The following is a 72,089-nucleotide window of genomic DNA, read 5'->3' as shown; positions in this document are numbered from 1 at the left end:
TAGTAACTTTTTACGACAAAACTAACACATGTGACAGTTGACTTATTTTGCAATCTGTCAAGCGCGTGTTAATTTATGAAATCAGAATAGGCAAAATTTTAAGATGAAGTTCACCTAATTATTTTTTATAGTGGTTATAAAAAACTATTTCTAAGAAAGTTATAAAATAAAAAAGGTATCTATCACTGTATGATATCTATCAGGGCATACCTTGTGATTGCGGTAAAATTCTAAAAACCCACATTCATGTGCTTGCATTATTTAAATTGTTATCACTTCAATTGTTCTTTTCCATTGTTTTATTAACAATATTATCTTACCTTGATAACGAGACACTGGCAACATTTTTGCACTGGCAGGTAAGAAACACAATTTAGAATATTTTTTAGGGATGTGTATTCTGAAATAGACACATAGAAAGCACCAATAAAAAAGACTAAACAATTTTTTACTTGTACCTCTACACGAAACGATATTTAGGTACAATAAGCTATTGCTATTTAAAAAAAATACCAAAAGACGGGAATAAACTTCATTTTACCACACACAGTACAGTTTTTATGTTCTATTTATCTCTGAATTGTTTACTAAAGATAGAATTTTGACGAAAGCTCTATACAAATTATGTCAATATCGCTAGTAGGTAAAACCACAGATAAAACAGATTATTCAGTACGACCGGTAAAGTTATCCTACTTTAAAAAAAAATAAGCATATTTAGAAGAAGTGAATATTACTAATAGCGCCACACTTAACAATAAATCCAATAAAACTTTTTAACCGACTTCCAAAAAGGAGGAGGTTCTCAATTTGATATATAGTATTTTTTATGTTTGTTACCTCAGAGCTTTTGACTGGTCAATTAGGAAAGGAAATCGAAAGGAGGTGAGTGTCAAGTGGTCCCATTTTAATTTAATTGAGATATGACAAATATTTTTTAACCGACTTCCAAAAAAGGAGGAGGTTCTCAATTCGACTGTATTTTTTTTTTTTTTTAATGTATGTTACATCAGAACTTTTGCCCGTGTGAACCGATTTCGACAAATTTTGTTTTAATCGAAAGGTGGTGTGTGCCAATTGGTCCCATTTAAATTTATTTGAGATCTAACCACTACTCTTCGAGTTATATCTAATAATGTGTTTTTACTTGACGCTTTTTTCGTCAACCTACGTTGTATTATACCGCATAACTTTCTACTGGATGTACCGATTTTGATAATTCTTTTTTTGTTGGAAAGGAGATATCCATAGTTTGGTGCCATGATAAGGAAACCAGGAATTGATGATGAGATCCCAGAGAAATCGAGGGAAACTCTCGAAAATCCGCATAATTTTTTACTGGGTGTACCGATTTTGATAATTTTTAATTTAATCGAAAGCTGATGTTTATCACGTGGTTTATTTAAATTTTATCGAGATCTGATAACTACTTTTTGAGTAATCTTTGATAACGCGTAGTTACTTTTTTTCGTCGATCTACGTTGTATTACTTGTCGATGTAATTGAAGTCGTTTTTTTTTCGTTTGCCTGCAAACACAATTATTTTATACTATGTAGTGATTATTGATAACTCAAAACTACTCGTTAGATATCGCTAAAATTAAACAGGAGCGCACGACAAGCACTAGCTTTCGATTAAATAAAGAATCATTAAAATCGGCACACCCAGTAAAAAGTGAGGTAGAAAGACAAACAGTCGAATTGAGAATCTCCTCCCCTTTTAACCGACTTCAAAAAAGGAGGTTACTCAATCCGAACGTATATTATTTTATTTTATGTATGTTCGGGGATAACTTCGTCGTTTATGGATCGATTTTAATTCTCTTTTGTTGGAAAGGAGATATCCTAAGTGTGGTACCATGATAAGGAAACCAGGATCTGATGTTGGGATCGGTGTTATTGAAGTCGGTTTTTTTTTTCGTTTGCGAGCAAACACAATTATGAGTTATATCTAATAATCGACATCTGATAACTACTTTTGAGTATTCTTTGATAAGGTGTATTTATTTACTTGACTATTTTTTCATGTACCTACATTGTATTACTTTTGGATGTAAATGAAGTCGGTTTTTTTTTAATTGTAAATAGTATTCTTTGTTGTTTGATTGTTTATAGCGTATATACAAAAAATTGGGCACATCTTTTGTAAGTTACTTAAACAAATAGAATTCATGTCATTGTTTCTTTTGAGACATGAATACGCATTTAATTGCTTAATAACTATATTATACGTAAATTATCTTTTTCACTCTTTTGCAAAAAAGGACACCGTTGCTATGACTAAAGTGTTCAGCAATTTTTTTTTTTTGTTGATAGGATTCTATGACTAAAGTGTTCAGCCATTTTTTTGGTTCACAGGAAGAAATATTTGTCAAGTATGATTGATTTTAGAACTGTTACAGTAATTACAGCAAAGCTGGCAATGAAGACTAGGTGCGTTTTGGATAGGTGTAGTCGCAGTTGGCTGTGACTCTGCTTTCTTCTCCAGAGTTGTGTTCGATTATTACCCGCGTGGTAATAAGTATAGTATATGAATTTATTAATATTGAGCTATTTATATGTAACATTTATTAAAAATAAATATGTAGCTATATCAATTGCCTATTATTTAAAACACACCCATTAAGGTACGGAACCTTAAGGTATGTAGGAGAAACATGTGAATTAACATTTACGATAATTTGCTATTAATCCAAAGTAACATCTTTTTGTTATGCCACAGTTAAGTATTAGAGTCGAATACGTCAAAACCAGTTACCACACAATCCACTAAAACACGTTTAATAATAACAGCAATTGTTGTCGCAACTTACAACAATGAACGTGCAAAACTTACGCGTAATACGATGTGTTGCGTGTGAAAACAGGCAATTTTGTCGCGATCGCGTCGCTTTGTGTCAGCGGTTCGATGTTGTTGCAAATAAGTCGCATATTACAGCATGATTAGCATGGGGGCGGCTACTAGTCTCCGGTCTAAACACTGTTATTAACCTCTTGTTTGTGACCGCTTAATGTTGTATGGAAAACGTTTAAACCATTTGCGTGTTGTATTACCTACTCGTATATTTTTGGGAAGTGTTAGTTTTAGTTTTTAAATAGGCATAATAATTGTCAACCATGTTGACGTTGTTTCAAAACCAAAGCCGTCATATATATAATTTTAATAATTAATTAATTTACTAAAATAAAAGCAATAATAAATGTTTACTTTTGGATGCAGGTAGAGCAAGCAATTATATATAAAATGTTATATAAATTATGTGGAGTAATTAATTCTAAAAAGGGACGCAAACATCTTAACCTTAGCGTATAGGTATATGGTACATAGTATTATTAACAAAGTATTAATTGGTTTAAGAATTAAATAAATTGTTTTTATTATTATTTAAATTTGAAGTTGGTGAAATTTGAAAATAATGATATCTATTGTGTTATATCAGGAATTATAAAATCAAATATTTTTTATTATTAAATTATATTTGTGTTTAGTTGTTATAGTTAATTGGTAAAACTTATATTTTACTGGCTTACCTAGTAAAATTCTTACCTTTATATATATATTTTTTCTTTTGTACCTTGTCTTGACAATAACGAACATAAAAAAATCAATTAATTTGTCGTTCAGAACTTATATGCATCCATATAAGTGCTTACACGACTTTTTATGAATACTAGCTGACCCCGAAAACGTTGTTTTGCCATATATGTTATTAGCCCCCCCTTAACCCCCCCCCCCCCCTTATAACCTAGGGGTATGAAAAATAGATGATGGCCGAAGAGAATAGAATAGAAAGAGTATAGAAATAGAAAGAAGAGAATTTTATATATAAGATAAAATATGTTGTACCTAAATAAGATATTCATCAGTAATTATAGAAATGATCGAAACTTTAAACACTAAGTTTTGTCACGAAATATTCAATTTAACTTACAAATATCTACATCTCCACGTTCCAGCACGACCACATATGTCAGCCTGTCCGAAGTTATTTGCATTGATCCGTTAACCGGATTTGTCCGGGTCGGTTATACCCGGATTTCGCATGGCTAGATTCGACGGAGGACGGATATGCAGCGAGCGTGTATTTTAACACAGGTTAGAAAATTGGAACTTGTGATAAAGTGTTAGAAATGCCGACACTAAAATATGTGGGTAAATCTATCTCTACCTATACTTTGGCAGTTATACCTTTTAATTGTATGCTTTAGTTCTCAAGCCTTAGAGACTTTTTCATTCATTCATTCAGCTTAATGGCTTCCAACAGTGCCAAACTAGCACAGATGATTTCGCCAATGTCACGTAGAATAGAGACTTTTTCAATATTTGCCTTTAACACTATTTGACGGATGACAGTAATTAACGGATGGAAGTTTATGATATAATTATTATTCTATTTCACTAATGAAATCCACAGTTCACTATTGCAATTGTGAAACACAGATATTGCAATTGTGAATCTAAGGATATAATAGGAATAAGGTACATAATAGATAATAAGGAGACATGTAAATTTTTATTCGACGCCCCCGACGAATGAAATCGTAATAGTGAAAAGTAAATTTTATAGGAAGAGCAATAATAAACAGTATTTCTGTTATATCGCGTGTCCTAAACGGGCTATATATTGTATATATATATACTTTATTGCACTCAAAAAATACAACAACAACATAATAATAAGGTTTATGGCAAAGGTGGACTTATCTCTAAAAGAGATTTCTTCCAGTCAACCCATGGTCATGAGTAAGTGTTTTATATAGCGAGGCAAACAGTGCAAGAAGATTTACTAAGAACAAGAAAAATAACGTAAAAAAAGAAAAAATAAAAGATGATAGATTTGCTAAATTTATACCTATATATTTTAAAAAAATATATAGGTATAATATACTACATACTAACAAATATATATAAACAAACATACCAAAATACAAAAATACACTTGTATACATACATAAACATATACGTACTCACTACAATACAAACGTAAATAGATATTCTATACAGATGATTACACATTAGCTAGTGAAAGCAAGTGTTTCGGTAATTTATATTTAAAGGAAACAAGGGAAGGACTAGTTCTGAAGTCACTTGGGAGTTTGTTCCATAGTACGCGTACCGTAAATGAATTTAACTTAAAATTTGTGTTACATTTCGGTATATCTAACATAGCTTCATTACCAGGGCGCCTGGAACAAGTAGGAGAGGACAGGAGGCGAAACCGGGATTTAAGATACGACGGAGCATTTGGATCATGAAGGATATTACACATCATTATTTTCAGTATTTTTTACGTAACATGTAGCTATAAAAATAAATTAAATATCACGTGTACTTTTAAAGGAATTTCCAAAAATATGTAATACTGAAACTTATAAATAAGTGCAGTTGAGAAGTGAAGTTAAAATTAGAATGCAGTGACGTTGTATGAGTCAGTTTAGCAATATAATAATGACAAATACTCTTTATTGTACACCATAAAGAAACATTACAAAAAAAAGTGATACATACAACAAAAGATTTGTACATTTAGGGCAAAAAAGTTTAAATAAGGTTAGTTAGCCAAAACAATATTATCTATGAATTTTTTGTGTCTGTTTGAACTTTAGCGACAGTGAGGAAAGTTACACACACACACACACACACACACATACATACATCAGCCTATTGCAGTCCACTGCTGAACATAGGCCTCCACAAGTTCGCGCCAAAAATGGCGTGAACTCATGTGTTTTGCCCGTAGTCACCACGCTGGGCAGGCGGGTAACCGCATGGGCTGGCTTTATCGCACCGATGTCGCTGCTGTCCGTCTTCGACCTGTGTATTTCAAAACCAGCACTTGGATGGTTATCCCGCCATCGATCGGCTTTTTAAGTTCCAAGGTGGTAGTGGAACTGTGTTATCCCTTAGTCGCCTCTTATGACACGCACGGAAATAGAGGAGGTGGTTATATTCTTTGTCATAGCCACACAGCCTGAGGAAAGCTAAGTTAACATTAATTTAGATAATTTTTTTGTTCATCTTACAAAGAATAGTCAATATATTTTTTATTTAACGAAAAAAAAAAAAAAGAAATTGATTAGACCAAAAAAATAACAATTGAATAGGCAAAGAGAGCCCTTTTAACCTGGCGCAAATGACGTTAAAATAATTACGTGGACGATGACGCCGGGTCATATTGACCCGAATTTTATCAATATTTTTTCAAGAATTTAAGCAGATCACCTTAATTTTAATGACTGTTTATTAAAAAGGGTTCTTTGATTAGGTATTAAAATAAAAATAATAACAATAAGTTCTAGAAAATAACTGTTATTCACTTTTTCATTAACACATGCAAAATCAACTTTGAAAACATAAAATGTTCATATTTTGAATTTTTGGTAAAGTATTCGTAGCAACAATTCAATAGGCTTATGTACTAATTGTGAGATCACATAAGCTTTATAATATAAAAATAAAAACAGATCAGTTTTCTACGACATCAATCAAACCCACGGAACTGCTGCAATCATCGCAGTGTGGAATCAAACTGCCTGGGCAAATGTAAATTTGTCACGCATGATAATTGTGAGGCATTTTGTTATCCTTTAGGACAGACGTAGTTGATAACTATTGCGAGTTCCTGGGACTTTTTGGGGACGCTCTTCACTAGGGTCACCTAGTGAAATACTGTTGAGTTTGGAAATGCTCGTGAAAACCCAGCTTAGTTAGGAAAAATTTGCATCCTTTACTGCGCGTATCATTCCTTTATGCCAGATAAATTTAGCATTGTCTAAGAAATCGTCAGTGGCTATCGTTTTGAATTTTTGTTCACGTTGTATATAGCACTGAGTTCGTTAGCTGGTAAATACAGTCCTCCCGTGACCATGGTTGCTGTAAAGTATCCGAAACGTCGGGAATCAAAAGTTAATAATAAACCGCGATAAAATCCGAAAAAAGTGTTTTATTAAATGAAAATTGGTGAAATCGTCCAAAAAATAAATTTATCTAGTCTTTGCTAATTTTCGTTATTTTGCAAAAGTTTGAAATTAAACAGGATCATAACTGACCGGTGGAATAGGCCTACTGGTGAAACCACGTTTTAAAAAATGCGCTAAGTAAACGTGTAAATATGATACTTGACGATTACAACTTTTACAAATTTTTGAATCATCATACCTCAGAAACGGTAGAGGTAGGTAACGGTAGGTCGTCGTAGAAAAAGTATTTATACATTTTTTAAAGATAATTTTATGATCTACAATTCGCGTCTGAGGTATTTTTATGACAAAACTTACCTTTTTGCTGAAAATCGCGAAAAACACATTTTTTTACCTTTCACCTTGAATATAAAAAATTCCACACAGGGGAAAGATGGGGAACTTTCAAATTTGATTTATATGTTGAACTATTTCACCAATTTTCAGTTGGTTGTAAATTTATGTAGCTTCGAATGTCTAAATAAACTGGACTATCAGTTAATAAAAAAAATTGGGACATTGGTTGTGTACTAAGTTGGTCCTGTGTCTGTGCTGTGTGGCTACGGCACTAAAGAATTTAGCCACCCCCTCTCTTCCCGTGGGTGCCGTAAGAGGCGACTAAGGGATAACAAGGTTCCACAACCACCTTGGAACTTAAGAAGCCGACCGATGGCGGGATAACCATCCAACTGCTGGCTTTGAAATACACAGGCCGAAGACGGGCAGCAGCGTCTTCGGTGCGACAAAGCCAGTACTGCGGTCACCAACCCGCCTGCCCAGCGTGGTGACTATTGGCAAAACACATGAGTTCACGTTATTTTTGGCGTAAACTTGTGGAGGCCTATGTCCAGCAGTGGACTGTATAGGCTGTACTGATAAGTTGGTCCTGCAAGCAAGTTATGAATAGAATTTAACAACTAGAGGTAAAATAGGCCGTTAGGATCAGCTTCTCCTCAATTAACATACAAAAATTTAATATTCATATTTGCGAATAGAAATATCTCCCAAATATGAAGAAATTCGATGGTAGAAAAGAATAAATTAAAAAATATTATCTGTTGGATACCGTTCTCCGTCAAATAGCGCTTTCCACAGTCCATGAAAAATGGCCTTAATATTAAATATCATTTGGAAAGATAATTTACTTATTTTTAAAGTTATACTTCTTTTGGCAAATGATGAGAGTAAATTTTTACGATGCGCGCGCACACCGCACCGTCACGAAAAAACCGACGTCAACCGTCAACGAGGAAGTTAGCAACGTGAAGTTAGCTAACCAATGAAGTATACTTCACTGGCTAGCTAACTTCACTGCTTGTACATAAGCACACACACACTTTTTATTTATTAAGGACAACCATCAGAAGATACAATATAAATGTTTTAATACACAATAGTTAGGTAAACAATGATTGTTTTACTTTTTTATAGGCAGTCACTACATGCTGCTGCCCATTTTAAATTAATTTAATCCGTAAAATTACAAATAAAATACATTTTCGTTACAATAACAATACATTTTTCATAAGGAAATTAAAAATAAAATAAAAACATTTAATACGCTTAAAAATATAAAGCAGCGCAGCTCTATTAGCCACGACCATTTATGTAAAAAAAGATATACATATAATAATGGTGGCGACACACCATAAACTATTGAAATCTAAATAAAGAATCGACATGTTTTTGAAATTTGACTTAACTTTTACCCAAGCTTTGTAATACATACCAAGATACGAACGAAAAGAGTTTATTTAAATGTTCGTAGTTAGAGCATGATTCATATCTGCCTTTGATTGCTTTACTTTAATTTGCTGTCAATTCTGACACATTGCGAAAAAAAAAAATATTTGCTTTTTTTATTTGCCATTAAAAAAGACTTTGTTGCTAGTATATAAATAAAAAATAAAGAATGAGATGCACACAATAAATGTACATTCTACTTTACCTTAATAAATTAAAACTGAAAATCTGAACGCCCCTTCATCAGTCGCTAATCACATTATATCGAATATTTCTTTACATGTAAAATTTTAAACCAATTATAACATTATGAGATTATTTTTTTTCCATAAAAAGTAAAAAAGGCCCCATCACGCCCTGTCTATAGACTTCCTATTCGTGACGCGTCTTTTAAACCCAGGGTTCCTCATCCCCTAATGAGCATAATCAAATAGGTGGTAGGGTATAGGTACAACGGAAGAGCCCTGGGTCTACAATGACGAATCGGCCGCAGGCGTACACTAATTGTCTAAGTGCATAATGAACTTGTTTGTGACAACCCTATGCAACTTTGATAGTATCGCTGTGTGAATTTGAACCTTATATAAATGCAATAGAATTACATTTCGAATAAAATGTAATGTTATCTGTGAAATTTTTCGGGATGGTTGTTTGGTTTTTACGCGACGGTAATAGGGGTTAATATCGCGTGACAGGAGATAGTTTTATATAATTAAAGGAAGTACTAGTAACACTTCTTGTCACCCTCGGTGTTGTTTATGTGTGGCTCACACTCATTGTGCACGCGGGTTAATTAGAAAGTTCGGACAAAAATCCGAGTGAAGTTTTGTAAGAATGTTTAGGTGGGTAATTATATTGTTCGAGCGATTTATAACATATCATGCGATGTTCATAAGAGGCTTATTTTGATGGACTCGACTACGGAAGTAAAAAATAATAATACTATTTTTTTTTCATTTTTTTTGTTTTTATTTTGTTACGTAATTGAACTTATATATATTTACTTTTTCAAAAATTTTAATTATTATAATTTTTTCATTCAAAATTTCGCAAAATCTTGACATGTTATTTATAACAATGCATACAATACATTTGTTATTATATTGGTACAAAAGAAATTTGAGAACAATACAATCTTTTTGCAACATAACCGTTTTCAGAAGCTACAATCTCTGAATATGTCTGGTTGTTTAAAAATAATTAGAGCAGTCGCTATTGTCCGTGTAAATTCAAAAGGTTATTCCTGAAACCGAACAAAGAAAGACAAATTGATTTGCTAAGGACTCGTTAGTTTCTTTGTTGATCTTTGTTCACTATTAGTCGGTATATTTTTGTATAAAATCCGTTATTTTCAAAATGTCTGTTGCGGTCGTGACGACGGTATTGTATGGTTATAATGTTTTTATTGTTTTATAGGTGTCTGTTACAAAAACATTTTTCGTTGTTTCTTAGTAAAGGACAGCAAACTTACCTATTGAGTGACAATCGTTTCATTGTGTTATTTTGAAGGTCCATCGCTAGGAAAAAAAAGTGAAAGGTTCATTATTTAAATTTATTATGTGAAGTGTTCGTGATAAAAAATGATCGCGTTAGCTTAAAACAATGCTTGAAAGATTAATTGTTTCATGGCGAAGTTTTGTAAAATTTCGTTTCTATTTTTTTAATCAATCAATACATATTAATCTTCCTAATGTTTAACACATTACGTGTGACAATTATTGTTCTAAGCAAACCTTTGTAACGCATTTTTTGTGACTGTATCGATTTTTTTCAATTTTCTTTTATATAAACTTTGTTCTGACAATAACTAACTCAAAAACGACACCTAAATTAGCGGAAGTGATTCATTTTTAGTCATACCTATATATAGGTCTCTATGTAACTTCAAGTTGTCGTCTGACGTTTACGCTTCAGCCTGTAATATCCCACTACTGGGAATAGGCCTCATTCCCCGTGTAGGAGAAGGATCAGAGCTTAACCTACCACGCTGCTCCAATGCGGGTTGACGGATATATTCCCTACTATGAGTAACGATCGCTATCAGGTGTACATGATAAAAACCGGTACCGACGGCTTAACGTGCTCTCCGAGGCACGGTGGGGAGACCCACAAGGACTGCACAAACACTCAGACCACGGCAAACACCTGTATGGCCAATACAAATGTTTGTCATGTGCGGGGATCGAACCCGCAACCGCCAGCGCAACAGGTACAATGCATGGCTGTGACCGTTGCGTCAACGCGGTATTAATTACAAAAATTAACAAATTATTTAATTATAATATACCAATCACCAGCGAGATGTAAAAACTCCGCGCCATCAAGCATTACCTTAATTGGATAATATTAAAAAATATCTCCATGTACAATGCATAGCCTACATTATTGTGATTGCCCGCGAGACGAGATCACAATACGTATTATCATTGGCGGCCATTAACTGTGTGCATTCTGCTGAAAAATAATAGGAGCCTCCGTGGCGGGGCGAGCGGCACCGTCGTGGTTAACTTTTATGTCATCTTGGGCTTTGTATGCAGTGAAATTTAACCTATCATAATATAAAACAAGGGAACCTCATTGTAATAAAGTATTATTTTCATAATATTTTTTCATGTCAGTCATGTCAGATCTTTAAGACGATATAAATTTTAGGTCTTAAAACTATAAGCAAGTAAATAATAAGAGAAATGGTGTAAACCCAGTATGAGCCCAGCTGATCACGCCATTTGATACAATAGAAAGTTCTAAATTTTTGAAAAATAGGACTACATATTTTGGAGAGAACTCGATTATTTGTAATTATTAAAATAGAACTTTTTAAACTACAAATCACTCGTCATCTTTTCCTATTCCATCCACGTCCCAGATTCTAAGACAGTAGAATGTAACTAGTTCAAACTGGTTATTAAAATTTTAATAAGACCTTATTTTCTAACGCGATTTTTTTTAACGGATGTTTAAAAAAAAACATTTCATTGAAACCGGGCTCGTAAAAAAATATTCAATGTTATGTCGGGCGAGGTGTCAAGGGAAATTTTAGTAAATTAAAATAGGAAGATAGGGCGAATAAGGTTGCGACCCGCCATTGTGTACAATGCGAACTGAGCGAAAACTAACTAGCTTTTTATTTTACGTCTCTGTCACTCGTTATCGTCGCGATAGAGAGGGAGGTATGGATTATTGTGACGCCGAGAGACGCCTGACTCCATTGTGGTGTTTGCGTAGTAAGTAATTAGGTGCGAGATTCATTTATATGCTATAATGTTATTATATTGCTAGCTTTGAGATCTCTTGGGTTCATTTTTATATACCTAGTGTATATATTTTATGTACATAAACATATATTTGTAAATTTAGATATATACTTGTAACTTTAAATATATACCCTAATTCTTTATACTCGTATTATTTTACACTATGTCTGCATGGGATGATGCCAATGCAGTTTTACCCTAATTAACCGGAGGAGCGATTCTCTGGGAAAAAAATGTAACGTATCGTCCCTATTGTTACCTGCGGAAGTTTCGAGACGTCAAGACAATAAAATTATTCTAGAACTTTTTTGGAACTGCTACTTCAAAGTCTGATGGTCTTTTTTGCAAACTTTTTAACGTTAATTACTTTTAAAAACCACCCCATTATTTAAATTTTATTTCTAAACAAAAACCTAATATAAATGTTTAAATGTCAAATTCAATAACGTAAAAACTCTCACCCGGAATTCCTTTTTTATTTAATTATTTCAAGGTCAGAATTTAGTAAACAAATAGCGTTGATAAAATCATAAATAGAGTTTTATACCGGCTAAAAACATTAGATATGCGATATGCATACGAACACTCGCTCCCTGTTCTACATTTTAATACAATATACCTATATTGCACACAAAAAAATCCTTTAAAATTGTGTTACTTCTTCGTTAAAATTGTCATCATCATCATTTTAGCATATCGCAGTCCACTGCTGGACATAGGCCTCTTCAAGTTCACGCCAAAAAATGGCATGAACTCATGTGTTTTGCCCATAGTCACCACGCTGGGCAGGCGGGTTGGTGACCGCAGGGCTGGCTTTGTCGCACCGAAGAGGCTGCTGCCCGTCTTCGGCCTGTGTGTTTCAAAGCCAGCAGTTATGATAGTATTTTTTTATTATTATTTTATTTGTTCATTTAAAAGCTTGACGAATGGACATTCCATTGATGAATAATAGGCCAATAAATAATAACATAATTGTGTTTGCTCTTAAACGAAAAAAAAACCGACTTCAATTACATCGACGAGTAATACAACGTAGATCGACGAAAAAATAGTCAAGTAACTACGCGTTATCAAAGATTACTCAAAAAGTAGTTATCAGATCTCGATGAAATTTAAATGTGACTACATGATAATCATCGGCTTTCGATTAAATTAAAAATCATTAAAATCGGTACACCTAATAAAAAGTTATTGCGGATTTTCAAGAAGATCCCTCGATTTCTCTGGGATCCCATCATTAGATCCTGGTTTCCTTATCATGGTACTAAACTAGAGATATCTTCTTTCCAACAAGAAAAGAATTATCAAAATCGGTACACCTAGTAAAAAGTTATTGCGGATTTTCAAGAGTTTCCCTCGATTTCTCTAGGATCCCATCATCAGATCCTGGTTTCTTTATCATGGTACTAAACTAGGGATATCTTCTTTCCAACAAAAAAAGAATTATCAAAATCGGTACATCCAGTAGAAAGTTATGTGGTATAATACAACGTAGGTCGACGAAAAAAGCGTCAAGTAAAAACGCATTATTAGATATAGCTCGAAAAGTAGTTGTTAGATCTCAAATAAATTTAAATGGGACCAATTGGCACACACCACCTTTCGATTAAAAGAAAATTTGTCGAAATCGGTCTACCCGGTCAAAAGTTCTGATGTAACATACATAAAAAAAAAAAAAAAAAAAATACAGTCGAATTGAGAACCTCCTCCTTTTTTGGAAGTCGGTTAAAAAATTGATCAAAATCGTTAGCTAAATTTTTTAAGTTTATTTTTTATTACAAAATAATAAGAAGGAGAGTTCTTTGCTTATATTTTACATTTTGTTTACGCTATAAAAACTAAAAGCTTATTTGAGATATTTGTTTAATATACACATCATGGACACCCGGTTTGTAGCTCATTTCAGTACAGTATGTATCTAGTTATGGGACAGCAGGAAAGACTTGCTCAAAATCAAGAGCAGCCCGACTGGAGAAGTATTTTAACCTTACAGAAGGTTGTAGCTAAATAATTTCCAGGTTGTAACTAATTATAATCGGGATCATATTAAATTTGGCCCAGTGTGCCAAGGACATGACTGTTAAAACAGGCGATGCGATCCCTTGTGGATGGTATGTTCTTATCCTTGACATATCCTTGTGATAATTATTGATTTCTTTTCCGATGATATCAACTAGATGGCATTACGCGTAGTGTGTAGTGTTTCTTTACGCTAAATAAAATAAATTAATACCGAATTTACTTTATAAGTTAAATATATATTGTAAGATAATTAATATTTATTTAATCATTATATATAGTGGAATGACTTTCAATGAAGCCAAAAGAGGACAGATGGTTTCGACAATGTAATATAAGCGAGAATGTAAATTACACGAAAGCTTTCACTGACTAAAAAAAAAAAAACTATTGTTAGTTCTTAATAACAGAGAATAGTGATAATATAACCAAAAAAATAAAACCTTCAACGAAGGTCAATTTGGTTATTTGTTTTGACTTTATTGTTAATTTGATTTATGGCGTGGTCAGTTGACGTGTAAAAGAGTTTGTCTATCAATAAATAGATGGCGTTGGTCTTTCGTAAGCCATAAACACGAATTAGAAATTGCCTGGCAATTTCTTAAAAATTCATAATTATTTTTTCTGTGCTTGTCTATGTAATATTTTGTAGTATTAACTGAATATTAATATATAGATTACAAACTAAGCTATTTGGTTATATATTATATATACATATATGTAATAGAGTAGACTAGAATAACCCGACTTGAAAAAAGGTCAGGCTCAACCAGATCATGTATCTGGACCGGATCAGGATAGAATGAGGCATGCCAGATCCGGCAAGCTCTATCAGGACGAGGTCAGGTCCAGACAAGGATAGCCTGATTTAAAATATAATCTAGTATGGTAAGGCAAAGGCATACTGGATCAGGACCCGGTCCGGTCCAGATCAGGATAGCCTGATGTAAAATATAATCAAGTATGGTAAGGCATACTGGATCAGGACCCGGTCCGGTCCAGATCAGGATAGCCTGATGTAAAATATAATCAAGTATGGTAAGGCATACTGGATCAGGACCCGGTCCGGTCAGGATAGCTTGAAAAAAATTACGCAAACTGAGCCTGAATCGCGCTATTAAAGTTTTTAAGCGAACTTAGTTATATATACAGTTAGTAGGAAATAGTTAATTAGTAGTTAATTATTTGAAGTTAATAAATAAAATTTAATTGATAATAATAATTAATTAATAACATAAAAATATATAAAAATAATTAATATTTAAAGTAAACACATAAAACGGAAATAAATATTATAATAATTATGTTATGTAACATATTTATAATATCAATTCCCTTTTTTTTCGTTAAAAATTTTTTCAAGAATATGTATATATTCGTGTTTTTTAAAAGGACCGGACCGAACCGGCTGATAAGGATTTGATGATATTTCCTGATCTGGACCCGATCGGGAAACCTCATCTCATCCTGACCAGGTCCAGACCAATCATCTGCGTTACATGCCTTATCTAGTCCTGATCAGGCATGTCTGGTCCGGTCCTTCTAAGGAAGACGAAAAAATTTATACTCGGGTATATTATTTTAATCAATACTAGTGTAGTCAAATCGGTCCAGCCGTTTCAGAGATTAGCCGGGACAAACAGACAGACAGACAGAAAGAAGAAAAATATATTAAAGGCGGATCAATTATTTGTCCTTTTATAGACACCGTTTTACTATAGATGTAAGAGTGAGAAACTAAAAGAGAATTTTAGGTAACAATATTTCGATTTATCCATATCTAGATAAATAAATAAAATTGAAGTGTCTGTTTGTAATATTAAAATACCCACTTGCATATTATGGGTACATAAACCAAACGATTTTTGTCTCTGTCTGTTTGTACTGATTTTGACGGGACTTTCACTGGCAGATAGTTGATAACTTAGACTGCTTTTATTTTAGCATTTTATTTATTTTATAACTCTGCGAACTGAACAATAGCTTTTTTGTAAAACCCACGCGGACGATGTCGCGGACACAGCTAGTTCAAAATATAATAAGTATTTATATAGTACCTATATTTGCTTACGATAAGGTTGGCGACTTAATTTAACTTGAAAATACATAGGTACTCGTATATCGAAAAATGTTTACTTACCCAGATTCATAGTAAGAATCGAACCCCGCAGCAGGATTTTTACCAACTGCGCTAACAACCATAACGCTATTAGAAAAAAAACACCTTTTATAAACACACAATAGTTTTAAAATAGACTTTTATATTTTTGTTACGTGGTAACATCTGTTATAAAATTTTATTGCATTTGATTGTTTTATATGTTAGCAATGACAATACATTCGGAAATTAACACTTAGAACAATGAGAAAACATTTCTTAGGATATAATTATTTTATGGTGTGAAATAAAATAGTCTTAGTCGTGAAGAGCGTTTTGAAGTCTATTAAAATTGATTCGAGGGATTTTATGCTTTATTCCTTTTAGTTTAATGGTGAAAATTGTATGAAATAAATGTGAAAATATTGTATTATAGTTCCTAATATTTTTCATTGCGTTTATTTGTTATTTGTATTCGCTAATACGAAACAACACGAGGCGTGTTCGACGCCTTCAACAAAACTATTGATGATTCCTTTACGCTATTTAGTAATTTGCGAAAATATTTAATTTGATTTAGGTTCCGTATTTTGTGTGATTGTTGTGTATTCAGGGGACGTTCGCCGAACTTTAAACGTATATTTTTTTGTCGCTTTATTGATTTAACAATTCGTAATGTTATTTCTTGAAACGATAGATTGTTATTTTAGGTTTAAAGAACTTTATTTCTCAAGAAAATTACAGTTCACTTATGAGTATTGTACATATAGATACTTTATTAAATATGTAACAAATAGTTCGACCGTATTTGTTTAAATAGGTAATGACTCAAAAAAGGGAAAGGTAGCAATAAGGAATCATGTTTATTTATTTGTTTACTACGAGTATTATCAATTTTAATGCCAACATGGTTTAGTTTGTGTTTTCGTTTGATTGTAGGTAGTTTGATAAGATAATGTACAAGTTTTTTAACAATTATTCAAATGGTCGTGTTTGTCATAGATATTTATTTATCAATTTTATGGTATAAGTACTTAGGTATACGTGTATAGGTAGTATATATAATATTAATATTCACAGGTAAAGGCATAAATCTCCATCTAGTAGAAGGGTTGGAGCTTATTTGACTAGCGCCATTGGCGCAGTTTGTAGTTGCCCTTCTTTCTGTACCGCAGGGTGCGGGTTCCATTCCCGCCCGAGTCTAGGTGTAATATGAGTATTTATATATTAATATAAGTATTATTTCTATGTAGGTATATTTATCACAAAAAAAACTATTTAGCTATAACAGACGGCTGTTAGCTGTGACAACTGTGTTTGTGTTACAAGCATTAAGTTGGACTATAGGAACAATACGAGCCTGTATATATTTAATTTAGCACGCTACTCCATTTGGGTTGGCAGATAATTGTATATTATCTACTACTACAATACTATGATTAATATAATATTATGAGTACTAGGTAGGTAAATAAATAAATTACGAGGTACGAAAATTATAAGCAGTCAAAAAATCTTAGTTTCTCCATCAATATTTTTGGCGGGTTGTAAATTTGAGTTGATGGCATATCTACCACAAGTGACTCGTACAAGAGCGAGCGGCGAGCAGTGAGTGAGTATTGTTGTATGCTTCATATTTTTTGGTATACCATTCATGGTTTCGTTACTGAAATTTTTACGAGTGACTTTTCATTTTGTCTATTGTTTTTGTTATGCCTAATTTTTTAATTAATTAAAACTTTTGAAGAAGATAACCTTTGTGACTTTTTATTGTACTTATAACTTATATGTATAGGCTAGCTGACCCAGCGAACGTTGTTTTGCCATATATATTATTAACTCCCTTAATCCCCCCCTAACTTAAGGGTATGAAAAATAGATGTTGGCCGATTCTCAGACCTACCCGACACAAAAGGTTTCGGAGGAGTTTGGCAACAAACAGCGCGACAGGAGAATTTTATATATTAGATAACGTATTTATCACTCATAACTTACCTTAAACTCAGACCTACGTTTTATTTGTACTTATCAGCGTTATATAGAATAACTATTTAAATAATTTTAATTACGTGGCTTTATCTAATGAAACTATTAAAAAATATATTGAAGAAATCTTCAATATATTCTTGAATTTAAAACAATATAAGTTATTATTGTAAGAGAAAGAAAACTTAAGCGTAAATGTAAATGTAAGGCCGAGTTCTATTACGGCGGTTATATCATGCATAAAGTCGTGTAGAATCACGATATGCCTCTAAACAGCTGTACGCTATGCCGCAGCGTGTTATGGGGTATTGTCGCGAGCGAGACGCAAACATTAATGTAGAGCAAATAATAGAGATGGCGCTAGCCAGCGAGGAGGGGCGCAGGCTGTAATCTCGACGCCCTCATTGGTGCGGGTCACGCCGCCCCAGACCGCGCCCCGCGCTCTACGGTACCCACACGGGCATCAAAACGACCCGTCAGTCTACCGCCCGGCTTCGAAGCGACATAATCGTCTCTTCGTCTGTGCTCATTCACCGTTGTGCCATACCTTTACTAATGCTCTAACAGAACACTGTGTTATATTACTAATTTGATTACAAGATGTCGACTCTTAGTCATCATCCATACGCGTTTTCCATGCACCACGGCATGTTACCGGAGTACCCGAGCGCTCCGCAGCCGCTCCCAGCGTCCTCTCCTCAATCGGAAGGGCACATTAAGCGACCCATGAATGCTTTCATGGTCTGGTCAAGACTTCAGCGTCGTCAGATCGCGAAGGATAACCCGAAGATGCACAATTCGGAGATATCAAAACGCCTTGGAGCTGAGTGGAAGTTGTTGACGGAAATGCAAAAGAGACCGTTCATCGACGAAGCTAAAAGGCTTCGTGCCTTACATATGAAGGAACATCCAGACTACAAGTACAGGCCTCGCAGGAAGCCGAAGCCACCTACGCCGGGATCTGCTCCGGGAGCAGGAGCTTTTCCAAGTTTTCCGCTTCCTTACTTTGCTGGTCCAGCACCGACGGTGGGGCCGCTAGACGCTCTATCTTATCCTGCAGTTCCGCCTTACTTTTCTCATCAGCTGGACCACTTACAGTTCTCAAAGTTAATGGCACCGACTGAAAAAATGCCGACTGTGTCATCAGCTGCCGCAGTTGTTTCATCGTTCTACTCTTCTCTGTACACACAGCCAGCTGCACCACCGAAACCGTTCCCATCGCCACTGTTCCATCAATACGGAGGAACACCCTCCTCGCCAGTATCACCAGTGACCCCGACACAACACAGCCCACACGACGATCAGTTAAGACGGCCGGTTTCCGTCATATATTGAAGACCAACCTGCCTTCCTTGAAGAGCTGGAATCTTTCAAGGCACGGCATCGGAGACTACATCGCTGACGTTTCAGTGTTGCAAGATGGACGATTTTATTTAAGAGACTTAATTTATTGCTTAGGTTAGTTAAAAATTGTGAGTTTCATATCAAGTGTCTTGTAAATATGTTGCGATCAATCGTGGACCCTCAACTTAGATATCGGTTTTAAGTTTAATGACTGTGATTTGTTTCCGACGAGTCTTCAGATAAATAAGTTTTGAAGCACAGTTTCATTAGTTAGGTATGTGAAGTGAGATCAGTACCAAAAAGAGATTATTTCATGTAGATGTCACGATTAGGTGTAGAAACGACTTCTCGGTGTGAAATCTTGATATTATGTTGTTTTCTCGTACATGTAGTGCCTGTTAAGTTTATTTGAATCGTTAGTGACCGATGAATCTCTTCTTTTATTTCGGTTATTGTATAATTTATTTATTGCCAATTGTATGTCGGTAATTATTGTAAATTAGTTGACTAAGTTGTAAGCGGCTAGTGCATACCAATTGTATATATTAGTGTCTAATTCAAAATCAATGTCATTACCAACGATGTATTATAGAAAAGTGAAATTTGTTATAAATAAATTGTTTTTATTTTAATATTTTGTTTCCTTCTACATTATTTTCGATCCTTTGCTATCTTAGCATCTTAGTTTTTGTAAAAGATTTTATCGTTATGAAAAAAATTTAAAGTTTTGTGGTTATTGGAATATTTAATATAATATTTTTAATGGATTTTAAAGTTCGTTAACTTTATGCTACTAAAAATAGCATTTCGTTTTTTGTTTTAACTTCATTACTTAATAATTAATGCATATTATTAATTCATAAAAATGAAATAGTTTTTTTTAGGTAACAATAAATTAAGTTGATGAACTTTTTATTATTATAAATCATTAGGTTCAAAATTATTTAATTATTACGATGGGATATCACTACATACTTTATGAAAGGTAAGATTATTTTATTTAAGTTTTTAAACAGATTTGGTTTTTTTTGGTTATATTAAAGAATAAATGTTATTAAATAATTTACAGTTAAAAAATATTAAGTGATCGTGAAGTTTATTAAACTTATTAGTTTATTAGACTTAGTTTCAAATATACTTTTAAGATTTTATTTGAAGATTCCGTTTAAAATTATTAGGCTCAAACAGATGAAAGACGCTTAATTCAGTTAAACTCCGATGATTTTTTTTTTATTTGAAATTATACAAAAATTAAAACTTATTTCGCAAGTGTTAAAAAGAGAAATATTTACTAGAATTATTGTAAATAAAATATAAATACAAATAAAAAGACATGTCGTCAATAAAAAGAATGATTTTAATAATCGTGGTATTATCGGAGTCACGGACGAAGGCCCGTCGGCTTTTGTTACTTGAACATATTTACATGAAATTTTATTATTCATTCAAATATTATCAAAGAATAATAAAAATGCAATTAAATCTAAACTTTAAGCCATGTACAGTATATCAGGATATCTAATAATATATTTATTGATGTATTGAGGAAGACTTAAATTTTTCTATCTTTGCGTAGCTATCTAGAAATTAAATCACGTTACAATACTTTGATAAATCCGTTACTTAGTATTTTAATAATTGATTAATAAAAAATAAATTAAATAGTTTTTTTAGACATTATTTGTTTTATAGATATATTATTTTATTATGAAGAACTGAACAGACAAATATGACTACACTTTACGCTGATGATAATTTTCAATTATTATCAATTGATATTAATCAATACTAAATCTCTCTTATAGATATGATTATTGTTTATTATACATAATAAAAATAAAATAATTAAAAGAACACGAAAAGTATAAATGACGGCCGTATCGCATGAAACGATTTCTTTCTTTGAGTTTGTAAGCATGGGTTGGATAATTTGAAAAATAACAATTACATATTAATTAATACTATCAATAAATAGATTAATGCTTACTGTTTTTGTATATAAAAACTCAGTTATTTAAGAAAACCGAAGTTATTGATTTATTCAATATAATTATATAGGAACATATCGATGGCTCCTAAGTATACTGAGTCAACTCTACTTTTAATAACTTTATTTTTTTGTTACATAGGTAGATAGGAAATGAAGTAAATGTTATTAATATCTTAAAAAATGAAATTATCTATAGTTGTTAGTTGACTCAGTATACTTAGGAGCCATCGATATGTACAGCTTAAACTTCGTCATAAATAGATGGCGTCACTAGTAGTTTGGCGCTCTGGTAAAGTTCTTCAGACGGTTGTGACAGTACCGCAGCTAACATTTTTATATTGATTCAAATCAAATGAAAAGTTTCAAATGAGTCCCATAAAATTTTAATTTAAAAGTTAAACTTTTTACACATTTGTGATTATCTTTCTCACATAAGTAATGATTAAAGCACTAAGTTAAAATGTTACCGTTAAGTGCAACCCACTTTTTTCCCATTTTTTTTCTATATGTTACAAAATATGATGTTAGTATGTTAGGTATTTATTTGTTAGAGTATCTTAATCTATATAGTAATTATATTTTCACATTTCTTTGCGAATGAAAGGGGTTTTATTTTATGTATCATTGTGGACATTATAACACGTGCTTTAAGGTTATGCATCAGTTATAAGTCAACTGTGTCATTCAGACAGTTATATATCGATGGCTCCTAAGTATACTGAGTCAACTAACAACTTTTGACTATTTCATTTTTTAAGATATTAATAACATTTACTTCATTTCCTATCTACCTATGTAACAAAAAAATAAAGTTATTAAAAGTAGAGTTGACTCAGTATACTTAGGAGCCATCGATATGTAGGTTTAGTTTTCAATTTTTCACCAATATTATTTTATTAAAGACTCTTTTATATTTAATTGTAGACTATAAAAATATTTGTTTTAAATTATTATAATCAATTTTGTTATAATGAAATATAAATAAATAAAAATGAACTCCTGAAATATTTATTATGTACGTGCTTAAATTCCGAACGACTGCTTCAAATTAGATGATTCTTTTTATTTGTATACGCTATTATCAAGACAAAGTTTGTGTATTTATGAGAAAATAAAAAAAGTCGATGCTTATTTTAAAAAAAGAATGACAATGCTTTAGGCCACACGATTGAAGTAAAACTTACGAAACGTAACTATCTCTCTCTCTTTTATATATCTTCACTAACTTATATATCCCAAGTTCTCTCTCAACATCCGTTCTCCTTGCCCGATCACATTTTTCGTAACGTTCGCATTACACATTTACCAGCTTACCTACTCCCCAAGTCAAGCATGCGTAAAGAATTTCTTACTTTAATAAAAAATTAACGCTTGTAAGTTCGAGACGTTAGCTAGTTGAATACAAATACAATTGAATAAAAGTAAAGCCAGTAAAATACTAATATTTAAGCGAAGCAGTCGATTAGTAGCGAATGAGGAGTTAGCTGGCGGCCATCGCCACCCTAAAGGATTGTGCGTCGAACATCGTTTTCAATTTAATAATTACGCCCCTTTTCCGGGGGTTTTTCGATTCAATTGTTTTATTTCGTTCTATTCTTAGCTTTCCTTGGAGCTATTAAAGTAGCGGTATATATACCTTCCTTTGAATTTTTTATTTTATTAACTTATCGAAATTTTTATTTAATCTACAAATCTGTGTAGTGACTGGTCTTACTATAAATATAGTAATTTTCTACCCTCACTTTTTTGATTTTTGTGATGATTTTCTTTTAAAATACAACTAGGTCGGCAAACAATAAAATTAAATGCAACATTACTACTTTATGTACACTTATAAATCTTTATCGTTTAATATAAGATTGAGCGTATGTTTGATAACGAGCTTAGTTTCTTAAATGAATGGGTGAGACTTGACAGCCTAAGTAGTAGTTATAGTAAGTACAGCTACTTACGAAATCTATAAACTGGAATTGTTACTTAGAAACGGTTTTTTTATACATAACTAGGCAAACAAGCGTACGGCTCACCTGATGGTAAAAGATTACCGTAGCTTATAGACGCCTAGCAACACCAGAAGCATCGCAAGCGCGTTGCCGACCCAATCCCCCCCAGGAGCTCTGGTCACCTTACTCACCAACTGGAACACAATACTGCTTGAAAACAGTATTATTTCGCTATGATCTTCTGTAAGGTCGAGGTACTACCCCAGTCGGGCTGCTCCATATTTTGAGCAGGAAATTCCTACTGTGCCCTACCTCAGATATCGTATAATGTGTTGACCTATTGTATATAACCGACACGCTCGGCTAGAAATAATGTAATATTTATATCTATTTAAAAATGTATTCTTATTCACGTATTTCTCATAAATATCTTTGACCTGAAATTTTATATTTATATAGTATGTTTAGTTTCTTTTATACTTTTGACTATATACATATTTTATGTACAATATCGATAGCGGCACGTGTAACGAGAACGAGCGAAGCGCTATGAGACGTTTCAAGAATTCGTAATAAAAAAATAATATTGAAAAATATAGACTTTCTATATAATGTAGATACACAAGTATTCTTGAGGTATTTACTTGTATTTACTCGTGGGCCCCGGCACTACACGGGTACAATGAAGTATATTATATTATTTTGATTTTGTCATTCAGTTTAATAAGAGTACCTATGTGATGTAGTACAGCAACAATATAATGCTTCTCCTAAATAGCGTAACTGTATATTTTATATTGTGATTAATTTGACTAGCCCGTTGGTGCAGTTTGTAGTGGCCCTGCTTTCTGTTCCGCGGGTTGCGGGTTCGATTCCCGCTTGAGTCTGGTTGTAATATGTGTATTTATATATTTATGCTAGCTGACCCCGCAAACGTTGTTTTGCTATATGCGTTATTAGCCCCTTCAATCCCTCCCCCCGCCTTATTGCTTAGGGTTATGAAAAATAGATGTTGGCCGCTTCTTAGACCTACCCTATATGCACACAAAATTTCATAAAAATCAGTCCAGCCGTATCGGAGGAGTATTTTAACTAACATTGTGATACGAGAATTTTATATATAAGATTTAAGTGGCATCATTTTGTTAATTCTTGGTACCTATCACACGGATGTCCGCAAGTTCAGCGGCTCGACATTGAACGGATTTCAGAAACTTTTGAATTAATCATTAGTTCGACAGGTCATTGTTCCGTTTCGTCTCAAAGCGACAGAGTTCTTATTAAGTGTGTTTATCTGAATGATTCTCATTAATTTATAAGTGTAGGTAAAATTCTTTATTATTATTATTTTATATTTATCAAATTTATATTATCTGTTAAAGTTCTATCGTCACTGAATAAAAAGTTCAACACCGATTAAAATATATCAGGAAATAAATAAACATATACATATAAATATAAACCCAATAATATTCTAGTGTGATTGAAGCTTAGTGCGCTGCTAGAAGGTACACATTTGATTATGAAACTGTTTTGAGGTACCTAATAGATTACTTTTTTATATACAACTAGGTCAGCAAACAAGCGTACGGCTCACCTGATGGTGTGATTACCGTAGCTTACAGACGCCTGCAACACCAGAAGCATCCCTTTCTCCAACCCTTTCCCCAATCAGGATCTCTGGTCACCTAACTCACAAACAGAAACACAAAACTGCAAAACAGTATTATTTATCTGTGATCGTAAGGGCGAGGTACCCCAGTCGGGCTGCTCCATATATAGCGGGAAATTTCTTGCTAAGCCCTAGCTTACTTGTTATTTCGGTTATTTTTAGATGAATTTTGCTCTTAGCATTTCTGCAATAGGTACTAATATAGATATATAAATGCACTACATGCAAGCCCTATCAAATAAGATTCTAATATTGGGTAGAATTTTCGTAGATTTGTGTAAAGCACGTGTTTTATGCGATTTTTTTTACAGAAACGTAAGATGAGATGGAAAAATGCTAAGCAGAATAGTTATAACTTTTACTAGAAATGTATCTATATTATCCTAAAGAAAATAGCCTGTTTTAATTATATTACAGTTTAAACTTCTATAAGACATAAAATAGTTACTATAAAATGTGAGCAACTGTGTTTACTTGCAAACTAATAAGCCAATTTTAATTTAGATTAAGAATTAATACAACGTAAGAAGTCGAAACATTAATCTATTTAATACGTATTATTATGGATAATTCAAAAAGTAGTCGTCACCAGCATTCGATTAAAAAAAGAGTGAACAATATCGATACACTCAGTAAAAAGTTATGAGGTAATAAACGAACAAACAAAAAAAAAACATTTAGTCGAATTGAGAACTTCTCCCTTTTTGAAGTAGGTTAATTGATCAATTGAGTTAAAATCTTAATTTGTATGAAATCTTAATAGATAAATACAGCATATAAATCATAGTTTCGAAAGAAATAGATAAAAATTCGTTCGATAAAGTTACAAAAGCGCGCCCAGTCTCCACCGAACGAAATATAGCGAACATGGAGACAGGACACAATACGAAGATCGTGTTATTTATTTAGATGTATGTAAGTACTATGTACTCGTACTGTGTTGTGCAGTTCTATTCCGGCTCAGTTAGACCAGGCAATCGCGCATTGGTTCGACGAATAATTGGAAATCACTACGATATTATTATATAAGTTTTTTTGTAACGTTTGCGCGTGAATTTCACCCCACTGGTGGGTATAGGCCTTTTCTCCACGTTCCAGAAGAGAGCTTAATCCACCACGTTGCTCGACTGCGGGTTGGCGGATATATTCCCTACTATGAGTAATGATTGCTATCAAATACTTATGATAACAATCAGGACCGACGGCTTAACGTGCTCTCCGAAACACGGTGAGGTGACCAATAAGGACATTCAAACTGGAAAGGAATATTCGTATAAATACAAATATCCATTCCGAGCGGGATTCGAACCCGCAAACCGTTGGTGTTTTAGGCGACTACTCACACTACTTACTCCCTCAGCCCCCTCCCTCAGCGGTTGTTATAAAGGTATAAGTTACCACCAATTCGCAATGGAAGCAGCTTGGTTCATGACATCCTTCCTTGCAATGGAAAAAGGGAGCCTTATTTCAACCAAGGGATATTTTAGGTAAGCGACTTCGATTGTAAAAAATTGTATTGCTGTACATCTACAAACTAATTAAATTAGTTAAAAATATATATATATTTATTTTTAATTACCAAAAATGTATTTATTATATAAAAAATATGGTTAAATCTGGTAACGAAGCTCGTACATCATTATATCATTGGCTTGTCAATGTAATTAATTATTAAATTCATTTATAATGCCAAGTACCAATATTAACTTCAATACCAATTATGTTTCTTATTGATGAATAAAAAATAATAATGCCTAAAATAGTAAAATTTTATTAAATGTGTGTTTGTTGCAATAATTAATGTCTGACTGACTAACGGAAGTAATTTTTAAATATTCCAATTTTACGAGAAGAATGAATTAGCAGAACGGGAAACTTCTGATCTAAGGAGAATTTATGTAAGAAATATTTAAATCCAAATACGTTTTACATATTCTATACAAATAAATAAAATTGGAGTATCTGTTTGTAATATTAAAATAGCTGCTTTTTAATAAACGCATATGGATGTATACACGGTACATATACCAAAATAACATTTTTTACAATTTTCGTCTGTCTTTCTGTATGTCTGTCTGCGAAATGAACAATAACTTTTTTGTTAAATTCCACGCGGACGAAGTTGCGGTTACAGCTATTAGTATATTATATTATATTATATTGCACACTCTCAAAAATTTCAACCAGAATAAAAAAAAACTGTACGGCTAAAACGCAATAAACTAACTAATAATTATAACCATTAATCTCGCAAAACGGCACGTAACATCGCGATACAAATCTAGTCTATTTTACATGTGTGTGGATTATTTAATTGCTATACAAGCAATTGTACAAGTATTCATTTCTTTATAAAAATAACAAGTTTTTATACTTAAATGATGTACCTTCATTATCATCCATTCATTCCGTGTATTATGTTCCATACACTTGATAATGTTGCCTTGATAAAGATTAATTACTGCGTTTAATTGCTGAGTGACGTCATCGAGTCACGTCGCTGTTTGAGGTCTAAAACCTGTTGAAGTCACGTATTTGATACAAGCAGCTAAAAATTGTACGATTATAAAAAGAAAATTAACTTAAGACTTACTTAACGACGATCCGAGCCAAATAGAAAGAGGTTTTACATTTTTATTTTATTTTAAAATGTATATTATTAGACAAAAAATATATTAAAGACAAAAAGAAACAGACCAAATGAGGACTCAATCAGTAACAATAATTTAAATAATAGGATTTCAAACTGGAAAATAAATTATATAATTATAATAATAGAAACATTATAACAACACTAAATACAAGCGAGATAAAAAACATAAAACATATATATTTTGATACAAGTCACCTCTCATCGAAAAGGATAAGGAAGTGACCAAATTCCTTCTAACCGAATCTTCAATAGTGAAGTTTTGAAAATGATAAATGATATTCCCATATAAAGCAGTTGTGTTGTCAAGAATAATTAAAGGCATAAGTGTCTAAATAGTTAGTTAGGCAAGAACGGGTAGCTCTTTTATGTTGTGTCAAAAACTGGGCCGTATTATCAAAAATGCCCGAGGGGCGATCTTAATAAATTAAATATAAAATATAAATAAATAAAGCACTTTGTGCATGTATTTTGTGTAACATCTGTTTAATATAGTTACATGTTTTTTTTTAAATAAATGTATATATAAATAATATCATATGTACATAAATACAAATGATACCAATAGTTGGGGCTGGAATAGATACCGCAACCCCTGGATCAGGGAACAACGTCACTGCAAACTTTTTTCGTTTTGCAACTAATCGCACGGACAAGAGAATTTTATTGATGATGATAAATTTCGCCATGCTGACGAGTTTTGTTACTACGTATTACTGCATGTATTAAAATTTTGTAACTAAGTTTTATGAAAGTTGCCTAAATGCGGTCCTGTACAAAATGCTTGCATAGTTTCTTTGATAGCTTTGTGCGGTCTCGGTTCGGTATTATTACGAAATTGTTGATTCCATGACTATTAAAATCTGTTATAATGAGGAAAAAGTAAATTTATGAAGTGAGATGACGCTTTTGTTGATTGAACGATGGTTGATTCAATAGGAGCTTTATGGTCATTTTTTATGTTTCATTTTTTAGTTCGGTTTCAGAACATGTTCTATGACGAATTTTAGTGGAGTTACTGGTATTTGATAATGAGTTACTAGTATTCAATGTATATATTTTAATGTATTTAGGCTATAAAATATGCATAATTTATCTAAGAAGCTTACATATACGTATAGAAGACGACTATTTCTACATATTTATGAAACCTTTAAGGAGACATCACGATTTCGAGTACTTTACGCTTGCGCTAAAATCATTTCCAGATAGAGAAAAATTTAAGTTTACAGCTACTGAGAGTGGTGACTGTCACCAACCAGCCTGCCCAGCGTGGTGACTAAGAACAAAACACATGAGTTCACGCCATTTTTGGCGCATAATTGTGGAGGCCTATGTCTGGCAGTATACTGCGATAGGCTGAAGTGACAGCTACTGAGTCCAAGTTGCTCCTTCTTATACGCACTAGAGATTAATACAAGCAGAGGGACAAAGGTCCGATTCACACCATTTATATATGATAACAACATTTTTACTGTGTATTTTTAATATTTTTAGTGTAATAAAGAATATAATTAAGTTTTGTCCTATTATTGATATATATTAGAACCGTTTAATCGTACCAAAAATATAAAAATATATGTAAATTATAATATTATTAATATTCATATTTTTATCAATAAATCGCGCCAAGAAGACCCACACGATGGGATTACTCCCCTATACGAAAAGTATCGAAAAAAAAGGACCTATTCAATAAGCACACAAATAAGGTATACATTTTATTGTGTATTTTCACTTATATTTCCTCGTATTCAAACCCTTATTTCGATTCGACTTCTGCTTTGAATTTAATACTATCGATTTTCGCGACTCGATTCTACGTGTGTTTGCGATATAGGTATGTACTCGTACACGTGTACTTACTGCGTAAGTAACTTTCTGTGTATTCAATTGTTGAAAATAAATACATTAATGTATTTTTTTTAAATATTTGTCAATCGTTTGATATTCCGTATGGTAATGTTTAGAATGTATTTTAATTTAGGGGTTTATATGCGAGTGCTATGTTTCTATTTGCTTCGCTTCAGCCGAGCAGTCCACTGCTGGACTTAGGCCTTTCCAAGGTTGCCGCTCTCCGCAATTCTCCTCCAGCTTCCGCCGTTGATCTTACGTAGATCGTCGGTCCAGCGGATCGAAGGGCGTTTCACACTGAGTTTGCTAAATGCGGTTTCCCAATGTTCCTGTTAATAGTTATTAATAATTGAAATCATTTAAATTTAAACAAATATGTAGTAGAGGTTCATTATTTATTCAAATCAATGCTCAAATGAGACAATCTTTGCATATGTGATTTATTTCGATCAGTTTAGATTAAAATATAAAAGAACAAATGACGGGCGAAGATTTATGACTTCGAGAACAGTCATGGCAACAACATAATATTTAATGAGCGTATTGTTTAAATCGACAATGAATGTTGTAATTAACTAATTTTCGAAGTCTCCCGGTACATGCAATAAATGAGGCTCCAGCATAAGTGGGGTTTGTAAGAAATTTGTAAAATAAAACACTAGTAATAAATTAATTTAATGCGATAAAAACATTAAAAAAAAAGCGCTTGCTATCGTGTATTATCAAGTAATTTTATAAAATTCGATTGTTGATTTTTTGAAATAATACTCTTATAGACAAATAAACAAAAAAGAAAATGGTTTCCAAAATTCTTGTGATAATAATAAATATAAATAAATGACACACAAAAAATGTTTTTGACCACTGCACAACAAAAATATATAATTAATCATTTCAATGATACATTTACAAATATCTGTTACGTTTCCATTATACATACAAATGCATGAAAGCACAATTAAATCAACATTAAAAGAAACGACACACAATTTAATGCATTCAAACGAACAAAGGAACGGATTGTACGCGATCGACGTGTTGCGAATCATTTTATCTTCGGTAACGCTCAAAGCTATAAAAATTACATTTGAAATAATTGTAACACTAAAAAAATATGAATACAACACATTGTGAAAAGGACTTTATGTTTTACGTTATATTGTCTAAAATTAATTATCATATTTTTAAAATATGCGCTGAGATAGTTTGCATTATATTTTAGACTTTAAATACTATGTGAATTGGGTTGTTTTTAGATCGTGCGTTAAATGTTTTCGGGTGCTGACCTGCGAAGTATGAATATATTAATTTGTAGTGGCGAATATTGTTTTAGTTCTATTATCAGAGCGCTTTAATTGTAAGGTTAGGTCTGACGGCTACATCGGCTAATGGTTTTGAGGTCATTCAATGGTTATTTACTCATTGTTGAAACATACGTGTTCTGTACAGTTTGGATGATGCCACAGTATACACAATTTTGATTGAATTTGATTTTGAAATTAAACGCGTATTTTAGTTTTTTCTGTTGTTCAACTGGGAACGTGTTATTAGAGAATAGATTTGATTAGATTTCGTTTAGTTGAAAATATTTGTTGTGGTACTGATATAGTTGCTAAGCGACCAGCCTCAAAAAAAAGGAAAAAAATATGATTTGTTACTCAAAAAGAGTAAAGTTCAATCGATTTAACTAATTGTTGAACACAGTTCCACTACTACCTTGGAACTTAAAAAGCCGAGCGATGGCGGGATAACCATCCAACTGCTGGCTGTGAAATACACAGGCCGAAGACGGGTAGCAGCGTCTTCAGTGCGACAAAGCCAGCCCTGCGGTCACCAACACGCCTGCCCAGCGTGGTGAATATGGGCAAAACACATGAGTTCACACCATTTTTGGCGTAAACTTGTGGAGAACCATGTCTAGTAGTGGACTGCGAAAGGCTGCTGTGATGATGATGAAGAAACTTATTAGTCACTGAGTTTAAATTTATTTATTAAGTTATTGATCTGATGTTGTGTGAAAATGTAGATCTACTCCCGTGGCAATGAATGCTTAGGACGTAATCCACCGCCAGTCCTTATCACTTGTTGATGAATAGACAATTACAAACACGTACAACTTTTGACTTTATGCAGTTGGTAGTAGATAAGTCCGCTTTCTGCTTCAGGGCTGTGATGTTCGAATTCTATGTGTCAACAACATGAATATTTATTTTCATGTGCATTAATTATATTTATAAAAAAGTTTATTAGTGGGCTGTTGAATAAAAAATAAGGCTTACTTGTCTAAGAAAAATATTAATGAAATGGTAAATAAACGAATCAAATAACGCCATCTATCGGAACCTTATTGTGCTCCGATAGATGGCGTTAACAAAAACGTAACGAGGTCATTCGTTCAGTAGATTTTACTCCTCATATTTTTTTTTTATACCGGGGGCCTTATATGAAAATCGGAGTAAACTCCAATAAACTCCAAATACAGGAAGTAAATTACCTACTATCTTATATATCCATTGTAGACGCTATGACCACGTGACAGCGTTTTACATTTACGATAGTCAACAATGTGCGGTCCATATTAATTATAATTATCTCATCTCTAGTCTGTGGTTATGATGTTTTAGGATGAAAGGTCATTCGTCGATATTATGAGCTTTTATGGTTCCGTTTAACGAACTATCGGATTTGTTTTGATACTTACGCAATAATTCGTTTTGTTAGTTTCAAATTTAGTAATAATTTGTAATTATTGTGTCTTGTAATTATTATGTAACTGCTTTGTTGTTTTCGATTGTGTAAAGTTGTATGTTTGTTGTATGTATTGTTGAGGTCAACGTCGTTTTGATTAATTATAAGTGTGTAGTTTGTATTGAGAGGCAAAACTGTGTGATCGATTAACATATTATATTAATGCATTGTTTTTGTTATACGTTACAAATTTTCATTAATTATACGATAAATAAAGGTAATAAAATTTGAAATTTTACTAGCCCGTTGGCGCAGTTTGTAGTGACCCTGCTTTCTGCTCCGGGGGTTGTGGGTTCGATTCCCACCCCGTCTGAGTGTAATGTATATATTTATTTATATATTTATATATGTATTATTTATAAGTATGTTTATCAAAAAAAATTTAGCTATACCAGTCGGCTGTTACCTTTAACACAAGCATTAAGTTGCTTACTTTAGGAACAGACGACCGTGTGTGTATTGTGTAGATATTCATTTATTTATTTATTTTAATAATCTAAAAGTTTCTTCTTTGTAAATTGTAAAATTTTATCTGTACAAATAAATAAAATTGATACTTTTTATTAAATGCATATGTATGTATACTCGGTACATATACCGAAATTACATTTTTACAATTTTTGTTTGTCTGTCTGTTTGTTCCGGCTAATCTTTAAACGGCTAGACCGATTTTGAAGAGACTTTCACTGGCAGATAACTGATGTAATAAGAAGTAACTTACGCTACTTTTATTTTAGAAATTTATTTATTTTATAGCACGGCAAACTGAACAATAACTTTTTGTTAAATTACACGCGGGCGACGTCGCGGGCACAGCTAGCTTAAAATATAATAAGTATTTTGATGACTTTTTGGTACGGTGGTCATAGGTTCTAGCTGTTGCAGCTCTACACAATTATTCATAAGACCATAGGGTATTTGTAGTATTCTTAGATTTTAGGTTTGTGTGTTTTCAGATATTTAAGATAGGATTATCATCTAACTTGTAGACGTTGTTTTTTAGGCTTTAATTACATTTTTTTTTCAAAGTAAATCTTAATGAAAACAAATTTATTGTAGTGTAGAAATCAACAATAACACAATGAATCAACAATGGTTATTTCAACTGTTCACACTCACAAAAATTATTTACTTATTATAATCGTAATGACGGGGTTATGTCCGCAATAAATTTAACTAACAATTGCATCCATCGCTGGTGTCATAAAAAAAACCACGTGCACGATCAGTGTCACACCAGTCTTGTAATTTATCTTTATAACAATTATTTTTACAGCGTTTCCCTGCATCCACCCTCGGTGATTAATGATGGATGGATTCCTGAATAATTACCAAGACTTTTAATATTCAAGTGATTTCGATTAAATGAATAAACGATTGTAGACTTTATTTTAACGTAATAGAGTTTATAATACTTCAGTTCAATCAGATGACCCTTAATGTTTAGCTCAGAATTAAAATGATTTAAGTGACGCGTTGTTGAGTGTATAAATTTGAACTTTGTTGTTAGTAATTAAGGTTGTGTTTTAACTGATATTGTTATGAATAACCAACAAAGGCGAGAATACCATTGAATGCAAATCTCCACTCGAGTTTTAAGGGTAGTGTGCGTTATTAATTTGTTATAATTGTCCCCCCGTCTCATATTCGTTCGCATGTGGCATTTTTATTGCGAATTACTCGCAACCATTAATTTTGTTTTTCTTTTCAACACTCAGAAAGTGTATGTGTATGGGTATCGGTATTATTTCATTTGTTAAAGAAAAGTATTAGATTATATTTAGTTGATTGTTGTTTGAGATTTCATTGTGAGAGCTATATATCGGTTACAATGGCTTTCACTGCGGTTTCATTGTGGGTTTTTAACTATAATATTTGAGTATTTTATTATGACGTTCATAATAATACATTTTCGAAATCGATTGAAGTTTATTACGAGTGTTTAATTTGTATTCGTTTAAATTTTCTTAGAATCGTGATAGTTGTAAATTTAAATATGTAATTATAAAATATTGTTTTTGTTTATTGTGCATTTGTTTTCAAAAATGTCTTAAGTTGCAGTTAAAATAAAACCATATTCCATACCATTTCCAGGTGGTCCTGGCTCGCTACCACTATCATGTCCAAGCCGAACCGCCAAATATATTCCGGTTCGAAGGCATGTAATCCAGTTTCCCTTATCCCATTCTATCCATTCCCTTTGCTAGTGGCAACCCCGTCAGTCTTTGGTCCTGCACCAGTGGCGCGGCACGTCGTGCAGTGGAGCGTGTGGCGCTGTCACGGGGTCCAGGGAAATCCGATGAAATGGTTGACCGCTGGCCTCCCGGTGGTTCCTAAGGGACCGAGCCCTGGCTATCCCAGCTTGAGAGGCAATCCTTTCGTGTCTCTCTTTTGTTGTTACACACTCGCAATACCATATGACTCGTAACGGAAAAGCTCGTAACGGTTCTACAGTGGCTTTTCTCATTTGATATGGATTTCTACAACATAAGGGATCTTCATAGGAACTTGAATACCACCCACTACTATCTTGAGACGGCAAACTTGGCTTTACATTTTCTTGCTGAACTATCTACTCTTGACGATACTTCGTACATCTGTTATGCGGGGTACAAATTTGATCACACCTTTATACCCAAGGCAAGCGTGTGAACGTACATCAGCAGTGATACCTGTTGTTAACGAGTCAACAACGTTTCCATCGGAGTCAGAAATCTTTCAGTTTTATGGGTGCGCGTAGACTTTGTGATGTCACACGTATCGACGCGCGCCTGTAGATCATAGCGGTGATGTTGATATTGATGAATATGTGTTTCATAGGTACTCCTGCGTGGAGGCGGTGATCCTGAGTAATTTTAGCGCCTACTACGTTTACTGGCGGTATATTAATCATCGTTGTTTATGACAAATTTTGTATAGATCGTACATATGTTAATGGGTAATGGTCTGGTGTTCGTACTCGCTTCGGCAGTACATATACTAAAATTGGAACGATACAGAGAAGATTAGCATGGCCCTGCGCAAGGATGACACGCAAAATCGTGAAGCGTTCCGCATTTTTAAATATAAAAAAAAAATAAAAATAAAAATTGCATGTTTTTAGAATAAAAAAGGACATGGGTTCATAAGCCCGTGGATGTATATCACTTGTATGAAAAAAAAATGGTCTGGTGTATATTTTCAGGTCAGAATTCACAGATAACACGAATTTACCAGGTGTTTCAACACTTCTTATTTACCATTTCTTAGGGTTGTTCAGTAAAAAGGTTCAGGTCTGTTGGTAAAGACTACGCTCGCTTGTCCATCTGATTAAGAGTTCAATCTTAATCGCTATAATAACATAAAATAAAAATGTGTTTCAGATAAAGTAGGTGTACAAGACATTCATATTTTGTGCGTTTGTTTAAATTTTGTAATGATACGGAATCATAAATTTTTTGGTCCCGTTCGCGCATGACCGTTTTTTTATAATCCACCAATAAAAGATTCGTCGGCAATAAATAAACTCTTAAAAGCGAGCACACTTTAATTCGCAGTATTAATTCAAAAGGACGAATCCAATTGCGTAATAATTAATTTTATTGCAACTTTCACACATCGAGGACCCTCTGTTTGTGGACAAATTAATTTGCATAACAATCATCCGCGGAACCCTCTTTTAGGATGTAAATGCTCTTGTTCGGATGTCAATTTAGATTTGGTGTGATTTGGCGCATACGCGAACGAACGCGCGACGATTTTACGCGTTTGTGTTTAATGATTGTTGTTTTTTTGATGGTGTGGATTTTGGATTTTTTAAGTTAGGAAAGAATGAATTCGAAATTCGAATTAATAATAATCAAAGTATTATATCTTTGTAGGAACTGTTTTGTTAATATAGTTTTGTTTTACGTCGTTCAATACCAGATGGGTAAATAAAAAATCGTAAACGACATGAACATTATAATTATCTACTGAAAAAACTTAGTATTTGTTTTGGATTTTTTTTCATAATTTCTAATCGAATCCAAAATTTCTGGACTCTAAATTAGATTTCAACAGGATTTCTGAATATTTATTTCACAAAGCCATATAGATTCTGTCGAGAAGAATCAGCAAAAAAAAACCCAAATAATCTTTAAAAAACCAATCACTACAAACTCATTCGCATATCATGCAAATATTCATTTAAAAAATTGGTATTAATTTCCAGTTCCAAAGGCTTTAATAAACAATCAATACGAACAGTTTTGTCACGAAATCAATAATCATTAGTCGCTAACGACGGGTGATTTCTTCCGAACGAATTGTCACCGAGGACCACGAGTGCCACTGAATATAACGAGCCCTTTAAATGCAGAGATTCTCAACCTATAGGTGAGTTATAACCATTGGTATTTTGGGGATAGCCTTTATATATTCAAGAAGTAAGGAATCTAAGGTCTGAATTTCAAGCTATGGTCTATAAGAAAGAAAGGTTTACGAATTTTTGTTTTATATAGATAAGCGGTCTTCAACTAGAAGTGGTATAGTTATATGGTTAGGAGTTTTAGTTAAGTAGGTATAGTATTACAATTAAGTTTCATTTTTTTCATATATATTTTTTATATTTTCTATTACTTTTACTATTTTTGAGCTATGTTACAATTGAGACTTTATGTTCCTGAATAAAACTTTACGAAAGACAAGTTTTTCGTATTATAAAGTATACATTACATTATAATATAATAGATGCTATGATTGAGAGCCAGTGACCTAGACTAGTGTTTTCGTTGGAATGAATAGAAATATAGGTAAATTAGCTTTGAGTTGGAGTACCTACACATATAACATAGATACGAAATGTGTAATTTATACTTAATGATATATTTAAAATTAATTTCATTTCTTTACATTAATATTATTATTGCATTGGTTACTTTAGGTATTTATGTCAATATAAGTAAAGTAATGTCAAAAGTATTAATACGTTACGCGCGCTATACGCTTCAGCCTGTAATATCCCACTACTGGGCATAGGCCTCTTTCCCCACGTAGGAGAAGGATCAGAGCTTAATCCACCACGCTGCTACAATGCGGGTTGGCGGATATATTCTACTATGAGTAACGATCGCTATCAGGTGTACATGATAACAACCGGGACCGACAGCTAAATGTGCTCTCCGGGGCACGGTGGGGAGACCCACAAAGACTGCACAAATACCCAGACTACGGCAAACACCCGTATGGCCCATACAAATGTTTGTCATGTTCGAGGATCGAACCCGCAACCGCCAGCGCAACAGGTACAATCCATGGCTGTGACCGTTGCGCCAACGCGGCGTCAGCAAAAAGTATTAATGAATTTCATTAATTTCAATTATATAAATATGCCCAAAGGTAGTCTGGAAGAGATCGCTACTCTAGCGATAAGACCGCCTTTGTACACTGTTTTTTTTTTATTTGTAATATGTTATTGTGTTGATTGTTGTTGTGTACAATAAAGAGTATCTATCTATCTATCTATCTATCTAAAATATGACCTAATTATGACATAAAACTCTAAATTAATTTGCAGTCTCTTCGAAGTAAAAGAGAATGGTTGGAGCTTAAAACGCCAGACTCGCCATACTGTTGCATGCTGGCCACCGGATAATTTTCCGACCATGAGTAACAATCGCTTTTTGGCTTTACGTGGTCTCCGAAGTACGATAAGAAGACCCACAAAGACCTACATCAGAAACAAAAATTTGCACAAACATAAATACCTGCCCCGTGCAGGAATCTTACTCTCAACCACTACTTATGCTACTACACTAGGACGATTGTCATACACATAACACACATGTGTATGACATAAGCATGGCAGTAACAATATAAAACACACAATGACATAAACAGATTAGTTTAAATTCGCAATGTAGGTCAGCCATTGTCACAGCTGACAATGAAACAATCATATTCTTGCATGAAATACACGGAGTTAGAAAACTTAGTATAATATAGAGATATGGTTATATTAAAACGCGAATTGAAAGAATATGTGTAAGCTACTCCTCACAGATTGCTGTGAGTGTCCAAGACCGAGGTAATGAAATGATTAAACGACGTTGTGTTTGCAAAGGTTTTTATTGAACATTGATATAAAAAAATATGATCAAAATGTAAGAAAATGTATGAGTAAGTAGTGCGTAAGTTAAAAGGTCGGGAATCGTCGGAGTTTCGTTGTCGTGATTTATTTTGTGAACAATGCAATAAATATGTACAGGTTTATTCGTACACAAAAAAGACTAACTACCTACTACTCGAAAAAGTTTCTCGAATCTATCTTACTTTTTCTCTATAGGTAAATCTCATGAACTTTTTGTATTATTTAACTTTGCTGTTTTCTAAACTATAATTTATGTAATAAAGTATTTTTATTTCTTTAATAATAATTTTTACTACTATGCGGAACACTCGTATCAGATCGGGAAAAACGTTGAGGATTTCGGTATCATTTTTATTAATTGATGTTATGAAGTCGGCTAAAAGGATTATAATTATCTCGTTTTATTTGAGAATAAAAAGCTACTAAGATTTATTTGGTACTAACGCAAAGGTAAGAAATTTGAGATTCCCATAGTGTCAGCGGGAATCAGGAACTATTTTCAGCTGTCTAAAGTTGACATTGGCACGACTTTTAATTGCAGGGTTTCGTTGGTTGGTTGTTATAGGAGTCGACTGTTACCAAACAGGCATTAGGTTGCTTAATTTAAGAACAGACTATCGTGTGTCTTTTGTTAAAACACAATAATGTTACATATAATTGTTAATATTATAATACGGTATCATTTGTATCAATGTTTTTCAAATCACACACATGTCCACTCCAAACTCATACAAAACTTCGAGTACATCCTTGTGAAAACGTTCCATATTATTCGTCATTGTCCCTCGCTTTATTAAATACTATTATATGCATTATGATATTATTAAAAAGATATACCATGTATATTAGAATGGAACCATTCAAAGTCATTCGCGCGCGAAAACTGACGGAACATTCCGGTCTTCGAGTGCTATCGTTCATTCGTGCTTTGTGACTGATATACTTTAAAAGAACGTAATCTCTATTTCAAACGAATAAGGTTCCAATTCCTTTGTTGATATAATTAGCAGTTTCAATAGTAAGCTTTTTGATGTTTTTTCAAGTAGCCGCATCCGTTTTGTCAGTGATACCTTTTAACTGCGATCGGAAGGGACTTCTGATTTCAATTATGGCTGTTTTTGTAACCTTAAGTGTCTATGAAGGTAGTTTTATAAGAATGGGTTAGGCACCCTATTCTTGATGATATTCAAGTAACCCAAGGCCACAAGTAACAATAGTGACGTAAGACGGTAGATTGTTAGGTCCCGTATATCTTATTGATTCATCAAATCTACCATCAACGCCTTCAAGACCTTCTGCTTCTTTGTCGTCTATAATCGCTGCTATCAAACTTGGCTCTCATATACCTAATGCACGTAAGAATATAGTAATGAAGAAATAATTTTCTAAATTAATTATTATTACTCTACCCTCCACTACTCTGTTACTATTTTGGCAATTAAGCGTACGATCCACCTAATGGTGAGCGTTTACCCTAGCCAATACCCGAGTAGAAATTTTTTCTTCTTCCTTAGAAGGACCGGACCAGGCATGCCTGACCAGGACTTAGATAAGGCATGTAACGCAGATGATTGGTCTGGACCCGATCAGGATGAGATGAGATTCCCTGATCGGGTCCAGATCAGGATCTGGCATGCCTTATTCTATCCTGATCCGGTCCAGATACATGATCTGGTTGAGCTTGACCTTTTTTTTAGTCGGGAAGAGACCCGCAACGCTAGAAGTTACCTCCCAGGAGCTCTTGCCATCTTACTCATCACAAACTTACTTCACCATACATTATACATAAGAATACATGGGAGTATTTAGCTGTGATCTTCTGTAAGGTCGGGGTACTTCCACAGGTGTACTGCTCCAGATTTTGAGCGGAATATGTTCTGCCATGCCCTTAATTTCGTAAGCCTTCGGTTATTCCCGACACAATTTATTTCAAAAACTCTTCTTTCTCGATTGGACAAAATTCCATATTAGTTGTTACAATCAAGCTCCAGTTCGAAGTTTCCACTCATATAGTAACAATTTCACATCTCATGGCGATCCTAATCGTGATGCATAAGCGGTATATCCCTCGGGACTGGACGCGTGACTCGTCAGTTCAACCCTAAAATCTGTTAATCCTGGACGATTCATACAAACTGTTGCCAAGTGCCTATTTATCTTTAGAGTCAGACTTTCTATACTTAAGTACATATTAAGTATTCAATAGCTCTAAAAAAAGTTTTCTTTAAGTTTTAATATCAGTAATTTTATTTCCTCTAATTAGCGCCTAACTGTGACTATTTTATTTAAAAAGGACATGTCCCATAAAAAACAAAATTACGTTAAAATAAATGATTTTTGTTATATTTGTGAAACTCATGATTTAATACAAATTAAATAACGTTCTCAGTCAAACTAAAATCTACAATTTTAGTGATCGCTTGCATTTCAGCTTACTTATCTGCTCCAATGAGGACAGTGTGATATTTTCCACACTTCAAATATCATGAATTAATAATATTTACAAACGATAATGTGTAAATTTTGTAATATCAAAGCTAACATTTTTAAATGTCTTAAGATACAAGTCCATTCATTGTGAGCACACCAGCATTCAAAAAGGGTGCCTCTAAGATTGATTGTCTATGTAGTGCGTTTTGAATATGTTGAGAGCTATTTCAATTGAGATAAAATCTTGCAGATTTAGTGAGAGCACTTGAATACAGGCTCTGTTATAACTTAACTATACATATGAAGATTACTTATTTCCGGTCTAATTCTATGTCCTTGTGGGTCTCTCCAACGTGCCTCGGAGAGCACGGTCGGTCTTGATTGTTATTACCTGATGGCGATCATTACTCAAATATTAATATATCCGCCAACTCGCAGTGGAACAGGGTGGTGGATTAAGTTCCGATCCTTCTCATAGATGGAGAAAGAGGCCTATGCCCAGCAGTAGCATATTACAGACTGAAGCATTTAGTTTAGCGAATGATGTGTAAAAAATGAAATATATGAAATCATAACAATATTAATTTACATATTATGAATTTGTCAACTTTTTGTTTCTTCTTCGTTTTATTGATTTGTTATACTTGTTGCAATGCTTAAATAAAAAATACGCTACATAATACAATAATATATTATTGTATATCTCTACCTATGTCATTGAGTTTGAAAAAATATAATAAACGTTAATACGATGTTTGTAATATTATAAAGAGTTCTACTGCTAAGTGACATTCTGGTGACAAAAAAGTTCGCAAATTATAAAAAATAATTTTGCAAATAAATCCTCAAATAAATATACAATAGCAAAGGCTTCATAGAACACGATTTAAAGAACGGTTCAATTGATAAAAGATAGCGTTTATTTGATTCATAAATAAGTTGTAAGAATTTTATTAAAAATACAATTAGGTTGGCAAACAAGCGTACGGCTCACCTGATGGTAAGCGATTACCGTAGCTTATAGACGTCTGCCTAGCTGTACTGTCAACATAACCAGGATCTCTTGGTACTTTAGTCGCCACAGGACCACAACACTTCTTGAGAGGAGTACTATTTCACTGTGATGTGTGGTGAGCAGTACGCTTACAGAAGTAAGCTTGTGATACTTTCATACTCCAGGTGTTCAAGATTAGAGCTTGGATATTTTCTGCTGCTATCCGCTAATTAACAGTGTTTAGAGTGATAGAGTAAAAGCTTTGTCTAATGCGTAATCTATGAGCCAGCCCTGCGGTCACCAACCCGCCTGCCCAGCGTGGTGACTATGGGCAAAACTCAAGAGTTCACGCCATTTTTGTCGATGTAATTGGAGTCGGTTTTTTTTGTTTGCTAGCAAACACAATTATTATTTGTAGAAATGACATCATTGTTACAAGCTACGTGTTATATATTAAAAATCTTAAGTCGTTAGCTTAAGAAATATTTAAAGAGTAGGTATGTTTATCGTGACTACCAAAATTTTACACATCGGTCGTTTACTATTGACAAAAATATTTGGAGTTTGTTAAATATTGGCGCCGTTGAATAAACAATAGCCATACGACTGCTACGGCAAATATTCCGAAGTTAGCATATTAATAAAATATTATTACTAAGAAGTATGAAATTTATGATACGAATAAGCGCAATGAAGTAGCTGTAAATACATAATGTAAATACATAATATATAAAAAGGGCTTAGTTGACACATATATACTAGCGTTATGATTTTGGTATATTTTTCTTTTATTTCAAGTTTTTAACATATTATTACCTTTATTGTATTCAAATGGTTACGCAAATTTCAGTAATTATAATGAAACAACTTTTTCGGATTTTATCGCTGTTTATTTAGTTTTTTAAATACCCGCCGTTTCGGATAGTTTCCAGCAACCATGGTCACGGGAGGACTGAATTGTCAGACATCCTAACGTTACAAAGTTATTCGATCGAATGAAAAACTTGTTTCACTGTTATTGTATTTTAAAACATATTTACAAAAAGATAAACTGGATATTCATTGACGTAAAAGCTGCAATTCAAGGCAGTGATAACTGATAAATTCATTTAAAACTAAAAAACACACACAAAATTATTAATTCGATGGTACTCATTCGATATTTTTAAATTGATATTTAAATTTCGAAATCGATTACATGTATTGTGTGTAACAAAAATAGCTGGATATATAATAAAATAATTATCACAAAAAAAAAAAAAAAAAAAAAATTAACAAGTCGTATAGCTTAAAATAATCCTGATAGTTGTTTTCATTCATGTCATTGTTTAGGAAAAGCATGCGTTGATTTATTATTTGTTCACATAAAACAAAAGAAAAACACCTGGTTTGTTAGGTATCTATATGCTAACGAAATGTAAACTAAAACAATTGGCTTTTCATTACATTAAACATAGGAATTTAAGCAAATTACACGTAACGAAAACGCTTGATATATTGAGAACTTGACTGGCAAACGCTAATGTGTAAAAATACATTTTTCACAAATTCTTCACACTTTTCAAAGCAATAACAATGCTTCTGTTGAGTTGTTTTTGAACTAACTCGTATGTAACTCAACAAATAAAAAATAAAACATATGTGTAGTCTTTTCAAAATCCCATGACAATTTTTCAAAATGTACATCTGTTGGTGTAATCAAAGCCTTATGAGATGGGTATATGGTTTTCTTAAAGATATTTCATAGTATGTGTAGGCATGTTACACTTTTTCTTTAACAATTAGCTCGCTAACTCGGTTGACACGAGTCTCTTTGTCAAATACTTTTTGACGCCTGCCTACAATGAGACATTCAGTAACCTAACGCAAAGATCAGATATACGGTGAAAGACGAATATATAATTAATTCGTTTGTGTTCGCCGCTCGTTACATTTCGTAAATAAATAATGAAGACAATTTTATGTACACTTTCGTTTTAGAACAATCTATAATTAATTTTTACCATTTATATGAAAAATGTCCTCCTACATTTCTAGTCCTCTGTCCAAAGATTATAGTAGCGATAAGGCCGCCTCTTGCATGTGATACAACATGATTGTTTGAAATTTACTGTATTATGACTATTCCATATTAATGTGCAAAGGTGAAAAACATATATTTGGTTTTCTCTAAAAACGTACGCTATGACCTACACAAATATAACAGCACAAATAGTGAGAGTCAAATTAAATAAGTATTATCTATTTAATCGTTAATTCGAGTGTCTGAACGCACCATTATGTCACTGAAAGCCATTACAGGTTTTTCAGTCGTGTATGTCTTATTGTGAATGTGTACAAAATAACAATAATATAGTCAACTTGTGCCTCGTTTTGTAATCATTCGACAACTTTTGTGACATTTTTAGAACGATGTAAATTGATTTCACAAATGTAAATGGTTTTTGTTTTACGCGTAATTTTATTTGTTTTGGTACGTTTGTATGTAATTGTGTATTATTAAAAAAAAAAAAACTATTACACGTAAGTATTTATAGCCTAGCCGCGCCACGCGGTTCACCCGCGTAATATTCGATCCCGTGGGAATGTTAGGATAAAAAATTACCTATGTAGTGTTCTAAATCTTCAGCTATCTACGTAACAAGTTTCATTAAAATCGAATCAGTACTTTTTGCGTGAAAGAGTAACAAATACATATACATATACATCATACATACATACATACATCCTCAGAGACTTTCGCATTTATAATACACTAGCTGGTACCCGAGACTTCGTCTGCGCAGGATTAGTTAGATCTTTATACTAAAATTCGTCAAAATTGGTTCTGTGACATAAAAATCAATTTGTTACTACCAAAAAAAATGTGCATTAGAAATATATTATCAACTTTTATTGTATTTCCGGTTTACTCTTTTTGCGATAATAGTTTGCTCATAAAAGATATATGCAGTCGCGGACTTTTTTGTAAGACTAATTAAGATAAACATTTCTCTTATACATTATATACGTGTAAACTCCACAGTTTTTACATTGTACGCCAGGATAACTCGCAGATGGCAGTTTTTTTTTTTACTTACTTGACCATTATCATTATATTTTGGATAATTCACACTATCTTTAAAAATTATAGCCTATGTGTTATTCTAATGTATAAGCTATATTATTGTAAACTTTCATTAAAATTCATTCGGTAGTTTTTGCGTGAAAGAGGAAAGAACATCCATACATCCATACATCTATACATCCAAACATACAAACTTTCACGTTTCTAATATTAGTAGGATATGACTAGAATGTATTTATATATCTTAAAGAAATATTTGAGTATGATTTGAAAAAAGTTTTTTGAGTTTTGTATGCAGATAGTGTCCAATCAAAATTATGATTAGCCGTTATATATTTCTCCGACTACGGCGAAGCCACAAGGAGAGTTATAATTTTAGCAGTCTATGTATGTATATATATATGTTGCAGTCAGAACTCTTAACCAGTCAAAAGTACTATTGACTAGCGAAATCAGTCAAAAGTACTTTTGACTGGACAAGTTGGTCAAAAGTGGTTTTGACTGAAATTTATTGGTTATTAGTACTTTTGACTGCAAATTCGCGGTTAAAAATACTTTTGAGTGACGCTCTCCGTCAAAAGTAGTTTTAACTGCAAAAAAGCGTCAGTTAAAAGCACTATTAACTCGTTAGATGTGAATAAATTTAGTCAAATGATCCTGATAAACCATAATAAATTTATGCCCGCGATCTTCTTGTGACTGCATGTCAATCAGATCGACTTGGCAGCGGCTGTTCATTTCAGTGTGCAGGATCGGTTTCTAAACCTGACCCATCCTTTTCTTGCTTTTTTTCCTTTGGCATACTTCGCACATTGATAAATATATATTAATCATTTCTTTTGTAACATTAGCGTACTTTTTTGCCGTTTCGTTCTTAAGTTTATCGCGACCACCATGCCCTATAGAAATATGAGCAGCATCAATAATGTCGTAGATTTCCTCAGCCGGCAAAAATATTTACAGGTTCTGTGTTTGTAACTAATTTTTTTATACCACAAACTTAAATGTGTTAAAGCGTTGTAGCCTACTGTACTGTAATGGTGTTTCCTTTTTCATTAAATTTCGCGTCTTCCACATCCATTGCAAACTTTTCAAATTTTTCTTTTGTAATCACATTGAAATTACTATCTTTAATATCTTCCATCGCTAAAATTCTTTGCAAAAAGCCTTCTTTCTTTTTGTAGTCACTCATTTTTGTTCTAATATCAGCACGTTCTCCACTAATAATGAGTAATATAGAAGTTTATATGTGCGATTGTCGTTATTTTTATCGACCACCTTAACTTTTTAAGAGTTTTGACTGATACAACCAGTCAAAACCACTTTTGACGGAATCATTTAGTCAAAAGTACTTTTAACCAGCTCCATTGGGCAAAAGTACTTTTAACTGTTATTTTAGTCAAAAGTATTATTGACTAAAGCAAACGGTCAAAAGTACTTCTGACTGATTTTGCTAGTCAATAGTGCTTTTGACTGGTTAAGAGTTTTGACTGCAACATATATATGTATATATATTCATCTGTTTTCTCATATATTCCAATTTCTAAACTACTTGTCATATTAAGACGAATTAGGTGTCATTAGAACCCTCTTAATTGTTCGCTGGTGTGGTGGATTATGTTACCCTCTGAAGGACTTAAAGTGATATACCTACGTAACTTTTTTTCGTAGTCGGGTTTGGTTTTATAACTTACATTTTCTTCTTTTCTTTATTCAAATTAAATTAAATATTTTTATGGCTTATATAAACATTCGTAATGAGCGGGATCGAAAGCACTACTAGAACAACAGCAATGTTCTGTGATTGCTGTGCTAATACGTCCCCAAACGGTCGTTAAACGGGACAATGATGTTTTTTGTGTTGATTAATTAAACAAAATACATATTTAATGCTTGTTATTAAGTAACAAATGGCCGTGTCTCCTTTACAATAAAATAACACCACAACCCATTGTAAGACGTAAAATAAAACAAGTACACGGCTATCTGATTAAGAGTCAGCGTCATTAGAGCGATACGTCTTGAACAATAATGACTATCATTTACTTGTCACATTCCGTCGAAAATCACGAGACCTAACAGCCATCGATGTTAAAACGATAACGTTCTATATTTCACGAGTTTTAAAGGAGATGGAACCTTTTCAAATTTAAGGATATGTCGCTTGAGTCTTTGTTCGATTGAGTTGTGTTAATCTTGATTTTGATAAGAAAACGACTCGCTGGAGAGTCATAAAGAGTGCTCCTTTGTCCGTCTGTCAATCATTGATCGATGAAAACGACAGCTCCGTGTATGGTATGTGTGCGATGTTGATATATTCCGTTTGATGCAAACCTGTAGCTGTTGGTCACCGTGGCTTTACTTGTAGTTTTCTTAATCCCATGGAAATTTTTGTGTTATAGCTAATGCCTTAATCGGTGTTTTCTACTATCTACACACCAAGTTTAATTGGAAACGTTTTCATATAATATGGTTTTAGAGTGAGTTATAAACTCATAACTTTTTAATATTTATAAGTGTAACGTTGGTTGTATTGTGATTAATATTAAAAAACTAGCTCACCCGGCGAACTTCGTATCGCCTAACACAAACTTTATCGTATGGTATTAAAGTTCAAATTGACTTTTAAGTATTATCACAAATCTTTTGTATGGGAGTATAGAAAAGTGTTGTTTTTAGACTTTTTCAGGAAATTTGAAATTTTTTTTTTGAATTTTTCTCTCCGTAAGAACCATCCTCGTACTTCAAGGAATATTTTAAAAAAAGAATTAGCGAAATCGGTCCAACCGTTCTCGAGGTTTGCGCTTAGCAACACATTCAGCGACTCATTTTTATATTATAGATATATGTATAAATGACCTCTAAAACATAACCGTAACTTTAAGTACAAAAACCGGAAATAACTTAGATTTATAATTTTCGAGCAAGTACGTTAAAATGAAGATACACCATGTTGATATAATGACCATATCTTTCCCTACTACGAAGTATGTAATATGTAAGATACAACTAATAATACGGATTTTTTTTTTAAATGGTAAAATGTAACAATGGTAAAACTACATACTAATGAAATATCATCTAATCATATAAGAGAAACCTGATTTCAAATCAAATAGGTAAGCGAATGTGAGCCCGACCCCGAATCGAACCTGCCACCCTCGCCCTCCATTGTTGTCAGTACCAGACCGTCTTGTCTACTTTAAATAAAAACTTATTATCCATCCCGCCACTATCCTTAACAAAGGATATGGACCCTAAAATGTATTTCTGGGGACGATTTGTCAAACAGTCAAATTGATAATATCGAAATTTCTATTAAGATAATGTTCGTTTATGACAAATATAACAAAATAATGCTATGATTTTAACAGACATCGTTGATATACACAGAGATTCATACAGTTGATAGTTTAGTACGGATTACATTTAGTAGATATACTGTAACATAACCTGCTCTTACAGAAATACCTTCTGTGTGGTTACGACAGTTAAGAATATAGCCACCCCCTCTCTTTCCGTGGGTGTCGTAAGAGGCGACTAAGGGATAACACAGTTCCACTACCATCTTGAAATTTAAAAAGCCGACCGATGTCGAGACAACCATCCCACTGCTGGCTTTAAAATATACAGGCCAAGGACGGGCAGCAGCGTCTTCGGTGCGACAAAGCCAGCCCTGCGGTCACCAACCCGCTTGCCTAGCGTGGTGACTATGGGCAAAACACATGAGTTCGCGCCATTATTGGCGCGCCTATGTCCAATAGTAAACTGCGATAGGCTGAAGTGTATGACAGCAAATAAACACTTACTGTTAGTTACAGGATTAACCTCCTAAGAAGAGATGTTGTGTTTGGTCTGCCACGCTCCTCCCTTGCCAGTTCGTAGACGTGCTTACTGATAATTTTGTCTGACAGACACAAGCTAATATCTGGTGTGATGTACTATGGTGAGTGTACTCTTTATATCAATAGTGTTATCACTGTCAAGAACTTAAGCCCACGACTGTTTTTAGTCGATTATGTAAGGAGGCTAATCCACTGGATAATTTTAGCTCAGGTGTATAGAAGAGCGCAACTTATAACAGTTTGGTATCTATGACGCCATATCCTCATATTCGCAGACTCTGAAAATCATCGTAGTTGCTTAGAAACTTACGAGTAAAACTCATACATAAATATTCAGACCACGAGTAACATATTGATGAAGATATCACATCACAGGTTAAATTATTACGTGACAATTGATTTATACAATGTACATATAAAAGACTACCCCCCTCAGACTTGACGTCATTATTGTTACAAATGTAACCTCTATAGATGGGTTGTCTGTAAGAAATCACTAGAACAGAACAGAAGATAGAACGCATAGAGATACTAATGTACAAAGGCGGTCTTATCGCTTACTAGCGATCTCTTCCAAACAACCTTTCGAAATAGGAAAATATGCATTGAAAAGGTAGGTGCATCAGCGCAATTACCTGTATAATTTGTAAATAAAACATTATGCATGCAAACATGGTGCAACATGCACTATCCAGTGATAAGACCGCCTTTGCACTTTATTCAGTATGCTTTTTCTTTTGTTTCTTTTTAATGTACTTGTAAGTGTGCAATAAAGTATAAATACATAAATAAAAAAATAATTTCGTGCTTAGATGCTTTTCCACTAGGGCAACTAATTCCGTATTAGTAAAAAAATATATTTATTTATTATTTTACACTTTATTGTACACCAAACAAATAAAATAAACAAGCAACATTAGCCATAATTTGTAGAAAAAAAAAATGTACAAAAGGCGGCCTTATTGTCCTTATTGCTTAAAAGCAATCTCTTCCAGGCAACCTTAGGGCAAAGGAGATGATATATTGACAGTGTAGGTGTAGAGTTTAATTTTATAACAAAAATAATAGGAAACAACTCAATAAACAGACGTACATATTTACATAGATAGTTTTTACATAGTTTGATTACATAATATACATTTAGTTCAAAGTACATTTATTCAAGTCTTGTAGTATGGTTTATTTAATAACACTTATATGTTCTAAGAACGGCTTTGGCATCATAAATGCCAGTACCGAAGATGAATATAAATGACAACGCGTTGGCGCAGCGGTCAAAGCACTGGCTGTTGCGCTGGCGGTCGCGGGTTCGATCCCCGCTCACGACAGACATTTGTATTGGCCCTATAAATGATTGTCGTGGTCTGGGCGTTTGTGATTGTGTTTCCGGAAAATCCTACTAGGGACCGTTGAGTGTGTAACGTTTATTTATTTATTATTATTATTTATTAAATTTGTGAAACAAAATATTTCCTAATTTGTATGATTTTATTTTTGTGTTATACTCATTATAGACGGCGCCACGGTCGCTTAGACCGAATATAAAATCATTATATCAAAAATTTTGATCTAGCGAGTACATCGTTCAATAGCCTTAATTGGCTAGAGCACCGACACGGTCAGCCGGAGGTGCAGGTTCGATCCCCGCTGGAACGGTCGATTTTTGATATGATATTAACTTTCAGCACTTGTCATTGGCAAAATCATCGGCGAAAAGCTGATGGAGCCATAGTCTTTACAGAAGAAGAAGAAGAAGAAGATACGATATTAAAAAATGTTTAAAATATTTCCTGCAAAAGTTCAAAGTTATTGGTCAAAATTAGATTTCAAGATGGCCCTTCTCATTGAACGTTTAATTGCTAATAGATTGATTATTGAAAGATGATCATTTCATTTATCACAGACTAGTAAGGTTGAATTGTAAACAATACAAATGTCTATAATTATATACCTTTAAGAATATGTCTAGATGGTATCACATGTTTTATGAGTATTTTTCAGCTATTATATAATATTTATAATGGTTACGATAACCCTATTAATGCTACGTGTAATTTTTTCACAGTAAGATGTTGTAAGGTTCCATAGTTCTATAGTAAAGATTTAGAGACTACACTCGTGTCGTCCTCTATCCCGACATAATGGTGCAAGTCGTTAATATCATCCGCAAATAAATAGTTAAATATTTTTACGAGAGATCGCTCGTAAAACTTGATTGAAATCGCGATTAATAACTACACAACAATGGGAGAACTTATTGGCGACTAAGCGTGTTATGGGTGTATTTTATGATCTACGCTAGGTAAAGGTATGAAATTGATTTTTTTAATTATCCCTTCGCACTATTATACTTAAGAGATCTGAGAACTCAAATATAAATAATACGAAACAGAAAATCATAGTTATAAAAATAATAATATTTGTTTAAAAATGAAGTCAATAATTTGAAATCTATTTAGATTCAAATGTTCACAAAACACGTCACGCTCTCGTCAAAAACATATAAATACATGTCATAACGATTTAATATCAAAGTATTTCACTTACCCTACAAATCGATATTCTTCCCCATTGTCGAATATAGCATGGGAATTTCAATCAGGGACCTTAAAGTAACACGGATAGAAACAGTGATCCACTAACAATAGCCACCTGAACCCTTCCCTTAAAGAAAATTTATTAACTGGTTTCAAATAATACGTATTTAAAATACATGTGTCCGTGCGTACGTGAATACATTATTGATATTATATGATAGTTTATTTTAGCCGACATTGTTACGAAGTCTTAGAAAACATTTTTTCGTTTTGTAGCGGTGGCGTCGGAAGGGTTGACCGTTTTCAGACGTACGCTTTTGTGACAGCCGGGTGTCGGAGGACGAGAAATCGAACAAAACAAATTGCTAGGGATTTTGGTCTGAGTCGTTAGTTCGGGTCATCGGCCCCGATGCGATTTGGGACAACTTTTGACGGGGTGTCAGTTTTTATTATTAACATTGATTGACAAGCTCGGCCAACGTCTGTTTCGAAATTCGAAAAATACTTTTCACAGTCAAACTAAGTCAGCTTTTTCTAAATCCTTTTCCTGTAAATTTTTATAGACGGAACGAAAATGTGGTATGTATAAAATTCATTGAATATGTTAACTGGTTAAGCGGTTTTCATTTCCATGTTATTTTATAGTAAAAAAAATGACCAAAGTACAATTCAGGATGTGACAAAATATGAAATTAATCAATGCAATTCAATATTACGGACCTACTTTAAATAATATTAACTTTTGCGTTATTTCGGTAAAATATGAAACGGGTTCAGTCCGTCTTAATGTCGAGCTTTGTTGGAAGATCACACATCAATATTTAACAGCGCGCCCGTTTTCTAAGAACGCTACTGATGTTACACACACAAATAATATCGAATTCGTGTTTGTATGTCTGTTTAGCGCTCGTGTATTGTTCGGGGTATGGCAGCTTGTTTGGACGTGATAATTAAAGATAAAGAGGACTAAGAAAGAGCTACAGAATTTAGAACACCAATCCAGTTACGCATTCTTTCGAATGAAATAGGTATTTAAAAATATTGTTCCAATTTACGTTACGTTTTGTTTGAGTCGGAACTTTAAGTAAAGGTACATATGAACTTACAGCATCTATTGGTGTGTTTTATGACGCATCTTTATAGACATATTTTACTTTTATTTGATATTTTGATATTTTAGATATTTTTTTTAAAATTCGAATTACTTAAATACTTTATAAAGAAGTTGCCAGTAGGTAAGATCCGTTTTTATCGTGACAGTACTGATTAGACTGTAGTTCTTTATGTTTTCACAACTGGCAATTTGACGAGCTATTTAAATTATGGTTGAAGGATATAGAATATAGATGACTATCCAGGTCATAAAAAAAAAAATGCTTAAACAAGTCTACTTATGGCGAGTTTCAAAATGTAAATTTGTCATTAGACAATCTACATTAATGGAACACAACCCACAGTACTATTACTTAAAGTTTAATAAGGATTAAAATATATGATTTGCCTTTCATACTTACAATTATAAATAAATAAAATATATCTTACGAGTATAACATCACGGTCGCCTGTTCCTATGGTGAGCAACTTAATGCTTGTGTTACAGGTTACAGCCGACTGTTATACTAATTTTTTTTTTACAATTACAGCGTCTTTCTTGCTAGTTCAATGAAAAGGCGTTTGAACGCGATCTTTTCGAAAGTGTTAATATGTTCAAACAGTGATCATAGTCCCACTTAGTGGGTGCAACGCTTCCCAGAATGGTAAGTTGGGAGTTTGTGAAAATAAAGAAGAACTTTCATGGTACAGGCCACCGGAATAAACACTTTATGGAGACTGATTTGAGCTATGAAGTCTACAATTTTTTGAACTGAGTTTGGATTCTCGACCTTATAAATCTTCATTGTATCTTCTCAATTTTATGTGATTTGATATTGGTATATATTTCATAATTTCTAGTGTGGTTGTCTGTTGTGGGACAACGGTAAATGGAAGGAGATCGCTAAAAGTTATGTTTATTACAAGTTATTTCATAACGGCCTATTTATTATGTCTGTATTCATTCATTCTAAGTTCCCTAAAATGTCGGTACTATTGCAAGCGCAATCACAAATAGCCATTACTTGTAATAATCATCAAACGATCTCGTCAATAACACATTTCGGTTGTTCGGTTCGGTGTTAGTTACGTGTAAAAGCTATAAAGATAACACAACTCTACGCATCCAAAATTCCAGAGCAATGTTCCTGGCATAGTCCATTACTTAAACAAACCCGGTCTGTGTGCAGTGCCACCACTTCGCACCCACGTGACTGTCTGTCCCATTCTCTGCGAACACAGGACCTATTATGTGTATTAGCGTTACAATGTTTATCGATTGATCCAATTTAAGAATGATTCCATAGCACATTATTTTAGCGTATAATTGTTGTTTCAGAGTAATCGTTAAGTATATTATTATAAACTTTAAGAGTTTGTTCTATCAGTCAAACGTTAAGATTTCTTTTTTTTAACAAAAAACTGACTGTTTTTTGCGGAAAGTATATGCGTAGCAATAACATTTACTAGTTGAATCTAATCTTCTTTTATATAGAATTCTCGTGTCACATGTCACAATGTTAGTTACCATACTCCCCCGAAACGGCTGGACCAATTTTTATCAAATTTTGTGTGCATATCGGGTAGGTTTGAGAATCGGCAAACATTTATTTTTCATTTCCCTAAATGATAAAGGTCTAAATATTTTTTAACAATTTTTTTTTATTTTTATTTTATTATGATTTGGCATTGAAAATACACACAACTCTAAATTTTCACAATTCTACGACCATCGCTTATTTTTTTAAATAGTGTTTAGCGGCAAAATAACGTTTGAACATTAATTATAATATAGATGAATAATTCGTTAGTTTATTCCCGCCAGCATCTTTTGGTCAATATTGGGAGCCGAACTGTACCACACTAGCATATAAACTTACCGATGGCGTGAACTGCGCTGGGTGTAGGCGTCTTCCTATGCGAAGCTCGACAAAGTCTAGTGGTTACACATGTTACAGTATGTACATGTATTTCTACTGGCGTGAACTCAGGTGTGTAACCCATAGTCACCACGCTGGGCAGGCGGGTTGGTGACCGCAGGGCTGGCTTTGTCGCACCGAACTCTGCTGTCCGTCTTCGGCCTATGTATTTCAAAGTCGCCTCTTACGACACTCATGAGAAGAGAGGGAGTGGCTATATTCTTTTCTGCCGTAACCGCACAGCCACATATGTATACATATGTACACATATGTATTTATTTATTTATTGATTTATTCTTAATGTACACCAAAATACAGACACATATAAAGAAAGATACAATAGAAGATGTACAAAGGCGATCTTATCGCTAAATAGCGATTTCTTCCAGATAACCTTTGGGTACTGGACACGATACAGTAGCAGCGGTTAGAAGTGTGCACAAATGAAGGAAGAAAAATCAATAATAAATAACGTTAAACAAAGTATTTACATATTTAATACTAAAAATATGATGATGATATAATATTATTGGTACAGTTGGCAGTGGCCAGTGACTCTGTAGTGTATACTCATTGGTATAGTCTAAACATGTTCTACCTTACGGTGTGCAAATATTAAATATTAATGTGGTTATTATACAATATTTTTAAAATTAATTGTAGATTATTTATCTTTGAATTATATATTATTAAATTATTTATAGATTATTAATATAGTAAGTACGATTCTTAGTGGGATCCTCGGTGTAATGTATAAAAAGTCATAAAGAATATCTCCAGTACACCACAACAAATAGTTGCTGTAGAAACTTCTAGTGCTTCCTAATAACAGACAAGATATTTTGTCTGTAACAACTCATTAACTGAACTGATTTTTAATGATTCTTCTGTAATAGAAACCCTACATTATTTAGAAGTAACTATAAAGTATTTGTAGTAATGAAATAGTGTCTGTAAATATTAATTTAGTTAAAACCACGGCGGAAGTTTTGTCACTGATACGTGACAAAAATGATACCAAATCGTTTGTCGGCCAATTTTAAATCTTATTTTCTTTCTACTTAGACTTAAATTTCAACAATGTGAAGTTTGACATATTTCGTGAATGCTATAATATTTGAAGAGTGTTTTTGTCAGGAAGAGCGGAGTTTACCGAACCATTTTGTTCATTTGCTGTGCTGTCTAAACCCATTGTGGAGAATATATGGGAAAGACCAGTAGCCATATTGACCGTTCTGTAGCTATGTATGATTTTATTATTTGTCAGGTTTATATGAGGCTAGGTTAAGTTAATAGAACTTTTGTGTTATTTTTAATCGACAAATAATATTATTAAAATAGTTTTATTGTTTTTATACCTATATTTTTACGCTTCAGATTGTTATATCTCACTGCTGGGCATAAGCCTCTCTCCCCATGTAGCTAGAGATTAATCCACCACGCTGCTCCATTGCGGGTTGGCGAATATATATCCAACAATATGATTAACGATCGCTATCGGGTATTTATGATAACAACCGGGGCCGACGGCTTAACGTGCTCTCCGAGGCACGGGTTTTATACCTATATATATAGACTGACAACATTTTAAGAGTTTACAAAGTTCAATACGTGTTTTCTATTTCGTTTATTAAATTTTAATTATATTTTTTTGTAATATTAGGAGTTTTATATCGATAATAATGTGAGATTGGTATGTGTCTCTATTTACTACAAAATTTGTATACAAATATAAATATGATATTAAAATTGCAGGAAGGCCTATTTGCGATATTGCAAATTGCTACGTTTAGTAATTACTAAGACACAATTATACCGTACTTAAAGCAACAAATAGATGTAGGAATGTAGACGTAAAAACATTATGTTATAACGTTTGTAAGAAATATTAAAAGGAAGAGAACTATAGAAGTCAAAACGGTAAAACCTATCGGCTAAACTTTTAATACCTATTACAAAATCAAAATCAAAATAAGCTTTATTCAAATAGGCTCCAAGAGCACTTTCGAATCGTCATTTAACAAATTAAAACTTTAAAAATAAATTATCATATTAGTAGAAGTTAAGCTACCACCGATTCGGAATGTAGATTCTGCAGAGAAGAATCAGCAAGAAACTCCGCAGTTACTCTTTTGAAAAATAATATAAAAACTGTGTTTTAGTACAAAATTAGTAACATGTCGCATAAAATACAGCGTCACTAAGTCACACATCTTTATCAATTATGTAATCCTGCACCGAATAATAAGCTTTATCTATTATTATTTTTTATATAAAAACTTTAAATTTAATATACAAAAACATTAATCTCAATTTCATAATGTATTTAACTTTTTATCATATAGTAAATGTATATTTCCACTTCATTGTATGAATAATAATTTAGTGAAGAGCTTATAATATCCCATCAAAGAGGAAATCACGACTCCAGTTGCTACGTGTCAAGTCTATTTGTCCATAAGCAACGATAGCACGGTTCTTATTTGTATTTAAAACTATCGTATATAATATATTATTTAGTTATTATCATCATCATCATCATCACTTCAGCCTAATATAGTCCACTGCTGGACATAGTCCTCCACAAGTTCGCACCAAAAATGGAGTGAACTCACGTGTGTCGCCCATAGTCACCACGCTGGGCAGGCGGGTTGGTGGCCGCAGGGCTGCCTTTGTCGCACCGAAGACGCTGCTGCCCGTCTTCAGCCTGTATTTCAAACCCAGCAGTGAGATGGTTATCCCGCCATCAGTCGGCTTTTTAAGTTCCAAGGCGGTAGTGGAACTGTTTTATCCCTTAGTCGCCTCTTACGACACCCACGGGAAGAGAAGGTGACTATATTCTTAATGCCGTAACCACACAGAAAAGTTAAGTTATTATATAATGTTATAACAGGATGAGATGAGCCGGTCCACTAAAGCCACATCAAACACACGAAACTTTTATCTACAATAGAGTATGTTTAAATTAGTCTTCATATGTTTGTTTTGGGCTGGATGAGGATTCCGGAAGACCGGGATGTGTGGCGCGAACTTGGGGAGGCCTATGTCCAGCAGTGGACTGCGATAGGCTGAAGTGCTTAAAGACTAAGTCATAGCTTAACAATATCTACATTAATATTATAAAGAGGAAAGACTTGATTGTTTGTTTATTTGTACTGAATGGGCTCCGAAACTACTGAACTGATTTGAAAAATTCTTTCACTGTTGGGAAGCTATCCGTGGGTGACATAGACTATATTATATTTAAAAAAAAAATTAGGCAAAAAATATATTTTGAAATTTTTGTTAAATATCCGTGCGATGCGGGGAGATGCTAGTAGCCTATGAAGTTACTGAACAGGGCCTTTTCAAGTTTGTGTCCCAAAAAGTTTTATTTTTGTTGTTTAGTTCTGGTCTACTTAATAATATATCTATAATTAAAAAAAATGTAATAAAATAATTCGACTAGCCTATTGCCCCTACTTTTTATTCCGCGGGTTGTGGGTTCGATTCCCGCCTGAGTCTGGGTGTTATATTTCAAATTATACATACATGTTTTATTTCTATGTACATTTATGAAAAAAGATATGTCACTGTAAATAAACTGAAAAAGTCTTTGATTTAAGTGCTAAGCTTATAGCTTTTATTTCTAAATAATTAAAATTATGACTGTTTATTTTTATGAAAAAAAAAAACAATATAACAATTACGCAAAATAAGTTACTATCGAAATTAAACAAAAGCAAACATTCTGTAGCGGTTTTAAAAAACTTAATTTTCTCAAAACACTTAACATTTATTGGCCTCTAAAGAGATGTTAAGCCTCGTAAACCGTGCAGTTTATGATGACGAGACAATAATATATAAATAATGAAAACGAACAGACGGACGCGCCGCTCGGGACTCGCGTCTCTGCGGTTTTATAGGCATATCCGAGTGAAGGAACTAAATGATGAAAAAGTAAATAGCTGTTGACTATTTATACACTTATGTATGTTTATAATATATTTGATATTTCTGAAGATTTGTGTCAAATAAAACGACTTAGTAGTACTGAGATTTCTTTATTTTATTTTGAAAACTATGTCTGCATAAACAATAAGAAACATTAATATTTTTCAAAACAAAGAAAATCTTGAAATACATGGATTAGCTCATCTATTTTTACCACAGGAACAGTCAGGTATCAAATGAAGGATGTAATTTTGTTATAATTATTTTATAATCTGAACTATTTTAGTATTTTTTATAATCTGTTATATTAACATCCGCCGGGCCGAGCCTCGTAGTGTCGGCCGAGTAGAATAGGACCACCCCCTTTCTTCCCGTGGGGGTCGTAAAAGGCTACCGAGGGATAAACCTGGCTCAAAATCATCAGTGTCCTGGAGAAGGGAAACTGCGTTTGATACCCGGAATGGGGTCTCCGTCAAGCATTCGTGGCATAGCTCTAAAATGCGAAATACTCCTGCAGCCGAACTGGCTCCACACGTGTCGACTCGTCATTCCTGTGGGCATAGCTAGTGAGGTCGAGAGGGCGGCGCAGAGTTTAGGCAACTCTGCGTTTTCCTGAAGAGTGTCCTAGGCGACACAGTGTCTTTCTGATACTGTCTAAATCGTCTGCAATAGACGGATTAAGGCCAATTATGATGATATTTACAAGAAAGGAAAATAAAGTGGCCACCGATCACGAAGAGTAGTCAATCAAAACATCTTACAAAATAAAATTAATATCCGGGAATCGCCCCTAGCAGATACATTACTAATTTCATAACTGATTGGCTAGCCGTTAGGCGTTAGGGCATAATTTATAATACAGTTTGAAACGCGTACAAAACTGTCAGCGTATCTGACAACAATGTTGGTTGATAGTTTGTAGCGGAGACGCTTTGTCCAGCTTTCCCAATCTATTATAAACCACAATAAAACAATGGGTAACTAAATTTCACATCAATGACACTAACTTTCACTGTTTAATAGCATATAGTGCTTAGGTAACAGTTTTACTGACCAGAGCTATAACTGTGTATTATGTGATCGATAAATAACATTACATAAACAGGCCGAAGACGGGCAGCAGCGTTTTCGGTGCGACAAAGCCTGCCCAGCGTGGTGGTGGCGACTATAGGCAAAGCACATGAGTTCGCGCCAACTTTGGCGCAAAATTTTGAAGGCCTATGTCCAGCAGCGGACTGTATTAGGCTGAAGTGATGATAATGATGATGATGAGCAAATAACACTGATCTGTATTTTCGTACTGAGTATACATAAGATAAGCATACACAATTAGAACCATTTCGATTTTTTCAAAATATGAAGCCGCTAGCTCATCTGGGGAAGTACGCACCTTAACTTTCTTCATTAATTTTTGTTCTAATTCAAGTATAGAAATCCACAAATATATTCAAGTTAATCTCTATAACTGCCAAAATAGCATGATTGTTTTGACCAATGTCCCTACTAATGAGACTACAACCTCAATAAAATTTTGGGGACCGTAGTAGTAAGTAGTAAGCACCTACTTATCATTAAGGCACAACTAAGAAAGACACAAAAAATAATAATTTTAAACGAGGCATAGTCTAAGCTTTACGATTTGTGAGACAAACGAATCGTTTCCTGAATATAGCAACGGCGCATAAGACGTCAGTTTTTAATCGCTCAAAGGGCTCAGGTTTTGGTTTTATACATTTACTAAGTGGTTGAATATACACAGACATGTCTGTAGGCGGACCTTGCGCGGGTTAGCGGTCTGATTTAAGACCTATTTGTCGTTCCCGCCTTGGTCCTTCGAGCTTTCAAATTTAGTGTTTTTTTTTGTAGCTTTAATGTGGAAATCTTTATGAGTTGTTGTCGCGTGGAGTTAGCGCTAATAAAATTTTAAATTTAATAGTGAAAGGCAAACGTACAGACAATTACAGTTAATACTGCTCATTAACTATGTTGACGCTACGAACGGTTCCATCCGTGTTTACTTTCGATTTCTGATCGTTTAATTAGTGCTTAGGAATTTAAAATTCTGTGAAACATAATCTAATGTTGTATATCCTAATATCTTCCTGCACCAACAAAAGGCATAACAAGGGCAAAAAAAATATATATTCAGACTGGAAGTTTCTGTCATTATAGGCACTAACAACATAGTATTTTAATGATTTAATAATCATCTCCCGCTAATATTACTTCAGCCTATTGTATTCAATGGACTGAATGGCGAGATATAGGCTTAGCTGTCTAGGACTATAGAGCCACCCCCTCTCTTCCCGTGGGTGTCGTAAGAGGCGACTAAGGGATAACACAGTTCCACTGCCACCTTTTAACTTAAAAAGCCGACCGATGGCGGGATAACCATCCAACTGCTGGCTTTGAAATACACAGGCCGAAGACGGGCAGTCATAGGAACAACTATTAGTTTTTCTTCCCATTTAATATGTATATATAATACAGGCTTACATAATGATACATAACCGATGTTATATATCAAAAGGTTTTATACAAAGTCACTTATCTGTTGATCATTTGATTTCTCATACACAGTTATACTCGCAAGCTTGTGGTTAGTTGCATTCAAACTTCCATTGCGTTTAAGTTAGTTCTACAACAGGTGAAGATTTTCATGACACATAATTATAGTTTTTTCTTGACGTATATTATAATTGTCATTTGATCAAGTAATTATTCCTTTACTAATAAGTTAGTTAAACTAAACGAGCGAAAAATAACGATGAAAAGCAACCAAGCGCGATTTGACGAATCTCCCGTGCGGTGTAGATTAATACGCCTTTATATTACATAACTCCTATAGGTACTGTCCGTTTTAGATATTTCTTAAGAAAAAACTAGTTACCTAGGTGAGCGATTGATAAGTATAATAATTGTGTTTGCAGGTAAACGAAGAAAAACCGACTTCAATTATATCGACAAGTAATATAACGTAGGTAGACGAAAAAATAGTCAAGTAAATACGCATTATCAAAGATTACTCCAAAAGTTGTAATCAGAACTCGATGAAATTTAAATGTGACCACATGATAAACATCGGCTTCGATTAAATTAAAAATTGGTACACCCAGTAAAAAGCTATGCGGATTTTTGAGAGTTTCCCTCGATTTCTCTGGGATCCCATCATCAGATTCTGGTTTTCTTATCATGGTACCAAACTAGAGATATCTCCTTCGAACAAAAAAAAAAGAATTATCAAAATCGGTTCATAAACGACGAAGTTATCCCCGAACATACATACATAAAACATATATACATATATATATATATACGGTCGAATTGAGTAAGCTCCTCCTTTTTTGAAGTTGGTTAAAAAGCCACAAGGCGCAACGCGACTAATATTTTGTGCGACGTAAATTAGCCAGACACTTGGACTTACTCGTATGTCTTGTGAGTTATGTTAGTTCAATGAATACTTCTCATCGAGTTTCCCTATTATACCATGATACTCACGTAAGACGAGGGTTAAATCAAACCAGTAATGTAGTTGTGTGAAAACATAACAATAACAAAATATCAAAACGTACATTTGCACATTTCGAACGAGCGTACAAAATACAAAAGCAAGTTACAATTTCGCATTTGTTTTTTAGTTTCGTTTGCAAACTAATTAGACCCGAACTTTTTTAAAAGAGTCCCATTGTGATGTCGAAACAAATGGACAAAGCAATGGCTCTCGTAAGCATATTGAAATATCGTCTCGTAAAATAACCCACGAGTCGTCCTATGAACCGCCAGACTTGACGTATTACTTCATTTGACTCACTCGATATACTTTTACAATTTTATATTTACTGACCATTAAGCAATCAACAACTTTAATCGTATGGCGGTAAGGTTTAAAATTGACTTGATTGATCGGTTTCGTGATTTATAAAAGTTTGTCAAGAGAGATGGTTCTGAAAAGGTTTCGACCACAAAGCAATGAGATCTGGTCGTATTGTGGAAAACAAAGAAACATTTTGATGGCGTTTGTGTGATTTAATGAACTATATTTTAAATGCAAACACGTGATGTACGGTTATGGTTTACTTTCATTCTTCAGTCAAATCTGCTTACAAAATATAGCTTAGTGTCAAAATCTAGTACACACATATAAAGTAAGATCCAATCTTAAGTCGCTTTGCAATTAAGATTCTATCTTTGTACTGATTTTGTTTTCCAATACAATAAAAAAATAAATAATAATAATTGAAAGTTGACAATGTATTTTATTTGTAGAACATTAATAAAAAATTATAATATTTACGATCTTATTTCATGTACTTTTACTTAAGCAATAAAACAATTTAAAAAGTTGTCATTGAAGACGGTTTTGTATTAAGGTTTTATGTAAATTATATAGCGCATTTTCTATCTCATTACTGTGATTAATTGCGAATAAATTAAAACTTTTGTCGTAAGCGCTAAATTTGTTGAAAAAAGAACAATGATTATTAATAATCTCGAAATAAAGTTCATTTTTCATTAACATTTAATCAAGGAACTCAAGAGCGTATGGCAGCGTAGGTCATAAAAGTTGAATTTGGTATTTTTCGTTAGATTTATTTCGACACGGCACGGGATTGCATATTTGTTCTATCATTGTTAGCGAACAAGAATATTTAAGAATAATATTATTTGAATAGCCCGTTGGCGCAGTTTGCAGTGATCCTGCTTTCCGGTGGTTGTGAGTTCAATTCCCGCCTCGAGTTTACGTGTGATATGTATATTTAATTTATTTAGAATTAAAATGTATATGTACAATATTAAACATAAATAATAATTATGTAGCTATATCAGTCGGCTGTAACGTACCTATAACATAAGTATTAAGTTACATGAAGACATTAATGGATATTAAAAAAATATATATTAAATTTGAAAAATAGCAGATTAATGTTCTGGTATTATTTATATTAGAATATTCGCTCGCTTCAGCGTGTAATATCCCACTACTGGGCATAGGACTCTTTCCTCATGTAGGAGAAGGATCAGAGCTTAATCCACTACGCTGCTCCAATGCGGGTTGGCGGATATATTCCCTACTATGAGTAACGATCGCTATCATGTGTACATGATAACAACCCCACAAGGACTGCATAAACACCCCTATTGGAATTTAATATAATAAAAATCATCACCATTCTACTACTGAACCGCAAGGCATCGCATGAGTCTGCACCGCTACCGCACCGCTGGTTGAAATCCCTCGATCACGCACTAAGCGTTTTGCTTCCTCTTTTTTAATACGCACCGCAAAAATTTGGAATACCCTTCAGTTCCGTGCTTCCGTTTTTCCAAATAATTATAACTTGGTTATCTTAAAATCAAGAGTGAATAAGCATCTACTAGGGAAGCGCGCACTATCTTAGGCTGCATCTTCACTTACCATCAGGTGAGATCGCAGTCAAGCGCTAGTCTATTATTAAAAAAAAAAAGAATAAAACACATACATGTATACATACATTGTAAATTATACACATAAATAAATATATATTTATATAATTTTTAGCGAGATTAGATTGAACAAAATAGAAGAAAGAGGAGTTCAAATAGGTAGCACAGTAAAACTAATAATAGGTATTAGTTAAATAGTGAATGTACAAAAATTATGTGGGGGGCATTCAAATGGGGTTATTCAAGTGTTTTTTAAAAATATTGCACTACATATCAGTTCATATTTATAGCAGTAAATATTGCCATTCGGATGTATAGGTGTAGTTATATTTTAAACCAATTATTTTCATACGAAATGACAATTTGTTGCTGGAAAATTTACTGTCGTGTGAAAGTTGTTACTACCAGTCCATAGTGTAGTTATTGACCAATGACAGTATCAGCTGAACCCTAGATACCGATTATGGATATGAAATTTCACTATTCTGATAAAAACTTCGTATCTTATGGAAATCTACTGAAAAAGAAAGACCAAGAGAACAGAAGTCTAATGATATATCAATACAATGTAAGCCTCAGATATCGATAATAACACTTTGCTCTGCGTGTCCAAGTCACATTCATCGCTAAATGGTAATCTTGGCTGGAGGGCATCACGGTATATACCCGTAAATCCGTCAAAGGACACTTGGTAAGCATCGCATACCCGCTGTTCGACACAGGTGACAAATGCAATTATTCTTACTTTTCCAGTTATGGTAACATTTACTTGGTTTAACATTTAAGTGATAACGGCTTAAAATTTCCTAGAAGTCTCTGACTGTTATCGTGAAATACATAACGGTATTGTTTTACGTAATCGTATAGTAGATATATTGCAATTTTTAACCGACTTCAAAAAAGGAGGAGGTTACTCAATTCGACCGTATATAATTGTTTTATGTATGTTCGGGGATAACTTCGTCGTTTATAAATCGATTTTGATAATTCTTTTTTTGTTGGAAAGAAGATATCCTTGGTGTGGTACCACGATAATGAAACCAGGATTTGATGATGGGATCCCAGAGAAATCGAGGGAAACTCTCGAAAATCATGATTTTGATGATTTTTAATTTAATCGAAAGCCGATGTTTATCATGTGGTCACATTTAAATTTCATCGATATCTGATTACAACTTTTAAAGTAATCTTTGGTAATGCGTATTTACTTGACTAATTTTTCGTCTACCTACGTTGTATTACTTGTCGATATAATTGAAGTCGGTTTTTTTTCGTTTGCCTGCAAACACAATTATTGTATTAAAAGAATAAATTAAAATAAAATAAATCATAATTTACCGAATACAAAATAAAATCGTTAACTTAATCCTGAAGGACGTACTTTATAACAGTAATGTGTTGTGATCAATACTTCACAAAGGGGTCCATGTTGCATCCCCAACAACACCACTAAACAATATGGACGATCATTTTTCCTCATTTTAGCAGATCAAAACTTAACAATAGAGATCACCATATCAACATGACCCGTGATATTCTATATCCTAACGAGATGATTTTCTAAAATCAAGAATATAGAGGTCATATATATTGGTCACATTGTTACCCTACACAATTGTTTCATAATAAAATAACAAACGTTTTGTATGGCGATTATGATTTTATACAGAGTATGTTTGGGTCTTGTATAACTTTAAATTATATTTATTTTGCGTGTTTGTATATTACTGTATATAAACTCATATAGTTACTTGAAATTTTTTAGTATAGTGTATACTTGAATATTATACAGTTTATAACACAATAAATTTAAATGATTTTTAAATGATATTAAAGACAACGGGCTATGCTTGAGGTTTCTTTCAAAGATAGAATTAGAAATGAGACTATTCGCGAGAGAACGAAAATAACCGACATAACCCACAGAATTAGCAAGTTGAAGTGGCAGTGGGCTGGTCATCTGTGTCGCAGGACCGATGGCCGTTGGAGCAGACGGGTCCTGGAGTGGAGACCGCGTCTTGGCAAACGCAGTGTAGGACATCCTCCGGCTCGCTGGGTCGACGATCTACGTAAGATTGATTGGAGGCTGGATGAGAGTTACAGAAAACCGGGATGTTTGGCGCGAACTTAGGGAGGCTTATGTCCAGCAGTGGACTGCAATAGGCTGAACTGACAACTGACTGACTGAAGATAAAATGGTTTTCCATTCATACATTCAAAGTGAATTTTCTCTACCTATCAGTTAGTCTGTATTTCGGTTAATACCTCACCAACAATTGGCGCTGTCGGTTCGAGTTAGTGTCTAAAGCGGGTTTAATTTTTTATTCATGACGTCACGATCCTCACCCTTCGCATTATATGTAAAATTATTTGAACCAGAAAATTTGTTGAGTACAGAGATTATAACAGAACAATAGTAACACAGTCGTTTATGTTTTGTAATATTTTTAGATTATTTGCGGATAGCTTCAGAGTTATCAATAGAAAGAAATAGATAGAAATTTATTATTTTATTAAATTTATTTAATAAGGATTTTAAGGCACTTTTATATTTTTAATTTTACTATAGTTAGTTGTTAAGAATTTACCATTATAATAAAAAAAGCTACCACCATCTCGGAATGTACAAATATATGTGCTAAAAGAGATGCAAGAGACTCAAAAGATTTCTTAATAAAAAAAATTTAAATTATAAATTCTATAAAACGTCCTCGCACGATAAAATACATTTCTTAAATAAGGTTTCGGTCTCTTAGTATGTATTCTATATCATACCATAAGTGTTTGGTAAATATCACTTTCGTACTTTCTTATTATTCTTTATTTTTAAACAACTAGGTCAGTAAAACAAGTGTACGGCTCGCCTGATGGTAAGCGATTATCGCAGCTTATAAACGCCTGCAACACCAGATGCATCATAAACGCGTTGCCAACCCTCAATCCCGCCTCTGGTCACCTCATACACCACAGAAACACAACACTGCTAGAAAGCTGAACTAGGGTACTTCAACTGAGGTAGGGCACAGCAGGAATTTCCTGCTCAAAATATGGAGCAGCCCGACTGGGGTAGTACCTCGACCTTACAGAAGACCAGAGCTAAATAATACTGTCCTCAAGCAGTATTGTGTTCCTGTTGGTGAGTAAGGTGACCAGAGTTCCTGGGGGGATTGCAGATTGGGTCGGCAACGCGCTTACGATGCTTCTGGTGTTGCAGGCGTCTATAAGCTACGGTAATCGCTTACCATCGGGTGAGCCGTACGCTTGTTTGTCGAACTAGTGATATAAAAAAAAGCTTTTCCCCAATCGGGCTGTTGCCGGATTTTGAGCAGAATATTTCTTGGTGTGCCCAAACTCGGCTTATAAAAAGTGTGTGATTTATTCGATATGATATCTTTCTTGTCCTATCAGAAGAACACATACAACCTTTTTAAAATAACTCACATTCAATACATCGTGACGACATTTTATATGATTGTAGCGACGTACTCATGACGTCATTTAACATCTGCAATTTCTTTTTGTTACAAACTATTTTAACGCAATGTGACACAACTATTGTGTTCTTTAAAAACTACAGATGCTTCATTGTCTGTGTGTGCTTTGAGTGACAAGTTCCATTGACTCTGAACGTTTGGTGAGGACGTGTTTACACGGGAATTAAAATACGGAATGCGAAGACCGACGTATGATATGGTTTGGGTTGTAACATATTTTCTTTACTCAATTGTTGTAAATAAGTAAAATTAAGTTAAACAAGTAAATAGAACTTAATATGTGGTTTTTATCTCAAATAAGTATACATACGCTTTAGCCTCTAATATCCCACTACTGGGCCTCATTCCCTATGCAGGAGAAGGATCAGAGCTTAATCCAACACGCTGCTCCAATGCGGGTTGGCAGATATATTCACTACTGTGAGTAACGATCGCTATCAGGTGTACATGATAACACGGGCCCGACAGCTTAACGTTCTCTCCGAGGCACGCTGGGGAGACCCACAAGGACTGCACAAACACCCAGACCAAGGCAAACATCTGTATGGCCAATACAAATGTTTGTCATATGCGGGGATCGCCAAAACCGCCAGCGTAGCAGCCACAAACCAGTGCTGTGACCGTTGCGCCAACGCGGCGTCTTGCGCAAGTATATATTATGCCAAGGAGTAATTAACGTAACGCGTGATAGTAATAATAATTAATTATTATTATTGATATATTCCTTTGGTTTGATTTGCATTTCTAGAATTATTTTAAATTTGTTTGACAGTTGTAATCAAACACGGCGACAATAATTAATGTATCATTTTCTTTAAAACAATAGGTTTCATTACAAATTACTTCCAGAACATTTATGAAACAATAAAGAAGGCAAACAAGCATAAGTAAGGAACTAAAAGACAATATTTTAAATATATAAACATCACTATTATCTATGCAACTGCGGTTACTGTTCAAGGTTTGATCTGCAAGATAAATAGCAAACACGACAATTGCACAAAACGTACAAAGGAACGACTTTCAAGCATCAATAGTTAAGACATCAGCTGGTTAGGTACACAAACAATACACACGTCGACACAGAAGTAAGACGTAGCGACAATGGTGCTCATTAATTTTCAAAGTCAGTAAAGTGTCGCGTTACTAATGTAAGTCGGTAGACAAAGACTAAGGATTCCAAAGGCTGACCAAAGAGCTTGGATGACAATGGACTCTGAAGCGAGCCGTGTTACACGCTCTGTGTTTTTGTCATTCAGATTGTATCGATACGAGCGACCAATGTTAATTACTATTGCCTGTAGTGATGTATAGGATATTGTGGCTGGTCGTTTTGTTATGTATCAATTGAAATCCTATCGATAATGGGAATGTCAAATCCATAATAGATTCAACACCGTTGGGTGAGTTTTACATGAAATAGTGCGGTGATAGTATTTCATAATTTTGAAGGTTAAAGGTATTTCATTAGCTGTCTTATAAAATCATGTGTGTTTTATTATATCTAACTGCATTTGTCCTTGCCTTTTTTAGAGTATGTTGGCTTGTTTGAATTGTTAAGGATTTTGTAATCTATACTATAGTGACAAGATGTTAACAATAGTTTTTTAATTACAACTTTAAGTATTTGCATGAGACTGACTTTTATAAATACTCATTCGACTAAGTTGGATATTTTAAATTTACTTACATTCTGTTAACGCTTTATTAGTTCGAGCACGAATTGAAATTATAAAAGTGAAAATAACATTTGATTTTAGTCAAATTCATTCTGAAATAGAATCGATTGAAAAATACTTTCAGAAGTATTTATAATAATAGGTTTAAAAACTAAATTATAGTACATCAAGTTTGTTACAGCTAAATACAGTAACAGAGAAAATTATCATGCTGAGCTTCCGTGACATAGTAGGCGGACAGCATTCAAAAATAACAAACAATGTAGTTACATAGTTAAGACTCCTGCTACGGTAGTTGTCGTAATAAGCCACCGATGATGGTACAATATGGTGACTCGTGACCACACATGTTTCTATTAGTCAATCCTTTGTCTTGCATCGAAGCAAACGGTATACGGTGATTTTTTAAAGCGACCACAATTATCTAAATGGCTTCCAAACCATTCTACTTTCCTTTAACGATGTCTATTAAAATATTTTGTAAAACGAACGATTTCAATTGAAACTTGTGTTAATTTCTCTGAAACAGTTGTGTACCGTTCACGATCCAATGACCTCGTTTGTGTATTGCTAATACTTTTTTTTGTTATTTTTGGCGTCCACTGTCAGAATTGGAGTTAGACTTTTTTTAGTTTTTATACGTCTGTCTGAACTTTTCTGTATTCTGTATTTCTGTATTTTAAGTATTCTGTGTACCAATAGAAGACGCTTATCTATAATTGTTAATTAAAATGAAAGTATTTTTGATTATCTGTTTATTAAATAAAATGATTGTATTTAATTCTTCTTAAAACAAAGAACAGGTTTTTAGAGTAAAATATATTTAAGAATAAAACAGAAGAATATACGTAATTAGGGCTTTCAATTACACATTAATATTGAAATATAGGTACACACAAACTGAGGTGTCTTTTTTAAATAAAATGTATAACTCTATGTTATAGCACAAACGGTCGTCTGTTCATGTGGTAAGCAACTTAATGCTTATATTACATGTGACTGCCGATTGTTTAGCCATTTTTTTTTGATAAATATATACAAATAATAAATATATAAATAAATAGCTTACACCTAGACTCGGGAAATTAATCCGAACCCCGAGGAACAGAAAGCAGGGCCACTATAAACTGCGCCAACGGGCTAGTCTTGATCTAGTTTAAGCGATAAGCTTTTCTGTCAAAAGAATAGTTTCAAAACCACAATATTAGATTATTGTTAACTAGCGACCCGCCCCAGCTTCGCACGTGTGAAAAACTATCATCGTTCCTCTACTATATTGTGGATGCATTATACATATAAATCTTCCTCTCGAATAACTCTATTTACTAAAGATAACCGCATGAAAATCGGTTGCGTAGTTTTAAAGATCTAATCACACAGACAGCGGAACGCGACTTTGTTTTATACCGTGTATTGATATTGTTTCCAAAATTATATAAATTACAAACGTAGAGGGTACATTAGCGAAATAATTCAACCCATACGCTACGAATCACAGCAGACCCTCGGACGCTCCCCATGACACCCTGTGGGGACACTCGCGAAGTTAACGAACCTCGAAGCATATTGTCTGTACCATGGTTTAAGCTACCATTAACAATGGGAGGCTATCAGACCCTTGGTGATGTGGTTCGAGCATTGTCATTAAGCTTTCTGACATATACGCGGTTGATAATATCGAAATTATAATTTTATAAAATTACATAATTATTTACTGTTTGGTAAAAGTTTGGTTAGAATAATGTTATTTTCATTAATATAATTTTAAACTGCAATAAAGAATTAAATAAATAATGACTAGCCCGTTGGCGTAGTTTGTAGTAACCCTGCTTTCTGCTCCGAGGGTTGTGGGTTCGATTACTAGCCCGAGTCTCGGCGTGATATAAATATTTATATACGTATTATTTATAAGTATGTTTATCGAAAAAAAATATGTAGCTATACCAGTCGGCTGTTACCTATAATATATAATATACCTATTTCTTTATTATTATTAGTATTAATGATATCAGAATCTAATTAAAACATTTAAAAATATTATAATATTTAACATAAAGGCAGTTAAATTAGTAATATCTTTAATTCGTTACATAAAAAATAAATATATATTCAATTACCAATTCAAATTTATCACTATATTAACAAAAATACACAAGGGGCGGTCGGTCCGCTGAGACCGGCGTAATCTGCTTGAGGGTGAAAATTAAATCCTATCTCGATGGCCCTTCAAAGATTTTTATTTAGTAACTCCTGTTTAACAGTCGATTAGTATTTGTGTATTATTTATTGTATATAATAATTTATTTATTTATTTAATACGTTATTGGACACCACAAATATAGATAGTTACAGACAGTGAAGTACAATGGTCGGACTTATGGCTAATTAGCCATTTCTTTCTTATTATCAAATCAATATTCAAAATTACTTTTTTTTATACAACTAGGTCGACAAACACGGGTACGGCTCATTGATGATAAGCGATTACCGTAACTCATAGACGCCTGGAACACCAGAAGTATTGCGAGCGCGTTGCCGACTCTACCCCCAATCCCTCTCCCAAGAGCTCTGGCCAGCTTACTCAACTATAGGAACCCAACACTGCTTGAAAACATTTAGCTGTGATCTTCTGTAAGGTCGAGATACTTCTCCAGTCGGGCTATCTCAGATTTTGAGCAGGAAATCTCCTGCTGTGCTCTACCTCAGTTAAATTATTAGATATAAGAAGAATAGTGAGTAACAAGTCGTTACCTATATATTTTCGTTTTTATTTTATTTTGATTGCATAAACTTTCTTTTGTTGAAGTCTTAGTGGTTGCCTAATGTCAAAGGTCGAGGTGTGATATTTATACAATTTGTTATTTCTGATCTGGGCGTTTGTCGTTGTGGGACTCTCAACCATGCCCCAGAGACCAAGCAAAGCTGTCGTCCGGGTTATTATAACAGACACCTGATAGCGATTGTTAACTCATGTTAGAGAAATTACTCCACATTTGCAGTGCAGCAGAGTAGTTTTTGATCAGCAGTGGTACATTTACGAGTCCGAATCGATTCAGTTCAGACGTCACGTGCTACTTCGTCCTTGAATTAAAGAATAGATATACAACAATTGAATTTATTTTTCATAGTAATCTATACTAATGTTATAAAGCTGAAATTGTTTATTTAAACGCGATAATTTTAGGAATTACTGTTTCGGGTTTGATTTTTTTTTTGTTGTGTTGGAACGTCCATATCCCGAGGAAGTTCACAGGCTATAATACTGTACTACCTTATGTTTCTAAAATTAACGCGAACGAAATAAA

The 72,089-nt window shown here is 33.6% G+C and overlaps 1 protein-coding gene, 1 long non-coding RNA gene and 1 other non-coding gene across 3 annotated transcripts; 2 read left to right on the top strand and 1 right to left on the bottom strand.

Annotated features, from left to right (window-relative positions):
• The first annotated feature begins 18,660 nt into the window (after positions 1 to 18,660).
• Positions 18,661 to 20,036, top strand: LOC123669245 (transcription factor sox-3-like). Its single transcript, XM_045602864.1, has one exon. It carries the CDS (start codon positions 18,661 to 18,663, stop codon positions 19,393 to 19,395), a length of 735 nt encoding a protein of 244 aa, XP_045458820.1. The 3' UTR covers positions 19,396 to 20,036.
• A 15,180-nt stretch (positions 20,037 to 35,216) lies between these two features.
• Positions 35,217 to 35,322, top strand: LOC123669808. The gene has a single exon (XR_006745802.1). It is a non-coding gene; the product is annotated as a U6 spliceosomal RNA (small nuclear RNA).
• Positions 35,323 to 52,796: 17,474 nt separating this feature from the next.
• Positions 52,797 to 67,329, bottom strand: LOC123669258. Its single transcript, XR_006745726.1, has 3 exons — positions 67,319 to 67,329; positions 61,071 to 61,077; positions 52,797 to 52,862 (listed from the first exon to the last, which is right to left on the bottom strand). It is a non-coding gene; the product is annotated as an uncharacterized LOC123669258 (long non-coding RNA).
• Between the last annotated feature and the right edge of the window lie 4,760 nt (positions 67,330 to 72,089).

Source organism: Melitaea cinxia, chromosome 3 (genome assembly GCF_905220565.1).
Source record: "Melitaea cinxia chromosome 3, ilMelCinx1.1, whole genome shotgun sequence".
NCBI lineage: Eukaryota > Metazoa > Arthropoda > Insecta > Lepidoptera > Nymphalidae > Melitaea > Melitaea cinxia.
The sequence above is the reverse complement of the archived record's forward strand: the minus strand, read 5'-3'. Positions and strand labels throughout refer to the sequence as shown.

Bases quoted from the DNA above. Each gene is read 5' to 3' on its own strand.
- LOC123669245 (XM_045602864.1), top strand. From the start codon at position 18,661: ATGTCGACTCTTAGTCATCATCCATACGCGTTTTCCATGCACCACGGC.